At 38.4% G+C, this 71,385-nt stretch overlaps 5 protein-coding genes across 6 annotated transcripts; 2 read left to right on the top strand and 3 right to left on the bottom strand.

Moving 5' to 3' along the window:
* Positions 1 to 1,679: 1,679 nt before the first annotated feature.
* Positions 1,680 to 5,370, bottom strand: LOC128021417 (NADH dehydrogenase [ubiquinone] 1 alpha subcomplex subunit 8-like). Its single transcript, XM_052608548.1, has 4 exons — positions 5,201 to 5,370; positions 4,309 to 4,472; positions 2,069 to 2,234; positions 1,680 to 1,989 (listed from the first exon to the last, which is right to left on the bottom strand). Exons 1-4 carry the CDS (start codon positions 5,249 to 5,251, stop codon positions 1,852 to 1,854), a joined length of 519 nt encoding a protein of 172 aa, XP_052464508.1. The 5' UTR covers positions 5,252 to 5,370; the 3' UTR covers positions 1,680 to 1,851.
* Positions 5,371 to 5,409: 39 nt separating this feature from the next.
* On the top strand, positions 5,410 to 9,117 carry LOC128020660 (MORN repeat-containing protein 5-like). Its single transcript, XM_052607270.1, has 5 exons — positions 5,410 to 5,415; positions 5,618 to 5,652; positions 6,183 to 6,309; positions 8,575 to 8,647; positions 8,750 to 9,117. The coding sequence occupies exons 1-5, from the start codon at positions 5,410 to 5,412 to the stop codon at positions 9,115 to 9,117; spliced, it is 609 nt and encodes a 202-aa protein (XP_052463230.1).
* A 10,592-nt stretch (positions 9,118 to 19,709) lies between these two features.
* On the bottom strand, positions 19,710 to 34,326 carry LOC128021416 (LIM/homeobox protein Lhx6). Its single transcript, XM_052608547.1, has 9 exons — positions 33,699 to 34,326; positions 33,023 to 33,094; positions 32,408 to 32,590; positions 30,589 to 30,710; positions 23,812 to 24,032; positions 23,620 to 23,720; positions 21,859 to 21,954; positions 21,603 to 21,777; positions 19,710 to 21,235 (listed from the first exon to the last, which is right to left on the bottom strand). The coding sequence occupies exons 1-9, from the start codon at positions 33,774 to 33,776 to the stop codon at positions 21,156 to 21,158; spliced, it is 1,128 nt and encodes a 375-aa protein (XP_052464507.1). The 5' UTR covers positions 33,777 to 34,326; the 3' UTR covers positions 19,710 to 21,155.
* Positions 34,327 to 35,924: 1,598 nt separating this feature from the next.
* Positions 35,925 to 50,063, bottom strand: LOC128021415 (probable RNA-binding protein 18). Its single transcript, XM_052608546.1, has 6 exons — positions 49,831 to 50,063; positions 47,347 to 47,460; positions 41,021 to 41,147; positions 40,434 to 40,514; positions 37,194 to 37,282; positions 35,925 to 36,998 (listed from the first exon to the last, which is right to left on the bottom strand). The coding sequence occupies exons 2-6, from the start codon at positions 47,451 to 47,453 to the stop codon at positions 36,836 to 36,838; spliced, it is 567 nt and encodes a 188-aa protein (XP_052464506.1). The 5' UTR covers positions 47,454 to 47,460; positions 49,831 to 50,063; the 3' UTR covers positions 35,925 to 36,835.
* Positions 50,017 to 63,625, top strand: LOC128021414 (ribosome-recycling factor, mitochondrial). Of its 2 annotated transcripts, XM_052608545.1 has the most exons (9): positions 50,099 to 50,146; positions 51,419 to 51,452; positions 51,529 to 51,583; positions 53,766 to 53,950; positions 54,278 to 54,430; positions 57,456 to 57,574; positions 59,984 to 60,075; positions 61,925 to 62,084; positions 63,012 to 63,625. In XM_052608545.1, exons 4-9 carry the CDS (start codon positions 53,782 to 53,784, stop codon positions 63,087 to 63,089), a joined length of 771 nt encoding a protein of 256 aa, XP_052464505.1. In that variant the 5' UTR covers positions 50,099 to 50,146; positions 51,419 to 51,452; positions 51,529 to 51,583; positions 53,766 to 53,781; the 3' UTR covers positions 63,090 to 63,625. The 2 variants fall into 2 exon arrangements, with proteins under 2 accessions (XP_052464504.1, XP_052464505.1); XM_052608544.1 differs by lacking the exons at positions 51,419 to 51,452; positions 51,529 to 51,583 and having other exon boundaries at positions 50,017 to 50,146.
* The last annotated feature ends 7,760 nt before the right edge of the window (positions 63,626 to 71,385 follow it).

Below are 71,385 nucleotides of genomic sequence, written 5' to 3'. Positions count from 1 at the left end.
GCTGGCAATTTTAGCAATGACCCTGTTATAAAACATTAATGCGAATTTGTTTTATAATATTGTTATTATAAGTTTACAGTTATTGTTTTGCCCCAGTGTTAACTGGTACTCTTTATATGTGTCATACTTTCCTTTGATCTGATATCCGCTGGGCTTGTATCCCACAATCCCTCTGTTACTGGCACAAAGCTGGCCCTGCTCTTTTATGTTTCTCTAGCCAAGAAAATGTCAAAGCAAATTCGGCAGTGCCTCTCAGGCTGCAGTCTGACATCAGCTTACTTTTGTTCTTTTAAGAGTATGAATTTCATTCAGAATGACATTTGACTTGTATGGGGTAAGAACGACTCTTGAGCTAAATTTGCACATATGAGGGAAAAAAAGAACAAATTTAGTTCCACAGTTTGATTAAATTTCACATGTGGGACCTCCCAGAAAATGCTCCATATTGAGAGAATGATACAGCTCCACTTTACTCGGACAATGAGCGTCTTTTACCTGCGTGTCATAAAGGTTAACATTTGAAAACCTGTTATGAAAATACGCTGCAAAATGGAGCTTTGCACACAGGTTTATTTTCTTAAGACAGCAGTGCTGTTGCCTGTAGGGCCAATTGACCTGTGCTGCTCTGGCGGTGCACTACTGACTCTTTGAACTTGTAGTGTTGTTCAGACAGTCCTGCTCCAGGGGCTGGTAAGGAAGTCAGGAGGGAGCTCTGGGGGAAATTGGCCTTCACCCGAGGGGACCGAGTCTCCAGCCCCTGAGGCCCATGACACTTCACAGCCACAATCTGGTTTTGAAACACACACATCATACCTCTGGATTAAGACAGGAGGTGATGTCTGGCCAGAACAGCACACCCGGTGAATGAATGAATGAATGCACCAATATAACAAGCTTTAAGGATGAATATGTGATCGTATGAACACTTCTCACAGTCACAACAGTTACAGTAAACACAGACCAAAAACCTACAAGCTGTAGAAGGTCGAGTACCTGGACTATGTGCACGATCTCAAAATTCAGCACTGTATTTATTCTCCATGATATTTGTTGCATGCTGTCAGTTAGAACAGACTCTTTAGTCTATAGGTAAAGGCATCACACTAGAACAGAATAACATACAGTTTTGTCATTTTGAGCGCTTGTATATTCAGATTGGCTAAAGATTGCATTTAACAATGCTATTACGTAACATAGCAGCAAAGGAAATATAAATGTGAAATATGGGCAATGAGCATGCACAATTAAACATCCAATTTTTGACAATGTAGGTCCAATTTATAAAAATCAAAATCTCTAATATTAGCTGAAACAGTAATAACTATTAAGTTAATTAAATACACTAATTAAATATATAAAATATATAAATTAAACACAATTAACCTTGAAGTTATAATCTATATTCCAAAATGATATAATAAAAAATAAATTTTCAGTGTATATCATTATTTAAATCTTATTTTTAGCATTTGAATTACAATTAGAAATAGATTACTTCATTATCTTAAATTTTTTTGATTAATTTTAATACTTTTAAATCATCCTGCAGCTGAGAAAAACTGGACTTTAACACTAGGACAACAAACATCTCAAATTATTATCTGTGGAGTTGTACTGAACCTGGAATATTTTTAAAATCAAAATCATATGAAGTACACAAAAAGCAAACTGAAGCCAGGTTTAAATTAAATCTTTTTAATTCGATAACATGTTTTGAATGAACAAAAGTTATTAACATTTCTACACAATTTGTTAGGATTACAGCACATCCACTGACACCACTGTCTCTCGTCTGCTCAGAAGCACGGAGATGGTGAACATGATATTAATAGGACGGCCATTGGTCCTTTTTCACCAGTTCCAGAAGAACATACGGCTGCCGTGCTTGGATGGCTCTAGCTCAGCCTTGATTGGAGGATTGGGCTCAGGTCTTGGTCTTGAAAGGTAGGGGTTTTCAGGCAGAGGGCGAGAGGTTGCCACCTTGGTCACCTGTGGGAGAGGTCAAACGTTTAAAGTACAGGATATAGAGACCAAAAAAGACATCAAAGCAATGGATATATTGACCCACTTTGGACAGGTCTCCCAGCTCTGGCCTCTCCCAGCCCAGCTTCTCCAGCACACAGTCATCAAACCCCTTCTGCTGTTTACGGCAGTGGCGCAGCTCAGCCAGGTTAGAGTAATCCAGACAGGTCCAGTACTCTGTGAAGGACTCGGCGCAGTTCCCCTTTATCTGCCTGGGAGTCAAGCAATATGTGATTTAAAAAAAAATGCAATTACATGCTAACATTGGGGTTCAGTGTCCTAACCAGTCACAGCAAACTGAAAAAAATTCAGCCATTCAAAAAATTCTTGTTGTTGTTCTTGTTGAATTTGTTGTAAAATATCCTGAATAATGATTCCCGAATAAAGGCTTTTTTATGTTTCAAGTTTAACCCTTAAAATGTGTAGTGGTCATTTTGACTGCCAATTTTTGAAACGCCAACTAAAGGGATCATTCACCCAACAATGAGAATTCTACCCTCATTTACTCACCCTTATGTTGTTCCAAACCTGTAAGAGTTTCTTTCTTCTGTTGAACACAAAATAATATATTTTGAAGAATGTTGATAACCAAACAGTTGCTGGTACCCATTGACTTCCAAAGTATTTTTCCCCATACAGTATTCAAAATATTTTGGGTGAACAATCCCTTTTAATCTTAGCTTATTGGTCTAAAACTTACTGACTCTATTCAACTCCCTAAAGGTTTTTTTTATCATTTTTAGTATTTTTGAAACTCCCCCCCCCCCCCCCACCTTTGTTACTTCCTCCAGTGTTCATGTTCAAAAATAACCAGCCTACAATTACGGCTTATACATTTCTAATTATGCTATTTTATTACCAAATATTGGATTACATTTTTTCTTTCTTTCAAATCCAGGTTTTGCATTTTATTTTTAGAACTAACTGATCATAGGCTTTATTGATCTGAGTTCATGCACCTTAGTTTTTCAGTGAACATTGCCAAAATTATTCACAAACAATGCTTTCTTTTTTTTTTTTTTACTCAAAAACTATGGGGCATAAGCACAGATCAACAAGGCCTTTGATCACTTTCAAAAAAGAAAGACTGCTAGCGTGAAACTGAAAGAAGGATTGAATGCAAGATTTGGTGCTGATAACGCAAAAACGAAGAGATTTATAGCAGAGGGGTTAATATAAATGAAGAGCAGGACTTTGGTTTAGTGACTTTTAAGGAATGGATGGTGCTATTCGGCTCAACACCGCAGAACAGTTACTGGCAAAATGCAGCAATGCTCGTTACTTCGTGTCGCCCATTTACTTCGATTCTGATTCTATTACATGGAAAATGTTGATGTTGTTGGTAAAACATCTCAACGACATGATCAGATTTTGGTATTTTTAGTAACGTATCTTTCTTTACACTTGCCCATTCATGACAGACAACAACACACTGGAGATGCATGACACTATGAAAATACACTACAGTAATTCACCTGTTTGCTTAGCTAGTGATGAGCAAAACATCTCAAAAAACAGCTAAGTGATCAAAACATGTAATAGTGACTCATCTGCAACGATCAGCAATGATCTTTTTTTTTTTATAAACCCTTATGTTCTTTATGCAAATAATTAATTTCAAGTCACATCATGACATTGTTATATGTGACCCTTGACCAATTTCGTTATTAAATTTCCATTTCCATTGATGTATGGTTTGTTAGGATCTGACAATATTTGGCCAAGATACAACTATTTTAAAATCTGGAATCGTAGGGTGAAAAAAAATATATAAATACTGAGAAAATCCCCTTTAAAGTTGTCCAAATTAAGTTCTTAACAATGCAAACTACTAATCAAAAATTAAGTTTTAGTATATTTATGGTAGGAAATTTATAAAATCTCTTCATGAAACATGATCTTTACTTAATATCCTAATGATTTTTGGCATAAAAGAAAAATTTATAATTTTGACCCATACAATGTTTTTTTGGCTATTGCTACAAATATTCCCCAGCGACTTAAGACTGGTTTTGTGCTCCAGGGTCACAAATGTTATTATATTCACATGTTTACTTCATTCCGATATACTGCAATAAATGTCTGTATTACTGTGTTTTATTTAGCATCCTGAAAAGAATCAATGAGGATATCAGAATGCTAAATACTGAAAATTAAAATAGGAAAAAAAGGAATTTCTAATTTCCTTATAAAAAATAGGTGTGTAATGTGCTCATAATAAAAGAGAGCACACATCAGAAAGATTCTGAAGCGAAGTAAGGACGAACAGGTAAGAGAGTTGAGTACCTGAAGAAGTGGAGTGCACACTCATTGACTTTCCTCCCTTCTTTCAGACACTTTCTGGGGTCTTTCTCCTCCCAGCGGCACAGCATGAACTCTTTGTTGGCCCTGTCACATTGAGAGCCGTAGTGATGAGCAGCCGCCTTCAGTACGGCTGATGACACATTAACCTGCACACCAAACAGTCCTGAGAACATGTATAGTGCAGCACAAAATGATCCACCTTTCAGAGAAAGCATTATTTTCTCCAGCAAGAAATATATGCATTTCTTTAAAGAAATCTTGACTATTAAAGCACAATGTCTGATATTAAAACCTTTCTATTGCATTAGATAGTAACTGCCAAAATAATATGGACTGCATGGCATGCCGTTTGAACCAATGAACTATTGTGTCTATACTAAGCCTGCTACAGTAAGACAAAAGCTGTCAATATTAGATTTATTTGAGACACACACACACTGTTTTATACTGTACAAACTGTATTTTCTATTGCACTACACCTAACTCATTCTGTATGCTTTATAAGCTTTGGTACCCATGGAGACCTCAATTTAGGTCCCCAAGGTGACACAAGTCCCAATGAGTTGGTGTGTATTTAGGTTTAAGTCCCCAGCGGTGCAGGAAAACCTACACGCGCACGCGCAGAGATATTAACACAAAATATTAAAGCAACCATTGACACTTAGCAAGCTGCTAAAAACAACACCAATGTAATTTAGTCAACAAATACATTTTCCAGAGCGTTCAAATCCATGTTTTCTTTCTGATCTTCACTAACAAGCAAACCCTGCAACACCAGCTGAACACATTTAATGAACTTTACAGAGTAACATTAGCAGTGCTACTCCTGCAGCTTCAGGCTAACACCTGGCTGTTTCCATTCCTTCAGACGCACCTCTTCGACGTTCAGTTCCTGTAACGTCGGAACCTCAACCACACCGGGCATGGTGCGACTTTTAATCCACCAGAACTAACCAAAATGAGTTTGACAGTTCACGCAGAAACACAACTTCAAGGACCTCGTCTGCAGCAGGACGAGGCCGCGCGGAGAAGGTCAGTTCACTGCGCATGCGCGCATAATTACGGGCGCCTTTCGACGACGTCATGCAGGTGGAAACTGAAACGCTGTTGCGCCATCTTGGCTCCAAGCGCAACGCAAAGTTATGGCACTACCTTTCTGCTGATACCCTTCAAAACATTTACCTAGTTCTAGCATTATTAAATATTACTTATTCTATTACTTTATTAATGGATGACAGTGGCATCTGTCCCAGAGGAGTGTTAATTTTAATAAATGTAACTCCCTTTTAAGGAAATCACTTATTATGGAGATTACAATAATGGCAGGTAAATCAACTTAATTTGATGACATTTATATGCCCTATCAGTTGAATCTAGTTTTATGTGAGTATTATGTAATGTTTTACACAATGTTTCTAGTTTTTAATTATGTCTTCATGAACGAAGCAAGAGAGAGAGAGAGGTCATCACAAAGACATTAATTTATTACATATATACATACATAAACTACATTCATAAAGTGATTCATAAATACATAACTTTAAATGTAATAAGTGTTAGACCAATTTAAGGGCACAGTGGTTCTTTCAGACTTTTCAAACTTTTATTCAGGGGTTTCTGAATATTGTTTATCTTTCTCATGACTGAGAAGTTAAGAGACTTGTCATATTTTAAATATTACTCATTCATTTTCAAGTAAAAAAAACGATGTATACTTTAATAATAATTTATTTTTAGTAATATGTTCATATCAGATAGCAGGGCTCTTGGTATATAAAAAATTCTGTAATTTTAAGAATAAGGAAGAAGTGTATCAAACCATCTAATTTCCTCTCATCACATGTTGTTTTTTAAAGGATAGAGGGGACGGGTGAATACACACTTCTCATTCACACCAGATATGTCGGAGAGATGAAGGATGGCATGGATTTCCCCAATGGAAGGAAATATGAGGGAACTTGGGAGAAAGGAATATGCAAAGAGGTCTAATGTTAATGTTAATAACGTATAGCTGTTGACAACAACATTTAATATTTGACAGAGTATCAAAAATTTATTCTTACATATTTACAATAATAAAATAATACAAACCCGATTCCAAAAAAGTTGGGACACTGTACAAATTGTGAGTAAAAAAGGAATGGAATAATTTACAAGTCTCATAATCTTATATTTTATTCACAATAGAATCTAGATAACATATTAAATGTTGAAAGTAGGACATTTTGAAATGTTATGCCAAATATTGGCTGATTTTGGATTTCATGAGAGCTACACATTCCAAAAAAGTTGGGACAGATAGCAGTAAGAGGCAGGAAAAGTTAAATGTACATATAAGGAACAGCTGGGGGACCAATTTGCAACTTATTAGGTCAATTGGCAACATGATTGGGTTTAAAAAGAGCCTGTCAGAGTGGCAGTGTCTCTCAGAAGTCAAGATGGGCAGAGGATCACCAATTCCCCCAATGCTGCGGCGAAAAATAGTGGAGCAATATTAGGAAGGAGTTTCTCAGAGAAAAATTGCAAAGAGTTTGAAGTTATCATCATCTACAGTGCATAATTTCATCCAAAGATTAAGAGAATCTGGAACAATCTCTGTGTGTAAGGGTCAAGGCTGGAAAACCATACTGGATGCCCGTGATCTTCAGGCCCTTAGACGGCACTGCATCACATACAGGAATGCTACTGTAATAGAGATCACAACATGGGCTCAGGAAAACTTCCAAAAAACATTGTTGGTGAATACAATCCACCGTGCCATTCGCCGTTGCCAGCTAAAACTCTATAGGTCAAAAAAGAAGATATCTAGATATCTAAACATGATCCAGAAGTGCAGGCATTTTCTTTGGACCAAGGCTCATTTAAAATGGACTGTGGCAAAGTGGAACACTGTTCTGTGGTCAGACAAATCAAAATTTGAAGTTCTTTTGGAAAACAGACGCCATGTCATCTGGACTAAAGAGGACAAGGACAACCCAAGTTGTTATCAGCGCTCAGTTCAGAAGTCTGTATCTCTGATGGTATGGGGTTGCATGAGTGTGTGTGGCATGGGCAGCTTACACATCTGGAAAGGCATCATCAATGCTGAAAGGTATATCCAAGTTCTAGAACAACATATGCTCCCATCTAGACGTCGTCTCTTTCAGGGAAGACCTTGCATTTTCCAACATGACAATGCCAGACCACATACTGCATCAATTACAACTTCATGGCTGCGTAGAGGAAGGATCCGGGTACTTAAATGGCCAGCCTGCAGTCCAGATCTTTCACCAATAGAAAACCAATTTGGCGCATCATAAAGAGGAAGATGAGACAAAGACCAAAGACAGTTGAGCAACTAGAAGCCTGTATTAGACAAGAATGGAACAACAATCCTATTCCTAAACTTGAGTAACTTGTCTCCTCAGTCCTCAGACGTTTTCAGACTGTTATAAAAACAAGAGGGGATGCAACACAGTGGATGCAACACGGGGAAGTCATTGCCTAATGGTTAGAGGGTTGGAGGGTTGGACTCCCAATCGAAGGGTTGTGAGTTCTAGTCTCGGGCCGGACGGAATTGTGGGTGGGGGGAGTGCATGAACAGCTCTCTCTCCACCTTCAATACCACGACTTAGGTGCCCTTGAGCAAGGCATCGAACCCCCAACTGCTCCCCGGGCACCGCAGCATAAATGGCTGCCCACTGCTCCGGGTGTGTGCTCACAGTGTGTGTGTGTGTGTGTGCATTTCGGATGGGTTAAATGCAGAGCACAAATTCTGAGTATGGGTCACCATACTTGGCTAAAAAAAAAAAAGAAAAAAAAGACATGGCCTTGTCCCAACTTTTTTGAGATGTGTTGATGCCATGAAATTTAAAGTCAACTTATTTTCCCCTTAAAATGATATATTTTCTCAGTTTAAATATTTGATATGTCATCTATGTTGTATTTTGAATAAAATATTGAAATTTGAAACTTCCACATCATTGCATTATGTTTTAATTCACAATTTGTACAGTGTCCCAACTTTTTTGGAATCGGGTTTGTAGATATACTGATTAAATGGAAGACCAAAAGTACAAAATTCTAGTTGTAAACGTTTAATGGGTCGTGTTGGTAGTTGATGTTTTGAACTACATCTGTGGTTTGTCCGCTATTGAGTGAATTTGAATCAATGACACGTGATTTGACATTTTGTATTTAATGCAATTACATTTTTAAGTGTGTGTTAAGTGTCCAAATGCTTGGACTAAATATATTTGTTACACATAGGGAAAGTACACATACTGTGATGGCAAAGACAGGCGTTTCTACTCTGAGAGGTGTAATGGCCTCAAACCAGCAGGTAAGGTTGAAATTATTGGAATTATTGTGTGTGATCATTTATAGCTTAGCAGCATGATTCTCTTAAAATATAAGAAAGAAGTCTCATCATGTCTTTGAATAGGAGAATCCCAGTTAACTGATGGGGACCCCCCGCGGGCCGTCCCTGATGGTTGCTATGACAGCAGCAATGGCTTTTATGATCCCAGCACTAGAGTCGTCAAAGACTTTGATTGCAATTTTCTCAGGAATGCAGGTAAGAGAATGCGTCATGCAGTGCCAGAGCAAATTGTAGTCTGTGAGTGTGTGTGTGTTACCAAGTCATTCACAATTTCCTACACAATGTTCCATGAAATCTACAAAATCTCAATATATTACTTAGTTCCTTCATTTTCTGATCTGAAGTACCTTTTAGCAAACATTTGCCTTTGGTCCTTCCACCTGGAACACATAAGACCGCAAGCATTAGAGTGGCATAAATGGATTAGCTAAATGCATATAGATAGTGTAGAGCTAAAGAGTGAGCAGTAAGATTGTGAGATAACTCATCTGTAGGTCTTTTCTCTCGGGCAGACATGCCTCTGTGCTGTAGTCATTTGAATAGTTTTCAAGGAAAATGTAAAACACATTTCCCAGTGCCCGACGTGGGATCACTGATTTGAGGTGAATTCATTATGTCAGCCTTATAGATAGGAGGCCAGAACCCCTATCAGCACAAGACCAAGACATGTTATCGATTAGAAGAAGTTGTGGAATTAATAATGAATTAATTTATTGAATGTATCTATGTTTGTATATGTTTTGAGAAAGCTACAAGCTATATATATATATATATATATATATATATATATATATATATATATATATATATATATATATATATATATATATATATATATATATATATATATATATATACCTGTTTCTGTGCAAATAACACATAACCAGTCAAATGTGCTAATGTGCACAAACCCAGAAAGATTAGCATGTCATGTTGATATGTGAAGCAACTGCAATGCATTTGTAATTACTGGCCTATGTATACGTGTCAGACTCCTATCTTTAGCTGCTGCACTATTTTTTCCTGCACTCATATCCAGGTAACTGTATTTGGAAGGTTGCTTGGGAATAATTTGGCAGTTTGCTGTATTTTCCAGTATTGTGAGATGCATAATTTGGTAAACACTGTCTAAAGCAACTACTTGCAAAACGGTCTGCAGCTCCAGCTTTCGTCACAGTCTGATTGTGAGCTTGCATGACTATTTCATACATCTACAGTTACTATAACGTAGGAAGACAGACACATCCTGAACAGATGTCAGAATTGTTATGTATCAAAATGCAAACAGATTTTCTTCTGCGAAGCAGAGCTCATAACAGAGTAAATTGGAAGCTGTTTATTGATATTGTTAAGAAACTGGATCCGTGGGTGGTTAAGGAATTATTCAATAGTAGCAGCATGGTGACGTTAATAAAATTTGTCTTTCTTTATTCCTCATGTGTCACTTTTTTTTTTTTTGCCTATAGAACTCTACAGTAGAAGGCACTGTAGATTTCTGTAGAATTAGAACACCCAACATTTACAAAGTGTTACAATCTCCAACCATTTAGTGTTTGTGGATAGTCTGTATCTATTAGCTTTGAGACCAACTATTAATAAGAATATAAATATTACTTCGGAGCTTAGCTAGGGTGCTTTTTTTCTTGGACACGTCCTGGCCAGGATTTCCATATTACCTGAAATATCCAGGTGTTGGCTTGGTTTTCCTGATTTCATATTTCCTGAAGTTAATTATTTAGAAAAGTAGTTTGACAATTGCGCATGCATGGTTTGTTCGACTTGTAGCAGCGCGAGAACTTGTACGCAAGAGCGATTTGAAAGCATAAGGAGCCGTCTACTCTGTAAAGCTTTCACAGTGCTTTGATGTCAAACACAGATCCGTCTGTGCAGCGCAAACAGAACCAAAACCTGGATATTATAGGCAATATAGAAATCTTGGCCAGGACATGTCTAGGGTAAAATGGCACATATAGTCACCCTATCTTAGCACAGTCTCAGTGTTTTGAACTTTAACTTCCAAGTTTCATTGATATGTGTCTTTATAATGGACAGTTATTTGTGTTCCTGGTATATTCGTACACATTTCCACGTGTCAGTCACTCCATGCCTCTATTCAGGTTTAGCAAACAGACTGTCACTTCTGCGTCAGTGTGGTACTTGTTCAGTCTTCAGATCAGATAATTTCCAGGCCTCTGGGATTACATCCTTACCACATGCGGCTGGAAAGTGAGAGCAAACATCAGAGACAGAGACTTACACAAGAGTGCAGACCTGTCACATTAAACCACATCCTGGTTATGACTACCAGAGCCAAAGCCCACCCGCTTCCACAAGTGTCCACATCACAGACTTCATCTGCATTTACATTCATGTTGTAAGTAGAAGCTTTCAAAACGAAGCCACTTACAATAAAGTGGACATATCACATAAGCCGTAGTTACCAGTTATGACTTCTCAACATAAAAATATTGGCTCAACCTTAAAGAGATGTATACATTTTCTATTAGTTGATGTCATTCCAAACCTACATGAGTTTCTTTGTTCTGTGGAACACCAAAAAATGTGAAAATCTTAAAAATTAATACGGGTTTGGGACAACATGTAGCTGATTTTATTTAATTTTTGGGTGAACTATCCCTTTAAATCCCTGATTTTGCTTAGAATTTTTGCTGGCTATCTATTTGTCTGACCATTGGCAATCAAACGTGATGTCTTGACTAAGTCCCATGGAGCATGAACTGAGAGATTTTTCACATAGACTTCATAGCGGAATTCCTATTCAAACATAAATCAATGGCAATTCTTATGCTGGAACGTATTACAATATGGATTATTGTGCATCCTATGGATTTATTTTTATCGCCTTGAGGTGCATTTGTCAAAATGGGTGTGAAGACAGAATTTATTGCCAGAAGCTTCCCTTCAGGATGAAGGATCACAGAGGGTGCAGACGCTGAAGAGGCAAATGAAGAGGAACCACGTTCCCTGTGGGAGGATGTTTTTGGGAGGAGAGGAAAGAGGGACAAATTCAACTACAGCTGTGGGGCAGAGAAACAGTAGGATCCAGGAGGCAGGCATGATGGGGGTGGCAATCCTAGGGAGCGAAGGCCTAGGCTGGACAGGAAGGTCTGCGGAAAAGCCCAGGCTGTAGGCCAACTCTGAAGCTGGTTGGAGAGCACGAGAAAAGCAGATGGGAGGAAGCCCTGAAGAATCTCAACACACTGGTTATTTGAAGTCAGGGAGGGTGGGTTATTACAAGCAGCGGTTCCTGATGGTTGTTGATCTTGAAGGACTGCCCCTTGAGATGAGTACAAGGCAGATTGAGTCTCCTCAATATGTCCTGTTCTGTCCCAGTCAACCTGAATCCTTTGTCTTCAATCCAAGCACACCAAAGCACATTAACTGTATACCCAAATGGCTTGTCTTTTCAAAAAAGGGACAATTATATGGCCAAAAAATATATATATATATAAAATTGAAATATATAAAATATATATATATATATATATATATATATATATATATATATATATATATATATATATATATATATAATTTTTTTTTTTTTTTTTTTTTTTTTTTTTTTTTAAAGGGATAGTTCACCCAGAAATGAAAATTACCCTAAGATTTACTTCCTAGATGTATATGACGTTTTTCCTTCAGACAAATACAATCAGAGATATATTAAATAATGTCCAGGCTAATCCATGCTTTATAATGGGAGTGTAGGGTAGTCCAAAATTTTAAGCCCAAAAAATTGCACCCGTCCATTATAAAAGAAGTCCACACGGCTCCTAGAAGTTAATATAGGCCTAAAAATTTACATATTTACAACTTTATAAATCTTAATTTCTATCTGATGCTCAAAGTCGTATGCGCGTTCATGAGAGAGTGGCGTCCAGCGAAAGACATAGGATGTAGGAAAACGCGGTGATGAACGCAGAAGTGATGAACTTGGAAGCGCAGAGGAGAGAGCAAAAAAAAAAAAGTACCTATGAATTTATTGCAAAACGAGGATTTTTAAAGAAAAATTTAGGAGGATTTCAACATAAGCCAAGAGGAGACTGGTTTTCCTTTGCTGTAAATTTTGGGCTACCCTCCCCTCTAATTATAAAACATGGATTAACATGGTCATTTAATATAACCGAAAGTTATATATATATATATATACTCATATATATCTGAAAGAAGAATATATATCCATACACACCTAGGATGGCTTGAGGGTGAGTAAATCATGGGGTTTTATTCATTTTTGGGTGAACTATCCCTTTAAATGACCAAAATAACAGTAGATACATAGTTAGTGGTATTTTCTATTTCACTGTTGTCTGTTCTAAACCTCCAACCCCAAGTATTCAACACTGGCGTGCAACCGTTTGTGTTGCGGAGATTAACGATACCTCAAATCTTGCAGCTTGTTGAGAGAGGTGGGCTGGAATACACCAAAATTACTTTTGCCCAGATTTTTGCCCCAGTTTAAAGTCTGGATGGGTCACTACTTGCAGCCAAATGTCAGAGCCAGTATGATGATTTTGGGCAGCTGGAGTTGACCTAGCATAAAAAATCTTGTAGTGCATGATAGACACACGCTCTGAATTTTTTAGCTTCAGATTATGAATCCATCTAGTCGTAGCATGTAAAACATATTTGATATTTTGAGTTTCTTTCAGAACATACAGTTTAGTTGTTTGTGTTTGGAATGATTTGAAAGTGAGGTAGTGTGTGATCTTCAGTTGTTTAATGTATGATGCTACAAAAATTTGTCTAAAATCATCTAGTGTACTCCAGTCTAAAGTTAACTGATTTGCAGTTTTAACTTGGTGACTTGCATTAAAGGTCACGTTTTACGCGCTTTTTTGTAGCTTTGATTGTGTTTACAATGTGCAATATAACATGTGTTCATGTTTCGCGTGTAAAAAAAACACAGTATTTTTCACACAATTCACCTATCTGTATACCGCTGTTTTCACTGTCATAAAAAAGGGCTGATGACTTCCTTGTTCTATAAAGTCCCTCCTTCAGAAATACGTAACGAGTTCTGATTGGGCCAGCGGTTCCTGTGTTGTGATTCAACAGCAGCTGAGAGCAGGCTGCCCTCCTGGTAACGCGATTGGGCTAGAACGCACGTGCTGGAGATGTATTTATAGTCACAGGAGTGTTTTTACTGACGAGATGCTCATGAAAACCGCATTTGTTTTTTTGCACAGCCCTAACATCTAGTTAACAAAGCTAAACAGCGTTGCCCTTTGTGTAATAAGTTACAGAAACTGTTAAACGCACCAACTTAAATAATAAAATACACTTACCAGTTGTGGTCCATAAACAACGCCTTCTCCAGACAAAGAGGGAACTGCTCCATCTTTCAAGAATAATCTTTGTGCAAATCCGGTATTAAACTGATTGAAATTGAGAAAGTTGTCGTCAGCAAGCTGTCCTCAGCAAAATGAGCTGCACATAGTTTTACATGTGCATTATAATTTTCGGGAACTGAGTTAAACATAATTGTAATTAATCTCAAAGTACAGCGTTCCTGGGAAGCCCCAAACAAAGGTGATTGGACTCAGAGATGAAAATAACAGCGTTTTAACGACATGGCGACAAAAACAAACAGCTCTTCCTTCTTCTCCGTTGGAGCGCAACAAGACCACGCCCCCTGTTTATGAATTCATGTGGGCGGAGGTTAGTCAGAATACTGTTTTAGTGACATCATTCCTGCAGGAACTAGAGGGCTGTAGTCCAAACGGGTCGTTTTTTGTAGGCGAATTCTGTTAAATCAAATATCTCGCTTAGCATTGAACTTTGAGCTTTAGCATATTACAGATATTATTTATACTCTAACAACAATATTACACACTAACTAAAGTTTAAAACATGGAATCACGAAGAAGGGGACCTTTAAAGAAAGGACGCAAGCCATATCTAGGGATCAGAACAGCATAGAGACTTGGGAGGAGGGCTCTTTTGACTTTCACTAGTAACTAACCAACTCACAATCACCATTACAGTGTCATCTTTGGCACAGGAACTTTTATTTTCTGAAAAAAAAATTGTTTTAATTACATTACCCAAATAATTTCCTCTAATAGTTTCCTCTATAGGATTCCTGGAGAGGAAGGTTTGCCTGGAAGACTGCTGTAAGAACATGATATGATACCTCTAGTTCCTTCCTGACTAGAAAGGCTTTGAAACATAAGTGGGGGCATCACTGAAGCCCGTCATTACACAGAACGTTTGTAATGAGCCTTGCCCAGCAGAGGTAGCAGGATTATAGACTTTAGCGAGTACATAGGGTGCCTCAGTTGTAGCAAACTACCTGGAGCCAAGCCGGCAGTAGGAGGCAGGCATTTAGTTTATGATAAGACTGGAAATCCTGTTTACAACAAGTTTTAATAACACGGTGTGTAAATGAGCAAAGGAGGTTGATACACTCCATTTACAGTAAGTAAATTTGATTGACCTGCCAAGACATACTAATGTATGGCCCATATCTAGTCCTATCCTCAGTGTATTTTCATACTGAAAGTGACTTTTATAGTTTTTTTGAGTGCTGATTGCACATGCAGAACTCCACTGTGGATGTTGTGTGTGGTTGCCAGGGGGTTGCTTTTAGGTTTCTAAAGTGTTTGGGTGGTTTTTAGTGCATTGGTATGTCGTTGCTAGGTGGTTACTTACTGGTCCAAGTAAAAAGAGTCCAAACCAAATTTCTGTAATATTCTGGTCTCTATAGATATGATTCAGAAAGTTTTGGGCTGTTGTATTGTGTGTGTGTGTTATGTGTTATATTGCTCTATCCTGTTAAATATTTGGAGATTAAGCTTTTTAAACAACACTATTTGTCTTGTTTTAATGCATGTTCTTTGGTAACACATAACTTCAATCAAGCCAGAAGCTGTATGGGCATATGGTTTGGAGTGGTTTTCTGCTTGCATGATAATTGCTTAAGATTCATGGTCTAAAATCCCACTGCCAATGAAAACAGCCTAGGCCTGAGCCACAGGTCAGTGCTTTAAGGTAACATCAAGCCTTGTCAGGAGATGATCCTCCAGCTGGTGAGGATACACACATTCAGCTCTTCGAGTCTTTGAATAATTTGAGATGATCAGAGATCCTAAAGCCATTATTAAAAAAAGTACAGCTCTGGAAGGAAACACATTTCTTTTTGACTGTATTTTATGGATTAAGATAAACACCTTCTAACAAGGTACAATTTCTGCTTCCTTTCTGATTCCTGGGCTTTAATCGTGGAAGACTGTGCATTACATTTGTTTGGCCACCTAAGTGAGGGCTAAACATGAGCATGAGGAAAGGAGGCTCAATGAACTGATTGTTACTAGAAACAAAGAAATAATTTGTTTTGTACAAAATACAGGCCCATAACTGCAATACATTTTGAGGGGGGGGGGGGGGGGGATCAAATATTGGGAAAGTTTATAAAAAATAAAATAAAATAAAAAAAATGATTAAAAAAAAAGTCCCAAAAAAAGGGATTGTACAGAGTGTTTCTCATGTATAAAAATACTTCCACATAAACAAGAAAAAGGTAGAGAAGACATGAAAAAAGCAAAAAAATTGATAAGGGGAAAATCAGGATTTAAAAAAAAAGCTGCAAGAAGGAACTTAACATCAGTAATGAAAACAAATAGTTGGTATATGGAAATTCAAGGAGATGAATCTCAGCAAAGTTTGAGGAAGTATGAGGGCTACGACAGTTCTTTAAACAGCATTCCCACAATGAATGAGCAATTGTGAATTTCCATGAGTGACTATTCCAGTCATTTGTGGTTACTGGACAAGGATTTAAAAAAAAAATCATTTAATAGAAATTGCACTCAAAATATCGTATAGAGCAGAAAATTCTAAAACACAATTTGAACATTCATTTTTCCATGTCGATGGGATCCCTGTAAGGGACCATTAGGACTTGTACTCTTTATGAAATTGTGAATTGGCCCAAAGATGTCAAGAAGACAAAACTTTGCATTGAAATAAAATGATGATGGCCTGTTATCAAATAACAAATTTTCCAGGCAGCAGCTATTCACATTGCTGTGAATGTATGATTTATTATAAGCATTTTGCTTTTGTATGCCTTTTTTTATTTTATTTTAATTTAATTTTTTTGGTCGTCTAAAGTAGACATACAGACTTAGCCTATACCTGTAACGCAATTCAATCTGAAACACTACTGTCATGTAAATCGCATGTCAGAAGTATAATTTACAGAGACCCTTTCAGCCTTCGAAAACTGACGCGGAGGTTGGTTTATTTCTAGTAAATTTGATGTGAGTGACACATGTACTCTGAAATAGGATTGTATTCGCCTATGAATTTAGCAAGGGCATTAATGCCAGGCTAACAATAAGCACTGAGGTGCTAATTTCGTGCAAATATAACCATGAGAACTCGGACTATTATCAAACCCCGTTTACCAAGACGTAATTGTAGACCGACCTTGTCCATCAGCCATTGGTTAAAGCGTCCTCGGAGGTATTAACTGGTTTAAAATAGTGATGAAATGTTCCTCTCGAGTGTGACCTCCATGTGGAGAGCGTGAGGTGGCTGGGAGTGACTGAATGAAGTGAGAGACGTTAGCATGCAGCTGTCGCAGAATGGACCGGTCGCGTGCTGGAAAAGTCTGAATTGCCGCGCGCGGGAGCCAGGTAGAAGTGGCGGGAGGCGCGTGGAGAGGCCGTTTAGGGCCATCGCGTGCAATTACCGACAATCAGAGGAGAGCTTAAGACCTGTTCTCAACAATGGGCCCAGTTCGCCATGTTCATGGGGGTGAGCGCTCAAGTGCGTGCAGCTGCGCGCTCACATTCAGCACCAGCAGCAGAACTACCTCGCGCTCCGCAATTAGCAACTCCTTTCAGTTTTAACCATTTAAAAAAGCTGTATATTATCCACTGTTTTTGGTTGCGGAATCATCTCTGGGAAGGCGAAGAAAAAAAAGGGAGTGATTGATTGTCGCGTGAAGTAGGCTGCTGAGAGCGAATTTTCATAATTGTTGTCTTAATCCCGCACGTAAAAAATGTAAATTGCCTTTAACCGCATATGAATGAGCTTGACACATGCCTTCTGGAGCTCGATTTTTGACCAAACAATCCAAAGGAAAAAATAGCACGTAGGCCTATCTCATTTACAAGTGTGCTATAGCCTATGCGTGCACACTTCTTGTTTTATTATGCATTTGGAAAGCGCTTTTCTTTATCAAAATGAGAGAAATATGTATTATCTGGATCAAAACGACCAAGAGTGGATCGTGTGGACCTGCTGGAAGAGCTGGGATGAGTTCATTGGCCACTGTCCAAGAGGCAACACACACACACATACACACACACACACAGACAGGCCATGGTTTATAATGACATATTAATGCAGCTTTGTAAGTAAAAAAAAAAAAAAAAAAAAAAATTATATAGCACTTTTCAAGCGTGCACAAAAGTGCTTTACACAATATGAAACACAATCACAAAAAGAAAACATTAATAAAAAGCAGTACTCAATAAAAATAAAAACAAAACATAGTTGACAAAATATTAAAGGCACATCTGAACAAATATGATTTCAAACGTCCTTTAAAAACAGACAGGGACTCAGAAGATCTGATGTCCGCTGGCAAACTATTCCATAGACGTTTTGTCAGTGTTTTCTTTCCCAAAACTGAACTAAGAGTTAAAACTAAAATATTAGCACATTAAAATATATATTTAAAAATGAGTGATTTTCACCAAACTGACATCTGTAAAACTGCAACAAACAGAAATCATGTTGGCCTAATATAAATGCTTGCTTAATTGAAAAATAGAAATTAAACAGTTTGCATTAAGTTGTATAAGTATGTATGCACATTTATTATTATAAGTGAAAAATATCTCAACTGAACAGCTACATAACAAACCACGAAATAATAAAATATCGTTCAATGAGTTTAGGTTTGAAAAGTCATTACATACTGTACAGTTTATTTTAAAGACAAAAGTATGTTTGAATAGATAATAGTGGGCTTGGGTACAAACTCAAGTAAGACATGTTACATCATTGCTGTATTCTACCCAAGCAAATGACCAGTACTGAGAAAACATTCAACAGCTGAATACAGCTCTGTGTTCTAATGACATGAACGAGTCCGATTCCTGCTCAAAAAACTTCTGCATTTAAAAACAAAAAGTGTGTGCATGAGAAGAGAGGATAGTTTAGTAGAAGATTATGTCTCGGTGGGTCTTTTGAAACAGAATACGGGATGCGAGATCATTCCTGTGATGTGGACGGACAGGGGATTCCTGTATGTGATGGTGATGGAGTCATTACGGCACACACTGACCCGTGAAGGGTCTGCCAGCTCCTCCATCAGCCTCTGATTGCTTCCTGCTTCACTCGTGCACACAGACCCAACACTGGCCCACGCACTTATACCACAGACAGAAATTAACCAGGTCGCAGGAATTATCTGTTATCTGTAATATCTGGTTTATGTCACAATAGCCTATCATAACAGTCAGATATACAATCTGCATTTAATGGCATTAAACAGTGTTCCCTTCCAAAAAAACACTGTGCTTGGGAATATCATGGCATATTTATTTGTATACTTAAAGAAACATGTATGTAAAAAATAATAACAATAATGATAATAAAATGAAAAATAAACCTTTTTTTTAGAGAAAAAGTTTTTTATATACTACAGATATTCTGATTCATCGTCAACTTTTTGTCAATTTCTATTTTAATTATTCATGAAGTATTTAACAATTGGTGCCTTAGTAATTTTGAAATAATAATTATATATATATATATATATATATATATATATATATATATATATATATATTTTTTTTTTTTTTTTTTTTTTTTATAGAATTATTATTATGTCAAAATTATATATATTTTGAATTTAATAGATTTATATGTTCAGACTCTGTTTTAAGCTCTGGAAAAAATCCAGTAATCTGATTTGATCATTTAAGTATTTTTAACTAATAATAATAATAATATAAAAAAATGATGCACAGCCAAAGAAAGTTAATTATTTTTATTTTTACAAAACAGACATGTGGAAGTGGGGAAAAGTGCTTACAGGCTACCTGTCATAATAAATACAAGAAGTTAGAGGCTTTGTCCCCCATTCAGAACACAAGTTACAATTTGAGACTTTCCCCCAGTTTCAGACCTGTACACAGCTCCTATCTGTTCAAATACAACACCGCCGCTCCCTCGTCACAGCTGAAGCGTATACGGCACACGTGGATGAAGAAAACAATGAAACACAGACACTTTTATCTCCCACATAAAGTCAGGACACTGCTTAAATAAAAATACATCACATGTACATTTTCTTTACATGTAGCCATCTTTACAATTTACTCAAGTGCTCGTTTTAGTCTTCCTCTTATGCACAAAATACTGTTGTTTGTCATTGATAATCCCTTCTTGATGCTCAAGTTAAATATTTTCTTTACATTTTCTTGTAGAAAATGTTCAGAGCACTGTTTTTGATGTGATAAAATCTCACACTAAGATCAGTGTCATTTGTGGTCTATGATTGCAGGTAAAAGCAATGACAAGAGTAAAAGAATAAATATTAGGAAAGAAATAAAAGCATCTTTTCCAACTTCAGAAATTATTTTTTAACATTGAACCTGGATCTAAATGGAAACAATTTCACTTTTCTAAAACTATCTGCTTTCAGAACAAGATGTCATCAAATAATTGCATTAATAAAAATGCAGTTATGTTTACAATTAAGTGATGGGCTTAAACTTTTTAAGGAATTGAAGTACAATTATTTTTCAATTGAAATATGTGGACAAATAAAGACTGTGGCTTTTTAGGCCCCAGAAATCGCACATGCTTTGCATACGGGTGAAACAAGAAAGAAAGCAAGTAAAAGTGATCTGAACTGTAGCATAAATTAATTTCACTGGCTTAGTACAGATGTTTTTCGGCGAGGAAAGTAAGATCAAATTTGTCTTACCACCTGGTCCAATGCCATTTATTTCCCCATCCACATTTCTTGTGCTTTTCCCTTTTTCAATCTAAACGTTTAACACTGATGCTGTAACTTTACATTCCTTTTGAGTCTCCAAACGCTGAACACGAGTCAGACGAGACTGTCAGAAGAGAGGAAGAACCAAGAGCGCTAGTCTTTTACAGTGTGTGCTCGAGTCTTTTTCTTTTTTTCTTTTTTTTGTCCAAAAGTCCAGATCCCGGGCTTGGCGACAAAGTCCTAAATTCACAGGTCACGTCGGCAGTTTTCCTTAACCCAGAGCGACTAGATGCAGGCGAGTTAAATCCTGTCCAGTGAAACCAGAGAAAGGAAACAGTCTCTCTCTCTTTGCGAGTTCAGAGGTCAAGAGCAAAAGGGACCGTGACCCTCTCCTTCAGCCTGATCTGACCTCAGGGTCGGCGCTGTGGGATGCAGGTCTGGAGCAGGAGGTCAGAGGTCAGGGGTCAGTGCCAGGCGGGGGTGTTAGCGGCTGAGAGGGAGCTGCGGTAACGTCATGGCCTGATGAGGGAGGCTCTGTGTAGTGAGCACTGAAAATGGATGGCCTGTGAAACCAAAACAAAATAAAAACACCTCAATATTAATCTTTCTCTGTATTCATTCATTTCTACATATTTTAGATCGGACAACACCAGTTTGGTTTGAAAACAAAATGTGTTTATCACTACTGGTCACTACTACACTACTTTAAATTTGAATTTTTTGTAATTTGTAAGTTGAAAGTTGTAATTATGCATAATTAATAGTACATGTAAAGTGTAACAAGGACACCTTACAATAAAGTGTCACCTAAAACAAATAGATTTTATATATTAATATTTCTTATTATTAAAATTTAAATGAAAAGTGGCATTGAATTGCAGTTTTCTTTCTCTTTGGCTGTAATGACAGCAGCTCTGAGGAAACACTCACTTTCGATGTACCCGTGCAGGGCCACCATGCGTGCTCTCTCAGGACTGCCGAAAGGGGAGTAATGCAGCTCGTCGGGCAGCGAGGGGGGCATGCGGGCCTGCGGGTGAGCTTGAGGTGGGCCGCCGTGCTGTGGAGTGTGCTTTTTGTGTCTCGCTCTGCAGTTTTGAAACCAAACCTATGAAAACACAACCTACCGTCAAGATAAGCCGTCTCTTTTTATTGCATCTGAATGGAAGCATGAAGAGAGTTTCGTCACCTGTATGACTCGTCTACTCAATCCTGTCATGTCTGCCAGCTTCTGCAGGGTCTGAGCGTCAGGGTTGTTGTCCTGTGCAAACTGTGCCTGCATTACCTGTGCATGCAACAAGTCTCACATAAGCTCATTTACTGAAGGGGCATGCATATTTGTAAAGAATTTATACATTTAAAATAATATCAACAATTTAATTATAAAATAAATGTACTTTTTTTATAGAACGGTTTATTGAAGCTTTAGACAAAGAGTTTGCATGTGTGTTTTTTTGTTGTTGTTGAGTATCATATTTGATTCATCAGGCTTTTATGGCTCACACAGGATGATATATTGAGAATATGGAGCTCATACTTATTCAGAGGCCTAAACGGAGCAAAAATATGCAATTTTGTGCAGTGTTGATGAACACATAATGCACTACAACACAAAGATGATTGAGAGATAACAAAATTTCTGATGATCATATTTTAACATGTTTTTTCTAAAAAGTGATATATGGATAATCAAGTAAACCTAAGTTGCTTCAGTCCAGTAGATGTTCGTTTTGAAATGCTAACAATATAAATTATTCTTATGTCTACTTTATTAAATCAAAGCAAAAGGACTCATGAACCACAACCTGGAGGTGGACATTTTCGCTATAATTCTAAAAGGCCTTTTACTTGCGAAGTATAAACGATCGATCAGATGACAGAAAGCATGTAGTAGATTGTAAAAAGAAGTATTGATCATGTTGATCATATTATATCAATTATGATACAGTAGGCTTTATAGGGTTAATGTTATAATATTGGTTGCTTGCTCATAGTGTCCCGTGAAGGGAAAATGCTGTTTCAGATGTTTTTAAAACAATAAATGCTACTGAAATATGAATTCATATTGGACTGAAGCATAAAGAGGGCTTTGCTTCCTCAGTTCAGACACTGGGCCCTATCTTGCACCCAGCGCAATTGACTTTGTACACCGACGCATGTGTCATTCCTATTTTGCACCCGCGCAAAGCGCGCTTTTCCCTCCACAGAAGCACGTCGCTAAACTAGTGAATGAACTTGCGCTCCCTGGGCGTTTCAGCGCAAAAAAGGAGGCGTGTTCCGGCGCAAACAAGCCCTGGTGCTATTTTGCTGTTCCATTAAACAATTGCGCCACTGACCAGAAAAAACCTAGTCTAAAGTCAGTGGCGCGTTGCGCGTTGTTCATTATGCTATTTTAAGGGCGCATGCTTGACCATAATGTATAGCGTGCACAACGCGCATACACTTTGCTCATGTAATCTACACAGATGCAACAGTTATTTTTGCATATCATAAATTGTTACACTAAAAAAAATATTAACACATGAGATGACGGAAATCATTGTGGTGTATTTTGGGTGGGTTTCTCCCATCCCCATACAACACAACTTCTCTGTCTTTCACTGCTCTTACAAGAACATCAGTCTCCTCGGCTGTGAACCGCTCCTGGCGTGCGCCTGGTAAATACGCCATAATAATAGCAATCCATAATGGAACTTGCGCACCTGCTTTTAAAGGGAATGTTGGATGACGCTCTGATTGGTTTATTTCACGTTACGCCCAAACCACACCTATGAATAATGAAGCTACTTCAGACCAACCCATTTTAGATTTGCGCCGGGCGCAAGAGCCATTTATCCCGCCGGGAAAATAGCAACAGCGCCGAGACCCGCCCACAAACTTACTTGCGCTTCGCGCTTTGACACTTGCGTTTCAGATCGTTAAAATAGGGCCCACTGTTTGATCGTCTTACCTGCAATTGTTCTGCAGTGAAGGACGTTCGTGCCCTTTTAGCTGGTTTTGGTTGACTGTCCTGTTCTGACGGCACCGCCCCCTCCAGAGTGAGTCCGCTTCCTGCGTAAAAACCCAGGAAAAGTGGTTCAAACTAAAACTTTGCAGATTAAGGAGAGTTAAAGACAGTGAAATGCATCTGAAACAAACGTACCACTCTCCGCGGCCCGTTTCAGGTTCTCCACCATTGTGTCGTAATGGATCCGACAAAGTACTTTCTCCTCCACCAGCCCGAACTCCTCGCCTGTGGACAGCTGCCGTTTGCAGGAGAAGCAGGCGAAGCAGGCCAGATGGTAGGCATTGCCTCTGGCTCGCCGTACCCAGTCGCTGGCGTAGATCTGCCGGCCACAGCGGGCACACTTTGTACCAAACCTACTGTGAGACACAGAAGAGCTTGAGCATCAATACTTATCCCATAAACAATAAAACATGTTGAGATGTGCTTAGTATTACAACCCATAAGCTAGTATAATGATAGACGCATTAGTGCATTTTGCTTCTCGTTCTGAATACGTAATAGAAGGCAGTTTAACAGTGAAACCTTCTCTCTCCACAGAAAGCAGAAAATAGATATATGCTGAAGCGTGTCCAAAAAATATCTGCTGATAGGATACATAAACTCAGGATTTTATCCAACAAAATGCGTTATACATGTAAGACTGTCTATTTTTACAGCACCTCTACAGGTGTACAGGACTAAAGATATAATTTATACACACAGAGTATGTAAATTAATAAAGGCAGGGTGGGGATATATTACCTTGTTTAATATATATATAATATATATAACACACAACATAATGTATATATAACATTTTTTAATATTTACTTTTAAAAATAAAATATAGAATTGTATGAAATAAATTAACCGGAAACTGCATACTTTAGATACTTAAAACTAATTTAATTTTTTCTTTTCATTTTGTTTAAATCAACTACACTTAAAAAAAAAAAAAAAAACAGATTATTTTCCTATCTATCTGTTTACTTATTTATTATTCTGCAGTTCCCTGACATTACTAGAATATCTGCTATTCACCATTAGTCATGATGTCATTCAAATATTTGCGAATGCCATAGGTTCTCTTTATTGCAATAATCTGCATACTACATTGTGATTGGCCTTTTCTGTTTTTCATCCGTTCAGTTATATCTCATGATATAATACACTGCTAAAGTTGATGCAGAAATGGAGTTAAGATGCTGCATGTTATTGGCGTTACTGCTGATGTTAATCATCACATTCTCAGCCAACTGTGATTTGTAAACCACATACATATTTCATATTTAATTCAGCCCTGCATTTTCAGCAGCCGTATGGCCGTGTAGTTGCTTATAGCACCTCTTCTGTTATCCTGCTATCAACAAGACTCAATAAACAACCCTGTGGCGATACTAACCAACAGCAAGTACTCCCATAATGAAGTGTTATTTTGACTGGACGGGGTTGAACATGCCGTTTCTTTCAGTTTTTTTTCTTTCTGACCCAGACATCACATTTGGGTGACCAAAGAGAGATCCAGTGTTGAGAGGACTAGAAGAGACTAATGCTCTGCAGATGGCTAGGCACAACCCTTTTTTGGCCTGAATCTGAGCCCCCCTCCACCGCTACACCTCTGTCATTGGGAGCCCTTGTGTAAACAAAGTGTCACACACAACCTCCTCCAACTGCAAAGAAACACGGGATATCGAGATAGCCATGCATGTTTCCCCTGTATACGCTACTGAAGAATGATGATACCGGCCCCGAAAGTCCCACAGTGGGGCCCTCGGGGCGTGCATCCACTGGAAATGACATCATAGCCCACCAGGGAGCCCCACGGGGCTCAACAAACCAGGAAACTTGGACCAGCACTTTTGTGTGTATGTATAATAATTTGTCTGTGCCGATCAGCACTTGAGCAGGATGAGCCAAGAAGCAAAAACAAACCTGAATCAAAAAATATTTACAGTCCACTTATGTGCAAAGTATCGACACATAAAACACACCTCACGTATTAATGCCTGCAAAAAGCATTCAAAGGGCTTTCTGTGTACATTGCACACCATATTCTGACAGCATCGTCCCAGACAAAGAATACAACGTTTGAGTAATGATGCATCTCAGACATGTGTTTAGAGGAGAAACATTGTGGAACGGAGCCGTAATCTGTCATGGCAGTTCATTTACCGCAAAACCTTTCAGAAAAGCCATGAAGATCTTAAGGGGGTTTTGTTTTTGTTCAGATCTGCCGCACGTCTGATTGTGCGTTGTTGTGCTTATTCTGGATTTATTTCTGTCCTGCAGATCATAACTCGCCGGGGGAAAATTCCTGCAGCAAAGCGTTTCCCTCAGCGCTGAAGGAATTCACCTTTGGCTGGAAAAGAGAAGCTTGTGGAAGTAGAAATTCGGTAAATTCAATTTAATATACTCTTGGAGTATTATAATCTGGGGGAAATCTCCCTCTCGGAGACTGCTGAGACATATTAGTGGTGTTTGCTACGGCGAGCATCACTATTACTATTGCTCATGGTGGTTTTCAAAACCCCAAACCGTGAATTTGTTATCTTACTCTTCCCATTCCATTGCTTGTCCAACAGGCATAAATAATACCACAAATCTGACGACTTTCTGAAGTATGCATTTCCATTCCTTAGCAATTGCATTGGCAAAAGCTGGTGGACGATAAATTGTCCGAGAAACAAGGTTGACACATGTCAGCCATCTAGTCTTGTATCTAGTTTGCCAAAAAAAAAAAAAAAAAGTCATTATTTATTCACCTTCTTGTTGTTACAAACTTGAATGAATTTCTTTCTTCTGTTGAACGCAAAAGAAGATATTTTGAAAAATGTGTTTAACTAAACAGTTGCTGGTAGCCATTGACTTCCGAAGTATACTATGAAAGTCAATTGTTAGGTTAAAAATATTCTTTAAAATATCTTCTTTTGTGTTCAACAGAAGAAAGAAATTGACACAGGTTCCTTTAATGCAAAAACCTACTTCCACGGTAAATAGTATTTGAAAAGCAGTACCTGGATAAACTACTACTTCCGTCGAGTTTCTGATGTGCACATTCTATGGACTATCCCATGAGGCCATGGGACAGGATTTGTGGATGCCAGTGAAGCAACCAAGTGGCAACCTTCCACTCTCTCTCGTGAAACCAGCAAGGAAGTGACTAAAACTGCAATTCATCGACTGCTTGCTAGAGGCTGGCTACAAAAGGGAGTCAGTCACATAGACTCCCCATGTTAAAATGCCCAAATTTACACTAGAAAAAAAAATGTTTACAGCCTGGTAAAAAATGTGGTTTTGGTCTACATAGCTAATTTGGCCCTTTATGACAACTGTGAGGGGGGTGAATTTTTCTTTATAACTCATCCGTTTAAATTGTATTAAATTTCTGCATAATTAAGGGTGTGGCCACTTGAGTTACATGTGGATTGCCGCTGCTGACACTGCTGTTGAGATAAGTGGGCGTGGTTTCATCAACCAGCTCCCGCCTCTTTGCCCATTTTCGATTATCCACGAGTGATGTTCTGCCAAGATGCCGACAGCCGGCCCCGCCCACTTCAGGCTTCAAAAGCGCTCTTCAGAAGCCTACGGGTGACATCACGGACACTACATCCATGTTTTATACAGTCTACGGAAGCAACACAACTGACGCCGTAGGTCACATGACAGTAACAACAAGGCGGATGTCTTAATTTTATTCATGATTACATTTATTCTATATAAAGCATACTATTTTATGTTAACAAAATATCAAACCAAATGTAATACCTAACAGACAGTATGAGATTTCAGACAACCTAGCAACCTTAACACTTATCTACAAAAAAAAATTATATATATATATATATATATATATATATATATATATATATATATATATATATATATATAGCTTTATTCCCAAACATATCCACATGTTGAAGTCATTTTTCTCTGTTAACCAGAAGAAGAAAAAAAAACACATTTCATTTTGCCATTGTAATTTCAGTCACTCGTATAATTTCCTGCATTCTCCACCAAGTTATGAGTTACACAAGCTCTGTTTACTTCTGGTTGCATTTAAACACATGAAGTCCTGTACGCGCATATGGCCATTACAGTGCGTCATCTCCTCCAAATCTAGCGATCGCAGCTCCACACAAGCCCACTCGGGTTACCGCCTTACTCCATCACCCTGTCCTTATCCTTTGGTTCCTCTGATTAACAGCCTCCTCTGACTTCCTGTGTGGCCTGATGCTTGTGTCTTCGTGGCTGTTTCTTTTTAGTGTAGGTACAGTCTCCGCTCTGACCCTTACCGCCAGATCTGCCCCCCCCCCCACATACACACCAACCCCCCTATGATTTCCTGTAATTACACTCTATTAGAGCAGCTGTCAATCTCACCCAGATGAGAGACTATCACAAATGAAACAGATCACCTTATTTTTTTTTATTTATTTTTTTCTAGATATCAATGGAGATCCTTTTTCCTCCAAGCATATGATGACCATCCTCTATTAGTGTTGTGCAGCACCAGCGAAACAATCCAGCTGCCAAAGACAAACATGGCATCATATTCATGAGTCTGTGCTACAGGTTCTCCAATCACAAGTCTACTTTACATGTTAATGGCCAAAGAAAACAAATAATATCTAATCAAACTGATTGAATAATTTGACCACATGGCATGACATCTAAACTTAAACAAGTTTGGGAATAGATTTATGTCCAGTTAAATTAATAATGGGTTGCAAAATTATTATTATTATTTTTACCATACACCATACAAGAACCATTTTTGGTTCCTCAAAGAACCGATCAGTGAACAGTTTTCACTGTTTTTTCAGTGTGAAGAACATTTTAAAAATCTAAAGAAACTTTCCGCTATAAAGAATCTTCTGTGGAATGGAAAGATTCCATGAATGTTAAAGGTTCTTTATGGAACTATTGATTATCGATGAGTGTGGAGATAAATGTACAGAATTAGTTTCAAGCAACTATGTCGAATGCTGTTTACTGCTAGTGGTTATGATCTCAAACACTCGTATTTGCACAAGACTAAAAAGAGGGATGTTTCGATGCCACTGGAGAAAAATACATGTTCAGTCTACTTCAGATCACCGAACCGACTCCACAAGCATCTAGCTATTACTGTCTCTTTTTGAAAGCAAACCTGAGTCAATCAGTATTTCGCTGCTGGGGATGTCCCTGCGATTCCATGTCAAAAAAACATTAACAATTTATATGATTACATTTCCTGATTAACTCATATAATTAGGGAAAAACGCTTCAATCTGAGGCTGTATTTTGTTATGCCAAAAGCAACATAAACCCCTGTGGTTGCTGCTTTGACATACAAAACTGTCGAGGAACAATAATAAATGTATTAATACTTTTGATATCACATTAATATAAAAAAAGAAAAAACTTTTTGTATGTACATATAGCGATTTTAAGCATCTGGAAAATAAAATAAATGCTCTTTTCCGGTATCCAGATTATCTGAATTGATCTTTTTCTTTTATTTACTCGTTAAGATACAAATCACACTTTACATTTTAAGGTCAGTTAAAAGAAATATGTATATTGTTTGCATATTTTTGCTAATACAATACTACATATTAAACATTTGGAAGAATTTGTAAAACCCTTGTTCACTTCATTGAACTGCCATAATTTCAGATTGTACTAAACCACAACTCTTCATCTTCAGAATATGGTTTCATCCATAATCACATCTATAACATAATCCCACATCAAATCCACTTTGTGGAGTTTTCTTGCATTCCTTTCTACATTTTCTGTGCCAGAGTTCTCAGAGTTTTGTAATCATGGATGAAGAGCCTGAGAGATCCTGATGCTATGGACTCATCACAACCGCTCAGTGTTGCTCACTGAAGATCAAGGCATTGATGTACCATCTTTTGGAGCATCTCTTCAGATCATTGGCCTTAACGTAGAAAACAAACCCTCTCCTGCAACACAGCATTGACTTTAAAGGGACCAGTCAGACACATTGAAGAAGGCTGGCCAGTATCACAGTGCCATTCACAGACCTCGCTGAGTGCTCTGCAATCATGCCATATCACAGCTCTTCTAGCCTCAATGCAATCTCACAGCTTCCCTGTCGGATCTCCCTCACTCCATTCCTTCCCATAACCATATTACTGGATCTAAACCGTAGCTTGATACGTCTCAGACTGAATTATGTAACTTGTGATCGATTTCGAACACTATTCCAGTCACATACAAGGAAATATTGGCTAATTTATCTTTACTAATAATCAAGTGATCAAGTACTATTTATACCTCTCATTTACTATTGACACCATATCCTTTTGTGTGTAGTAAAATATTTATTTTAATTAGTTTATTTATTTTTGCATAATCCAATGCACACAGCAAAAATGTGCTTCTAAATTGGTCAAAAATATGATTTAATATGACTGAATCAGAAACACCAATTAAAATATTTTAAGTTGTAAAATAGCTATTTACGTAGAATAAGCTACAACTTTATAATTTTTATCAAAAATAATATATATTTGTTTATGATTATAAAACAAAACGTAGTTCTCATGAAGCTTTAGAGAAAATAAGATTTTCTAACTGATGAATGAATTAGTTACAAACACGAAATACTTCTAATAAATCGATTGGTATGAATGTGACGTTTCATGATGTTAGCGATTTTTAAAGTGTTGTCTTTTTTTCACTGACTTTATCACTAGACAATTAACTTAATTAAACACGGCGTAGTACGTAATGATATGTATTTGTTTAGATCGCTACTTAAAGCAAAAAACAACAACAACAAAAAAGTATTTTTTAGCCTTAAACCGCAACACGCAAGACTCGCAACCCATTTTCAACCCTAAATAAACAATTACGCAGTAGCTATTTCGTTTATATGCACACCTGATATTTCTGAGGACAGAAAGTGAAAACTTACCCTACCTGAAATAATCCATTTTACAGAAGATTTCCTTATTTTTAATGTAGCAGCTGCTGTGTTGACGTAGTGACGTCCTGCAGACGGAGCACTCCAGACACCTCACGTGCCAGATCAGATTATTAACCTGCAGCAAACACAACAGACAAAATGAAAATAGAATAACAACAACTGAAAATAAATAAATTAGCGTTTTTTATTTTAAAAGGCTACCTTTATGTAGGCTACTTATATTTTTGCATTTCATAAAATGCTTGCATATGTTGTAAAATGAAATGTCAATGTGCATTAAAATGAAGTAGAACCGCACGCACTTGTTTCTGTATGCAGTTTCAAAATTACTGCCATATAAATATGTGATAGCCTACTATAGGAAATGTTTTGTTTAAAATTAAAGTTGTGATTTAAAATTAGATTCTGCTAAATATTTTGTGAAAATGTCATTTGTATTGCCCTGTGTTTAAAGGTGTATGTAATATAAATGCAGACGTATGCACATTATGTAGCCTATTTTGCTGTATGTTGCAAACGGAAAAAAATTTATAATTAATCATGTTAATCAAACTTGCAACATAGCCTAGAAATGTGTAATTATTGATATTTGAATTTTGATTATTGATAGGATCTATTTGGGTTCTAAAATTAAAATTAACCATGTTTTTTTTTTTTTTTTTTTTTACATGGAACATTTATGACACACGGGAGGTGCATCTTAGAAATATTTATTTAAGGATTGTGTCGAAAAAAAAGTGTAATTAAGCTCTCAGACCCCAAGAGCTGGGAAAAAAATGGAAGTGTACAAAAAAGGAGTCTAAGTTCGTTCATCCTAAATAAACAGCCATAAACAAACTGTTTTATTATTTTCCACAAAAGAGCAAAACTCGACGGTTAGATGCAGCGCTCACGCGCAACACACGCACTTCCTGAAAAACAAGCAGACCGAGAACACATGCACGCGAACGGGAGAACAGCGATCCTGTCAGCATCTCCACCAAAAACGGCTGATCATTTTTATCAAGCAAAACGAACACAATTTATATCTGTGGTTAAATATATATTATATTATATATATATATATATATATATATATATATATATATATACTATGCAATATTTTTTCATCATTCTGCTGAGATTTAGCCTACTTTTTATACGATGTAGCTATGTGTAAAAATAACAGCAATTTCGAAATTAACCTCTTTTCCCGTTCACATTATTATATTATGCTCCTCTGACCAAACCAAAACAACATGCAGACATTACAGAAACCTGAAGCCATATCAAAGTTGGCATGCATTTTTCAGAAATATGCCTGGTTTTAATAACGTTTCTACTTCTGATCAATCTGACCCCAGCAACATTTATTTAAAATAAAATAATAACACTGTAGAAAGTACAATAAAAGTAATTAATTTATTTTTTATTTACTCATTCATAGGCCTACATAAGGGCTCTGAAACCCAAAACATAAGTAGCCTATCCTCATGTAAAAATATTTTATTTAAGCGTTTAGGCTATTCAAAATCAATTATTTAGTCAGTTACTTTTAAATAGCCTATATTTTTCGATCTATAAAATTAGCCGCGTTGTATCAGACTCCAAACATGAGCGCTAATACATAGGGCTACAATAATTCATAATAGACAACATGTAAAATAATAATAATAACCAAAGCACCACTTCAGGTAAAGTATGCTATAGCTCCTAAATCGTTCCAACTAATTTAGCCTGCATGCGTTTAACGAAAAGTCAGTCAAAAACTCCAGTCCAAACACTAATTTCAGTCGTCACATGAGACACAAACACACACTCACGCCCTCGTACCTTAAGCAAATATCTGTCCAGGATCTCGAGCCCGCAGCTCGCGCACACGTTCTTCCCGGTGCACGGCTCGGAGGAGGCGCTGGACGCGGGCGAGCAGACGGACGGAGTCGAGGGCGGACTGGGCGAAGAGCGCGTGTCGTCTTTCTCCATAGCAGACCTGTGAGATTCTCCGTCAGACTGCGACTGCAAGAGCCACAGAGGAAAAATATGACACTCTGGAAATCATGACGTTCAGAAGGTTATTTTATTGACAAATAAAAATAAAAATCAACCCACTGTAAAACTGAAAACCATTAATAAAAAATATGTCACATTGATTTGCTGCACTTTTTCGAACATTTCGAAATTAGCCTTCTTATAAAGAAAATCGAAACTCGTCAAAGGAAAGCATGAAGTAGTCGTGTCAACTTGGAAACAATATTTTTTTTTAACATAGGCTGTGCTATGCAGTAAACGGGGAAATTCAACGACATTTAAAGCGCACTCCAAGCGCAATAATATAAAAGCCACCATACATTACATCAGTAGAGTGTTATGTTGTGGCTGAAGGCCTTTTCTTCAAAAGCAAAGCTCTCTGAACTCGCAGGGACATTATCGCTGCTCGTGCACACTCACCATCGCGCGTCCGTGTTGTCCGTCCACGCAGCGTGATGCTCCCGGTGTGCTGTGCGAGTTTGGAGAGATCACCTACAACACAGTCAAGCCACAGTGATCCGTGTCAGGCATGGTTCCTGCTCTATATATGCGTCAAAAAACAATAAAAACGCTTTTAACTGTGCATTGAGTGCCTCGCGACAAAAGCCCGTTTTAATGAAGCGATTTCAATTTGGATTTTTCCCCCCACACTTAACCCGTGCCGCTTCCCATAATCGTATTTCCACGCAATCCAGGGAGCTGAAAAAAAGAAACTACCTGCAATTACAAATAGCTTGAAATGCTCGCGATAAGAGGACCCTAGAGTGTCAATTTCAACTGCCAATCAGAGGAAGCAACGGGCCACCCAAAGAATTGCAAATTTGATTTTTAATGGCAGTAATTAAAATCTAATTTTTCCTCTGCAGACTTGGCGTGTGAAGAGGATGGACCGCGAATCACACTGTTCAGAATAGATCTTGATTCTCATGACATCACTCTAAGATGAAGATGTTACAGGCTGCAGGAGATGATATACAGAGGACTTTCACATCGAGCAACACGTTGACTGCTTCTCCAGTGAAACCAACCTTTTCTTCCCATGCAATTAAATGGAGAATAATAAGCATAACTGCATATTATACGATAAAAGTCTTACCTGTTTTGAAGGAATTCCTTCGGATAGAAACTGATTTCCCTCTGATAGAGGGACCAAAGCCTCATTTTTCCAATACATTTGATGGCTTTACCTTCTCTTTCGAGATCTTCAAATTGCTTTAAGCGTTTTCTGTTAAAATGTGTTATCCCATGTGGTCAAACTCGGTCTGATGTGATCCCAGTTCGCAGTTTCTTTCCGTACAGGCAATCAATAACGATCGGTAACGTAATAAAAACGTCTCAAGTCTTGACATTCGTGATGGTCAGTAAGCTGCAGCAGACGCGCGAGCGGTTCGTCGGGACGCCTTATTTAGAACCGTTTGCCGGATATTTCCTACTTTTCCCCTCTTTTGGGATGCAGTTGCTTGAGCACAGGAAGTGGAGAAAATTGAGGGGCTGGCAGGTTTCGCTCCTGCTCTCCTCATAGGCAGCCAGAGCACAGCCTACCTTCTGAAAGTTTACAGATCAGATCAGAGGGAGGGAAGAGATGTGGCCTGAGTGTAGCGACATTTTGTGATGCTGAAACCTTGCATGTTTGGGTTTGAACGGTCTCATAAATTAGCGATTAAAAATTATACTGGACGGCTATTGGTCGATATTTAGCCCACCAGGGATGTTATTGCTATCGAGTGTATTGAGATTTAATTTAAAAAATAAAAAGTAGCATATTAATATATTAGTATAACATTTCAAAGATTTTTAAGAATAATCAATAAATTGGAATATAAAATAAGCAATATGCACGATTTTATAGAGTAGCTATTAAATATAAAACAAAATGAATTATACTTGGTTAAAAAGGCTATTTGAACATTATAATTTTATTCGTAAATTGATATAATAGCCTAGTTAGTTAATGTGCTTCATGTTTTTGTGATAACAAAAATACAGTTTTTCCTGAGGCCGTTTATCTATACGCGTAATGCAATGAAATGTCCATCATTTTGATTATATTTGCATTTTATTTGTGAAGAAGTCCACTTAGTTATGTGTCATATTCTATTTGCAATCAAATCAATGTAGCCTATATTTATTAAAAAGCCAAACTGTACATATTAAAAGGCTATATTTTATGCAGTTGACTGTATCGCAAACGATGCATTCACAATGCCATCATCTGTTTCTTGAATTGGTTTAAAATGGGCATGCGAGATAAAAATATATCCTTTACCAAGCCTGAACCCACCATGCTATTATGATGTCAGGGAGAAACCGCGGAAAAATACTTTCCATCAGATAATATTCAGGTAGAGGGAGCGGCGTGCACCTTTTCTCTTATGCAACAGTTGCATTACGAGGAGAAGATCGTCTGGATAAACGTTGTTAGATTGCATGAGATGAAAGAGATTAGAAAGAAAAGAGCTCAGGTTCAACAGGAGCAGTTAGAAAACCTCAACTATTACTTGTCTTTCATTTGAATTTGAACCAAGTCTGTTGTTGTTCAGGGTTTGGAAATGAATACGAATAAAAGAGGAATAATAGTGACGTGATAATACAATGTAGTTCCATCACCATATTCACCGACTGATTATTTTACCTCCATACACACAAACGTGTTATTTAATGTTTTTGCGCAGAGATGACAGAGAGAGAGAAAATAATATTTTAAATTTTCCAAATAACTTTTTTTCCCAGTGTGAAGAGCATTTTTTCTACTATAAAGAACATTTCGTACAAGGGAAATGTTCCATTGATGTTAAAGATGCCTGTCAAGAACCTTTATTTTGAAGTGTACATGGATGAAACTTGCCTCGTTAGTCAATGTGACCACTTATTTTAATATCACAAAAACTTCTGGAAAAGCAGTAGTGTCGAAAAATGAACGAATTATGTAAAAAGAATAAATAAAATATAAGAAAATGAAATTGACAGGGGGTCAATATTCGCCATATTGTTATGAAAGTCCTCTAATGTCGCACGCTAATCCGAATTTAAAAACGAAAGAAATTAAATTAATATGAAAACAGATTAATTGATATAGAAATAATTCAGTTATGGGAAGAGACTAACTACTAATACCCATCACTAGGCCCGTTTGTAATTGAAATGATCGCGGTCTAATAAATAAATGTCGACTACTGAGACAACGGCTCTATAAAATTGTAAATACAGCACTATTATCGAACATGAAAGACCGTTCAAAGCGATGCAAGAACAGCACAGCAGACCTTTCTGTGATTTAAATACACAAACATGTCCATTTATAAATGAAAAGACAAGAATCCAGTTTGGACACCTCACAGGAGGACCGTTTCATTTAATTTTTGACACGACAGGAGCAAAATCTATCAAAATACCCGGATATTTACACTTGATCGAAACTGTTCATGACGTCAGCTGTCGTGATGCCGCATCTTCAGATCATATTGTGAAAGCCCTTTTCACTTAAGACTTAAAAGGCAATATATTAACAGTTAAATAAACAATGCATAATATTGTGCTTCCTTTACAAGTCCAACAGTGTAACAAAGAATGGGAAATTCTGAGTAGAATAAGATTTACAACACAAAACACCACTTTCGCAAGCAGCATATTGGGCAGTTTACAAGTGAATACAAATCCATGAGAGATCTACTGACAAAGGATGTCTAGAAAATGATTTAAATGGAGATTTTGAAAAGGTGCACAACTCTTAAAAAGATAGTGACATTTCTGTCCTGATTTAAGTACCTTCATGTTTTCTGAACCCTTACTCTTGTTTCTTCTGTGGAGCACGAAAGGAGATATTTTAGGGTTCAAACAACATTGCACCTCACGGACTTGACTAAAAAAACAACAGCCAGGACAGACACTTCCACTTCCAATATCCTCTGACGGCGAGTAAATTATGAAAGAACTGTCATCTTTCGACTGAACTATCCCTTTAAGACCCGAAGAACTGAAATTACTTGGGTAACAGCAACACTCGAAAAAGGAAAAACTAAATTCACTAGAATTTTGTGGTTACGTTTTGCTTACATTAGCTGACTTTCACAGTAAAAAGCCTCCTCCGCTGGCTGAAAAACAGAACAGCACTAGCAATCGAAGGTCTTGGACACTCTCGTCTCATAATACATTACAGTCTCACACTGGCCAAGAGACAAGAGCACATCTCACAGTCCGCTCAGTGCAGAGACACTTGGCCAGTTGTTGGAGAGGTCATCTCCTGAATCTGCGGAATGGCTTGTGGTAGGGCTGGGACCTTTTGTCTCTCTTTTCAGGGGGTTTGTTGTAGATGTATGCAGATGGGCTGGTATTGTCATCTGGGTTTTCTTCCATCATCTGCAGCTTGGCTTCGATGGCACGGATCTTTGCGTTAACGCTTTAAACCGTAGAGGAAAGGGAAGCGAGAGAAAAGAAAAGAGCATTAACCTTCTTATCCAGTCCAAACGGGTCACTTTCGTCAATGGAAAGGGAATGGTTGAGAACAAAAACCAAAAACGAAAGGAAAGTGACCAGGAGAAATTCGAAACATGGAAGAAAACGAAAAGAGTTTTCGAGTGGTAATGTCCCGAACCTCAATGTGGTTGGCAGCTCGTCTGCTTCACTGGATGAAGGCTCTAAACTGGCAGGCAGATTTTTGTCCCCTCTGAAGGGTTCGAACTTCTGAAAGACAACAAACACACACGCACAAGGATGGATATAAGACTGAGACAACATCCACTGAGAGGCTGTCTAACTTTGGGTCTTTAGTGACTTAAATTCATTTGGTTGCATTAGAGACCAGAAGAAAAAAACAAAAACAAAGAGTTGGCTTCTTATTAGTCATATGCTCCCTTGGAATAGTGTGGGAAAAGTTGGGCTATGCAACGTCATAAACATTCATTCCAGTCAAAAACGTCCATCCAACAACCCCTGCGACCATAAGGATGATGATAGCTCATGGGAATCTGTGGGGAATAAAAACACAGAGATTAGACGAGAGAACAGAAAATGTTTTACTACTGGTGAAGACACTTTTTTTTTTATTTGTATAAAACTCCTAAATATGTCACCACCTATTTTAACAAACAACTTTACATTTTAAGAAAATATTTCTCCAACCCTTGGATTCTATAATGTATCGAAACGCAATTGAAGACAATATGAAGCTGCCTTCAAAATGCATTTCAGTTCCATGATGAGACACATTTATTGAATTAAACTGAATATTATATTTCAAAGAGTGCGGGCTGGGACTATTTTCTTTTTAGGATGGGGATATTTATCTGCTGGCATCGATTTTGTTTGAATACTAATGATGAGAAATGCTTGCCGTTCCGAATTCCTAAACCAAAGTAAAATTTGGTGTGTAACTACTGTACATTAATTGATCATTATGAGCGGTGCTATTGCTTTTAGAAACAATCAGACCTGGGGGACGATAAAACAGGACCAAAATATCATACTGACACTCCCCTTTGAAAGCAGGAACATGTTTTCACAACCCTATTATACAACCATCTTATGAAAAAAGAACACATTATATTTAATTAATTTAGCTTATCCAAATATTAAAAATCAGGAGGCCACAGCATTTGAAGTTGAATGCTTTACTAAAAAAATAAACAGTTCATTTTCAGAATTATGTTTTCTCAGGTAATATTTTGATAAGCTTTACAATGAAAAAAAGCATTTTGTTTAGTTGTAACGTTTTGTTAAATAATTAAAGGAATGAACATGCATGATTGATTTTGCCAGCAGGGCAAAAATACACATGCTATTAATAATAATAATAAAAAACAATTGACAAATGTCTTTTCATTCAATTTGATTCATCCGATATTCGGACATCAGCACAACTGCTTCATTATATACTGTGTGTGTGTGTGTGTGTGTGTGTATGTATATATATAAAAACAGTACAAATTTACTTTACTTAGTATTTATTTTAGCCAAGTAAACAGGATCAACTTTGATTTCTCCTTTTGTAAAATTCAATCTTTTTAAACACAGAAAACCATAAAGCAACGTTCTAACAGCCTGTTTCTGATCCTTTACTTTAGGTTACAATCATTTCACTTTTGTTTATTTTCCTTTAGATAGCTATACTCCACCCAAACAACTATGTATAAAGAGGAAGCCATTTTTTTAAATACACCACATTGATCAGACAAGCGTCACTGAACCAGAGGCCACGGCTGATATAAACACAGCAGCACTGAAGAGTGCTCTGATACTCACACACGGCCTTTAGTCAGTGAGATGCCCAGGCGAGTCGAACACATTCAGCAGCCTCACAATGAGCACAGTGTTGGGTGGAGGTGGTCAAGAGGACCTGGAACCAGATCTGTCTGCTGCTACTTGATGTCAACAACACTGCACTGTTGACCTTGACCCCGGCCTCGTGTCCCGTTCCCCTCAGACAGGGAGGGGCAGAGGGGTGCACAGGAGGGGCCCGATTCTCAACCATACAGGATTTCCTCACTCTCAGCGTCAGCTGCCTATTGTTAAAGAGCGGGGCAGCCTCAGGAGCCCCTCGCTATAGCTCAACTATATGTGTGATCCGTGATCTTTATGGTCTGTTTTGTTGTAGCGGCACCCAGTTATTCCACTGAACAACAATAAAAGCATTTCTGAATGTCCATGGTGGACTGAAGTTACAGCGATGATGTTTAGGTATTTTCAGGTTGCTGCTTTGTGGTTGCTGAGGTGCTCTGAGTGTTGCTAGGATGTTTTGAGTGGTTACTGGGTGGGCTTGATGGCCTTAGTCAAAACAGCCCACCCTCAAGTCTACATGGGACCATTTATACTTTTCTAGACGCTTTTTAAATGGCAAGTTCTATGCTAACCTGTTTAAACCCACCCTGTGTAGTGTTAATAAACTACCGTTCAAAAATGAGGGGTCAGTAAGGGTTTAAACACTCATGTAGAAATGCTACATTAAATTGATCAAAATGACATTTGTAAACGTTAGAAAATCTTTATATTTCTAATAAATTCAACTCTTTTAAACTTTCTATGCAACAAAAATATATGTAAAAAATGATTACAAAAATATTAAGCAGCAAAAATGGTTTTCAACACTGATAATGATAAGATTTTTTTTGGACAGAAAATCAGTATATCAGAATGATTTCTGAAGGATCATGTGACATTGAAGACTGGAGGAATGATGCTGAAAATGCAGCTTTAAATCATGGGAATTACACCATAAATATATTACAGTAAATAGTTTTTCTAAATCATAATAACTTTTACTGCAATTATTTTTTTTTTACAATGCAATCTTGGTAAGCATAAGATACTTTTGAATGGGAGTGTATATTAAAAAAAAAAAAAAAAATCAAGCTCAAATGTTTTTTTTTAATTAATTGTCAAATTATTTCAAACAAAGCACATTTTATATAAAATGAATGTTTGTTTTATTTGAGCAATATTATGTGTTATTTACTATTTTTTAATTAAAAGGGGAGATATATTTATAAGCTTTATATCAGCCAACCTGCTCTCAAAGTTATCAGTTCAACCATTAAAATTTCACACAACAAAAAATGAAACCCACATCAAATTCAGTCTGAACAAGGTCCACGATATTCTGGTCTCTAGAAATGGCCTTCCTAAAAATATAAATTGGATTTTGGATTTTGTCCTGTTTTATCATCTTTCAGGTGAAAAGCTGATTGCTTAATAAAAATAATTATTTGCACTCTTCCAAAAACGGAGCAAAATGAGTTACTAGAGATTTTAACAAACCTCTGACCTATAGCATGAGTAATAGTTATAGTGATGATTGCTTTAGCAAAGAGACCAAAATTTACGTGACACCCACCTTTACCTGAGCGTGAGCCCAGCGCACCACTAACTTCTTAGAAAGTGCCAGTTTTCCATTCAGACACTGAATAGCCCGTTCAGCCTCCTGTGATGGACAGAAAACACGGATGATCACAAATGTTAAGCTTTTTAATAATCATGCATGCTCCACTGACACTATCAGGATTAAAAGAGTGCATTATTCACGTCTATTTTTGAAATCCTCCAATGGTCTTATTCAAAGATCATCTCTGAAGTGTCTGGATCCTGAACCTTCCTGTGTGTGTGTGTGTTTGTTTGCTACTTTCTAGTTTCTGGCTGTTGCTGGAAGCATGGCGTAATGATAGGGAACAATAAAGGCTGATGATGGATCACTAGTTTTCCAAGCTCTCACGAAGGGCGTGAATGAGACCAGTAAACACACATTTCCCCCTCAACAACACCCTTGGGACTGCCTCATATTACACTCAAGAGAGCCAACAGCTCCTTATCTGCATCAGCTGTCTGGGTGCCTCTTAAAGACTTGCGTATCATTACTGCATCAAAACTGAGACTTCCTTCGGCCGTTCGGGTTGTTAATTCTCAAGTGTTGTAAAGGAGAATGGACCGAACCTCTTTGGTGTGGAAGTTGACAAAGCAGTATCCTCTCGGCTGGCCCTCCAGCGGACCGGACTTGTGGAACAGGAAGTCAAACTGCTGCACTTTGCCAAACTTCTCCAGGAGCTTCACTAGGTGGTACCTGCAGGAACACAGAGTGGATTTATTTTGAAGTCTCTTTGCCTTTTTGCAACATACTCCCAAAGAAATAGGGTTACAGCAGCACTCATAATGACATAACCAGTGTTGTGGGTAACGCGTTACAAAGTAACGCGTTAGAGTACTCTAATTACTTTTTTCCTGAAATGTGTAACTTAACGCGTTAGTTTCGTGCGGAAGTAATCAGTAACTTCGTTATTTTTTTAAAAAAGTAATCCGTTATTTTAAGGAAAGGAAAATCCCGACTGCAGCCTGCTTTTTGTCAGACAGTAGGCCTAGGTCTACTGTGCCACCTGCGGATGTATCAGCGGAGCCGAAGCTCTGTGATCGTAAAGTCAATGGCTGTGATACGTCTGTGCCCTGCGCCTGACCCTGTGTGTGTGTGTGTGTGTGGGTTTTTTTTTTTCGAACTCCGGCAAGATGGCAGAGAGGACAGCGTTTGGTTTATGGAAGTACGCACATTATTTTCAATTTGTCAACGAAAAAGAAAAGAACATAACGGTAAAATGCACACTCTGTGAGTGACACTTTAATAATAATTAGTTCGGCTATTAAGCGATTTGTCATTTGCCTGTGTGGCAGTGAAGGATTTAATTCGGTCGGTTTGTTATCATTTTTGTTTGACAGGCAGCTGTTAATTTCTGTTAGATCGTTGGCTGGCTGGTTGTTCATCATTTCTAAATGGATTTAAATCTGCAAGCCTGTTTAAGGTTGTGTTTACAAGTAAGCATACTTGTACTTTGATAACTGCATTATTTAAAGTTAAAGAAAAATCAGGAGTTATCTTGTGGTGCTCATAATATACAGTAGCCTAGGCTACCCGGGCTGGGTGCGAATTTTGATTAATAATATGTTCTGTGATAATAAATAAATAAAACGCCATGTGGAATAGCCGATTGCTGACTGTCTTTCCTGTTATTGTTATCCTGCAGTGTTAATTAAGTCGGATGACTGACGTTATTCATTGTCGGGAGTCACGACTTCTAGGTGCATTTAAAGGGGCCGGGGGCTGTGTCTGTCGTGTGTGAGCCGCTGCGAACTGCTTTTAATTTTTGGTAACGCATGAGTACTCTAACGCGTTACTTTTATGAATAGGTAACGCTGTATCATAACTGATTACTTTTAATTGATGGTAACGTTGTAACCTAACTAACTACTTTCCAAAGTAACTATACCCAACACTGGACATAACTAATTGGAAGCGATTGTAATCTTGATTCCCTTGACAAATGGCACTAATAATTGTACAGATCAAGAATAAAAAAAAAATGAGTGATTAAAGTCACAAAAGGAACAATGCATGTCATCGTAACATAATTCTTTGTTAGCAAGCCTTGATCTAAATGACAGGTCTCTTTACACCTTTTTAGCTGCTGTAAATCTCTTATTCACACAATACAAAGGATACAGCAGGGGGACAATGAGGACATAAAAAAGCGGAAGACTGAATTCCCTCAAGAGTTTAATTTAAGACAAACAATTATGACAAGTACAGCTTCTATAACCTGCTGTCATGGAAGACACGAGTCCCATATTATTGCACTGATTATTCTGTTACTAAGTGAAACACGTCTATACAATGAAGGTCAATGGGGTCCAATGTCATTTTGGACTCCACCAACTTCCACTCTGTAGACCAAAACAGCTGAAACATTCTTCAAAATATCTTCTTTTGTATTCTTCAGAAGAAAGAAAGTGATTGGAATGAAAAGTAGGTCATTAAAAAATGTTGCAGGCCAGATACAAGTTCAAAATGCCCTCATGATCCCCATGGTCCAATGTGTTGGAGCATGTCAACATGCAATGGAATTTGCAACTTATTTGACTGAAAGTGGGATGTGAATCCTTTGGGAATTTAATTGTTTGTGAAAAGCGAGTGTTTCACAAGACCAGCCAGCTTGATGTGGTCTCCATATGAATGAACCTTGGGGAAAAAAATACTGGGTTCGAAGACATCAGCCAAAAATGAAAGTTTAGTGATAGAAAAGCAGCTGGTCAATAATTCAATACAGCTAAGGGTATAGGCAAAGAGAGCTCCCGTAAAACAAGAATCACACTGAACCTGTGCTATTCAAACAAATAGAGCTTCATACAAATAAGCTTCTTCAAACAACCATATCCAGAGCATTCGAGAGCAGTCTAGCATGCAGTCCGAGCATAAAAGAGAATGTTTGCAAGTATTCTTGCTTCTGCATGTTCATCTGTACGTCATCCAAACCGTTAACAGTTAATGCGACTTAACGCTGAATGAACACAACGGTATTTGCACCTAAAGTTTTTTCAGTATGTTGGCAAAACAACATCTGATGAAAGCAGTGTCAAGGTTCAATGACTCAATGCAATTTTTTTGTCCAGATCTATGAATTTATCAAAAATACATTAAGTGGAATTTTAAAATAATAACATACAACAGCTATACTATTACAATGAAGAAGAATGAAACTTGAAAATACATTTTAAAAACTTCATGTGTCATGTGACGCCACCAGTGTGCACACACACAAAGGGGAAAACAGGACATGGTATCAACCTCATGGCAGTGTGTCAAGGTCAGTAAGTCTTTATCTTGGATGCTCCTACTTGTCATTTAAGCTCAAGTAAATATGAAGCAATTTGACACTAGGGTTGGCATCATCTCAGTGATTCACCTTGATGTAGGATGATGAATGTGGCATCACATGGGCATCCCTGAAACCAAATTCTAAAGACGGAGTAATGCAGCTCAGGAAGGCATTGAAGCATTTCCTTCAGCTGTGAAAAGGCTGGGAAAGCTACAGAACTGAGCGTCAGGAATGTGCTCAAGACATGCTCAAGATAAACAACAATACATTTGTGGAACTTCTTGCTATGTTGTTGTTCTTCCAGCATGACAGCCGGAGCGGTCTGGGAGTTGCCTCCTGCACAGAGACAAGGAGATGCCGGGGATTTCTTTGTTTTGGATGCTTGAGGTTATTTTTAATCCTGGAAAGGTAGGAACACAGATAGAACTGGGGGGTCCTGGCTTTGGTATTAATGTTTTCCCCTCTTTTCCCAGGAGCTTTGCTCTAATAGTATTTCGCACTTTCCCAGCCACCACCCACTCAGGCCACAGGATCTTCCTGACTTGAAGAATTGACAGTGGTCCCGATTCAAAAGCACAACCTATAGATTTTTCTCAGACCACAATGCACACCCCCAGAGGGCCATAAAATATGCATTTGGGAGGAGGAAGAAGGGGTCCGTCCAAGGAGTTTGAAGTATTTTGTGAAAGTGTTGATGTGAGCCAAGCATGTCATCTGTTTGGGCCAAAGAAGTCGGAGCGCTGCCCACCCACCTGCAGCGTCTCCTGTTTCAGTATCGCTGTGCAGCGTGCAGACCTGAAGACCTTGAGAAATATTTAGCACTACAGAATCAAGAAAACAGCATGGATATCAGGTCAAGGCGCGATTCCCTCAGACACGTGTCTATTTCAGATGACTGGAGGGTGTGGTCTAAAGCCAGTGCTGTGTTCCTCCTCGGCCGTCCCATTGGAGAGGCCTCCTGTTCCCTTCTGCTCGCGTAACGGACAATGCAAAGCAGGCCTTCAAACTCACAAACAACCTGCGGCACATGGTAGATCCATCACCGGCCCTAAATGGGCCCCAGCGGAGCATGGACAGGTCAAAATGTCAGCCTGTTATTACGACAGCAGCTCCTGCTTTGTGTGAACAGCCGCGTACGCCACCGCTCTCAACTATGGGAAACCAAACCTGAAAGAAAGTTTGTCTGTTTGTGCATGTGTGATGGGATGGAGCTCTGTAAACCTTGACGGATGTTTTCATTAAACGGAAAATGTCAAGAAGTGTTGGCATCACTGTCCTCAACATGGGTCGGTCGAACTTCAACCTCTGGCATCTGAATGACGCTAAAGCTGCAGGATAAGTGAAGGTAAATCTGACAGATGTCAGAAACACCTGTGAGGTGATATTGGGACAGTGATGACTAAGTCTGCGGTGTTGAAACAACTTTACAGTTTTAGACAGATTTGGACAATGGGACAAGTTTAGAAATGGCGGACTCCTTGGGAAGTGTACTTACCTCATTAGCAGATTGAGACACAGCCCATCGAAACTAGGCTGATTTGGCAAGTGCAATTTCAGCAAAGTGACTTTCATGGTGCCCAAGCATTGACTATACCACAAATCAGCGTCCTACGTTTATACCACATTTCAATGGAAAAAAAAATGAGAGGAATTAGGCAACTGTGTCCAGAAACAGTAATTTTTCCGTCTAGCTACAGCTTGTGATTAATGTAATGATGATGGTGAAACTTACAGTCAGTAAGGTAGATGGATTAGCACTCAGAAAAGACTGTTTACAGTGAAAGATCAGAATGATTTGCCTTTTGTCTGACTGAAATTTGTTAGTGACAATTTGCAGAACTGTAAATATGTACTTCGCAGACTTTTCCAACCCTGTGATGTATTAAGATTAATCATATTAAATAAATGAGGCTGTTTGTGAAGTGATGGAGTGACTGACAAGAAACAGTGGTTTTTCTGTAAAGTACCGTTACATCAGAATCTAAGCATGAAGGCTCACAGCTGATTTTTCCTAGATTTTATTTTCCAGAATGTTACTTTACCTTGCTAATTTATTGCAAACTGACAGATGAAAATGGATTGTTAATGCACAAAGGCCAGGGAAATAACACGAGAATAACATAAGAGAGACAAATGAAGTGTTCATGCTGAGTTTTTGTTTTCAATCCCAAAATCTACTGGGTAAACTCACGAAAACTGTCAAGAAATGTCATATTTCACACAAATACTTTACATAAAAAAAATGAAGCTTGTATTTAGGACCACTAAATTATTTTTTCATTGTGACATTATTTTTATTATAATTATGCACCACTACTGCGCAATATTAGGTTACTATAAAGCCAATTTTTTTTTTACTACTGTAATACAAATAAAAAATGATATAAATATATATAAATAAAAAATCTGTAAAATGTATAGTATTATTTTTTGCATTAAACTAATGAAAATAATATCCCAATGCAAAATGAATAAATAAAATAATAAATAAAGATATAAATATCTTTATTTATCTAATTAAAAAAATACAGGCTTTTTGTCTTTGGGTTTTTGGGTAAAATATAATTGAAATTTTAGAGCAAGTTTCACCTCATTATGAAATCTGCCATATTAAGCGATGTGTGCAACCTGAGTTTGATCCCATTCTGCTGCCAAGCACTGCTTTGGATAAAATGTATGCAAAATGTATTTAGTAAAAATTTTGTACATTTTAAATATAAATTTAATTGTAATGCATAGCATATTATATATATATATATATATATATATATATATATATATATATATATATATATATATATATATATATATATATATATATAAATAAAAGAAAATCCATATCAGTTCATTACTACTGACCACCTGTTTTTGGATGACCAACAGAGCATATTAATAGGTGTAAACAAGATCAAAATGCATTGTAAAAGGTCATTGCCACCAATTCTTCAAAGTTTTTATGGCATCTCCTTGGTTTCTTGATAAATCTCTCTGGTGATCTGTCCACAGCTGCTACAGTGCAGTACCTAAAGTCCCTTTTCCCCTCCCAACTCAGTTACTGCTCTCAATTATCCACTTACTTGGAAACCCCAGGAAAAAGTTGCCTTTGGGTGACGCTGTGCCTGAGTGTGTGTGTGTGTGTGTGATCTGCAGGACCCTGAAGTGGAACTCGCTACTACAAACACTCCCAGCATGTGAACTAATTAATCTTCCCAATCACCAGCCTGTGGGCATCACGGCTGTTTTCATTCAAGCAGGTTATTTAAAGAAAAACAGAGGAGAGAGGTAAGGAAACGCCTGTCTAGACGCCAGCCTGGGCAAGCCGTACATTTTCCAGGGGCGCTCCAGCAACGTGTGCTGTTTCTCTCATGCTTCCCTTCTGTGTCACCCAGCCACCCCCTCTCCACCTTGAGCTGCCGCTACAGGTTCACTAAGTAAACACGCCAGGTGAATGAGAAATGATAGCAGCCCCTCAGCAAAACAGGTCTCCACGGCCGAGCGGCTCTCTTTTACACGCCTTGTCGTCATCTGCTCATTCTCCAGCACAAAGACACACTTGGCTAATCAATCACCCGGGCAGCCCCGCAGGTCTGCCTGGGAGGCACTGCCCAGGCAAACACTCACTCTGTGATTTTGGGGTCAATGTTGCCGATCCAGAGCCGATGACCGTCCTGTGCCGAGCCCCCTGACAAGATGGAGGCATTCTCCACAGTCGCTGCAGCAGACTGCATTAGGCTCCTGAGAAAAGACACAGAGAGTTTCAAATGACATCCATATAGTATGTGCCACAGGAATATACACGAAACAAAATTATAAAAATGCATCATTTTTGTTTTTGCCCCCATTTTTCATGAGCCTATTTCTCTCAAATATTGTTCACAAATCTGTCTAAATCTGTGTTCGTGAGCACTTCTCCTTTGCTGAGATAATACATCCACCTCACAGGTGTGACATATCAAGATGTTGATTAAACAGTATGATTATTGCACAGGTGTGCCTTAGGCTGGCCACAATAACAGGCCACTCTAAAATGTGCAGTTTTACCATTTGCCTCACGCAGTGCAACACATCTCCTTCACATAGAGTCGATCAGGTTGTTGATTGTGGGTTGTTGGTCAACTCCTCTTTAATGGCTGTGTGGAGTTGCTGGATATTGGCAGGAACTGGAACACGCTGTTGTATACGCCGATCCTGAGCATCCCAAACATGCTCAATGGGTGACATGTCCGGGTGAGTATGCTGGCCACACAAGAACTGGGATGTATTGCGCCAGAACGTCCACCACACACCATCTTACTAGTGGAGAGGAGACAGAGTGATGAAGCCAATCAGCGGATATGGGGATTGTTAGGAGGCCATGATGTTCAGAGGCCAATGGGTGAATTTAGCCAGGATGCCGAGGTCACACCTCTACTCTTTTCAAAAGACAACCTGTGTGATTTTTAATGACCACAGAGAGTCAGGACCTCGGTTTAACGTCTCATCCAAAAGACGGTGCTTGGTTGACAGACTAGTGTCCCCGTCACTACACTGGGGCGCTAGTATCACTAACACCTCTTCCAGCAACAACCTAGTTTTCCCAGGAGGTCTCCCATCCAGGTACTGACCACGCTCAGCCCTGCTTAGCTTCAGTGGGCAACCGGTCTTGGACTACAGGGTGACATGGTTGCTGGTGTACAGATGCTTGCAACATGTGGCTGTACATTATCATGCTGCAACATGATGTGATGGTTGTGGATGAATGGCACAACACTGGGCCTCAGGATCTCATAACGGTATCTCTGTGCATTCAAAATGCCATCAATAAAATGCACCTGTGTTCGTTGTCCATAATATACACCTTCCCATACCATAACCCCACCTCCACCATGGGCCATTTGATCCACAACGTTGACATCAGCAAACCACTCACCCACACGATGCCATACATGCTGTCTGCCATCTTCCCTGTACAGTGAAAAGAACAAAAAAGTGCCAGACGCCATTGAATGTGAGCATTTGTCCACTCAAGTCAGTTATGACGATGAACTGCAGTCAGGTCGAGACCCCGATGAGGAAGACGAGCATGCAGATGAGCTTCTCTGAGGCGGTTTCTGACAGAAATTGTTTGTGCAGAAATTCTTTAGTTATGCAAACCGATTGTTGCAGTATCTGTCCGGATGGCTGGTCTCAGACGATCTTGGAGGTGAAGATGCTGGATGTGGAGGTCCTGGGCTGGTGTGGTTACACGTGGTCTGCGGTTGTGAGGCCAGTTAGATGTACTGCCAAATTCTCTGAAACGCCTTTGGAGACGGCTTATGGTAGAGAAATGAACATTCAGCTCACGGGCAACAGCTCTGGTGGACATTCCTGCAGTCAGCATGTCAACTGCATGCTCCCTTGCGACATCTGTGGCATTGTGCTGTGTGATAAATCTGCACATTTTAGAGTGGCCTGTTATTGTGGCTGGCACACCTGTGAGATGGATGGATTATCTTGGCGGTTGGATTATCTCGGCAAAGGAGAAGTGCTCACTAACACAGATTTAGACAGATTTGTGAACTATATTTGAGAGAAATATAGTAGATAGAAATATAGAGAAATATATAGAGCCTTTTGTGTACATAGAAAAAGTCTCAGATCTTTGAGTTCAGCTCATGAAAAATACGGACAAAAACACACAAAAAAGGGTTGCGTTTATAATTTGCAGCGTATATGTAACTTTCTCCCATCTATCTAATAATAATATCATTTACAATAATATAATCGTTTACAATAATATAACACTTCCTTAAGACATAAAGTCATTATACAGAAAAATACAGAAACAACAACAGTATTGCTAAAAATCATATACAATTCTTCAGGTTACAATCAAACCTATCACACTTACATAACATAAAAGCTCTTCTCAACATTGCTTCTAAAACACGTTTTAATTATTAATATTACGTTAAATGCAGTATGACGACGATAATAAACAAGCACATTTAGTATGCAAACATGTCATATTATAGGAAAACTGTAACTGATAAATAAAATAAACCTAGCCGAGAAATAATTCGTTTTACATATGTGAATGGTTAGCAAGCAATGTTAAGAGATTACATAGATTAGCAGAGCACTCACCCTCCTCTCTTGTTCCTCTCCTCTTTAAACCTAAACTAAAGATACTGTGTATAAAAATTCGGTGGCAATGCCTCAAATCCTAAAATTCATCCCGTATATCTGCCACACGAACGAGTCAGACAAAACAATTGAGTGAAGCCCGTTAGCCTAGCATTCCTAACATCAACAACGGCGCCGGAGACTGACGTTAACAACCTGTTCTGATGACGCAACACACTAACATGTGATGACGTGTGCCCTTGAGCGGCGCATGTTGTCAGAAAGGGGCTGTAGTGCAAGCCATGCCTGCCAAGACACACTTTTCTACATGAGGAAAGTGAGTATGAGTGAATTACCCTTGCATTGTTTATTACATTGGAGGGGTTAATTTATTTTTTAGTCGCTGTGTATGTTTTTGTTTGTAGGAATGTGTGTGTTTGATTTCTATACTTGTCATAGTTAGCCTAGCAGCTTGTCTGTGCTGAAAGAAAAAGCATGGAAACTTCGTATTCCTAGTCATGATTCCTTGGGTAATGTTTGGAAACATTGTTATTAATGCCACAGGACATGAATAAATGAAAGGCAAAGGAAAGCACGTGTTGCTGTTTTAGTTTCAGAACATAATATCCATAAATTATTGGTTAAAGTGTTATGTTATGGGTTGATGAAGATGAAGATGAAGATAAAGATAAAGAATTCTTTAAGAGTTCTCATTCAAGCACTTTCCTGTCATAAATGATGGATCAAAAACTGAAAACCGCTTACTTCTCATTACTGTTTGCAAAATACAATATTTAATTAGCTAGAGGTTTAAAAAAAAAAAATAACTAGAAAATAAACTGAATGCACTGAGCATACTGTACATTAGATAATTTAAAATAAAAGCATTTCTGATTTTATATATATATATTATGGTTATATATTATAATGAACTAAACATGATTATTATTTTTGCTCTTAACTCTCTATTTTAATGTTTTTTTTTGTTTGTTTTGTTTTTTTAATTAACGACAGCATATTTCATGTCATTATTTATTTATCATAATTACATTTTTGTATTATTCTTTTTATTTATTCATTATTTTATTTATTTGTCATTTTAAATAAATTTTTTAATAACAATAATTGTATTAAAAAATACATTGAAATACGTATTTAATAATGGCTTTAATTGTATGATAATTTTATAAATAATAATTTTATTAAAATTCATTTTGATCTTTAGAGACATAAATGCCATACTATGTATCAAAATGAAAAACTTTTTTTTTTTTTTTTACCAACTGCGTTTCAAGGCTTGTTAATTAAAAGCATAGCTCTCCTAAAAAGGAATATCATGTCATTATTAATTCACCCTCATGAATTCATTTTCATTTTGCCGGTTGAACACAGAATGTTCACGCTGCTCTTTTCCATACAAAGTCAATGGTGACCAGGGGATGTTTAAAGGAGTAGTTCACCCAAAAATCATTCTGTGATTCTCTGTTACTGGAGCTTTGTGGATTACCTGTGGATTATTGGGATGTTTCATTCTGACGGCACCCATTCACTGCAAAGGTGGTGAGCAACTGATGTAATGCTAAATTTCTCCAAATCTATTCTGATGCAGAAACAAACTCATTTACATCTTGGATGGACTGAGGGTGAGTACGTTTTCCGGAAATTTGTGAATGAACTATTCCTTTAACAAACTTTGATTTCCATTCACTGGCATTGTAGAAGAGCAGCGTGAACGTTCTGCTAAGCATCTCCGTGTTCAACAGACGAAATGAAGGTGAATAAATGAGGGTGAATAAATAATGACATGATATTTCTTTTTGGCCAAGCTTTGCCTTTAATTGAAAAGCTTTGAAATACAGTTACTGCACAATGTCGGTTGTGAGCAGTGGCTTATACGTCATGAAATACAACCACTGGTTTACATTACCGCAACCAAACCAATATGCAACACTGTCTCAGTTTTTACAGTAAGAACTTTTAGAGTTCACACTGTAAACATTTCTTTCATGAAGCGTGCTCACGCAATGAGGGTAGGCCAGCCGCTCTCATTCCTGCCGGTATAAATCAAACGGCAGCGCACTGTAACCCACAGACCACCTGTGCAACAGTTTTTCTGCTTGACAGCCTCTCTAAGAGCCACCATCACCTCTTCTCCATCCACACCCCGTGGACCAAAACACCCATGTCGGACAACTCCCATCTCCTAAGGATGGCAAGAAGAGTCACGCTTTTCATTTTTTTATCTGCATCTAACCAGAACAGCTGCGGCTCCCATTGAACCTGCAACATGCATCATCAAGGGCCGATAAAAATCGCAGCTTGTGCGTGTTTGGGGAAACACTGTAGACCCGTGCCATGAAGTTATCTTTATCACAGCAACTGTAAAAACACACGACCAAACTTGTTTCAGTAGCTATCCTTTGGAGAAGCAAAAGCCTGGCTGTATTTTGACTAGCAGGATACCTCATGCTAGACAAAACAAAGACCCAATGACAGAGGCGCAAGCAACCCATGAGCGAGCTTGTTCCAGAGCACCTGCAGAACAGCGCTGTTGTTACAGTCCACACTGTCCATTTTTTTGTAGATTTATGCTACTAAATGGTGGGAAATGAAGCAGCAGTGACACACACACACACATTGCAGGACTCAGAGTCTCCGCTAATGAGCTGATGAGTTGAATCAGATGTGTTCGATTAAGCAGACATCCCTAATGTGCCGTGTTGGGGGACCTCGAGGACCAGGATTGAGGAGCACTGCCCTAACCCTGAGTATTAAACTCAGCACTGTTTGTGCTGTGGACAGGAATGATACGTCAAATCGAGAAGCTGCAGGGGAGTTGTGCTATTACTTTTCTAAGCCATAAGACTTACAATTTTCACCTGGTGGACTATAAACAAGTTGGAGAAATGTATAAACTTACATTGAAGAAAGGTCCTGAACCATATCAAGGCATTAGAGTATAATAGAAACTCAGAGGTGGACTCTTCTGATTAGCAGCATGAACAAAAACATACTAAACTGCTAAAATGCCTTTGTGGTGGCAACAGATTGCATACACGTTTTATCTGAAAATGTAAAAAAAATAAAATAATGATAATTAAAGATAGATTGTTACATACTGAATATATAATATTTCATTTGTTTTATTAATTAAATTGAAATATTTTCATAATTTAAAAATGAATGTTTTAAAATAGAAATTAACAGAATTAAATAACAATTAAGTTTAATTAAAATATTTAAACAAGTCATAAATACAGTGACTTGAATAAAGCTTTCGTATGATCAATTTATTTTCCTAAAAAAAAATAATTTTTATATTTAAAATAAATGGGATATAAATTAAAAACTTTTTGAGGATAGAAACACAAAGTTTTTTTCTTAAGTAATTTTGTATTTTTTGTATTATTATTTTACTAAGCAGTGAAGCAGTTTTTTTTTTTAAGATTTGAAAAACATTTCACCAAATCTAAGAGAGGAAGTACAACCTGTTTTTATACAGTCTATGGGTACAACCAACATGAAGAAAACATAAAAAAACAACAACATGAATGTAGTAAGTTCATTTCTATGAACATTGCACATGCAAAAGTAGATGTTTAAAAAAATATATATTTTCTTAATCTTAAACACTCTTATTTGCCATTGATTCACTTGTATTTGTACTAAAATGACAATCGCTATGGTTTTGAGTTCAGCTTGACTATACTGAAACTGATGGTTTGTTTTTTTGTCCCTGTGTGGGTGTCTTTTAGGTTTTAGAGACGCCCCCTGGTGGACATATTGAATGTTAGCCAGTGTCCAATGTTCTTTGTTAATTTGTTAACATTTTATTATTATTATCTTTAACAGATCTTCTTTTTCTTATGGATTATATCAGAATCTATGTTTGATGTAGAGTTGTTTTACATGTTTATCGTCATTGCATTAAATAATTTTTCCTCCTTCTTCTTTAGTATTGTGACCACAGACATGGCATTAAGTCATCTCAACCTCCTGCGACCAGTACTGTACAGATTTCTGCCCTCCGTTGTGAAGACCCCACTAGTGACTAGCTCAAGAGTCCCCTCTCTGCCCCACGCGACCTGTCCCACAGTTCTGCCCAATTATGTCCGGCATTATGCCACAAAGAAGAGTAAAGGTGAGTGGAGCACAGCCGCTACTTATCCCTCACAAAGCCACAAGAAAGAACATCCAGCATAGGGGTAGAAGTGATATTGTGTTTGTTTCCCATAGCCGTGCTTGTTTAGGTTCACTCAAGTGGGCTTAGAGCCCATATGAAGGGAGGAGAGATTCCCTCTTTCCCCGTCTGACCTCCAAATCCTGCTTTCATTTGTAATTGCTAAGACAATCAGCCAGCATGCTGGTCACAGTCTTTCATTTCTATCTCCTGCTCTTCTTTTGAAGCCATCAGTGATGAAGACAATAATGTTTCTTTCTTCTTTGTTGTTGTTGTTTTTTATGTTAGCAAAGGCAAAAGGGCAGACAGCTAAAGTGAACATCAATGCGGCGTTGGTGGAGGATATCATCAGCCTGGAGGAGGTGAAGGAAGACATGGCTGCTGTCCTGACTACTCTGAAAGAAGAGTTCAGCCGCAGCCTCAGCATTCGCACGTCCCCAGGTCAGGACCTTGAGAGACACTGACACACAGCCACTGTGCTTTTAACCTGATGCTCCGGGTCAATATTTGACGAGCCCCCACAGGTAGATTTTATTACTACACCATCTGGCTGCTTTTTGGCTTAAAGTCATTCAAAATATGGGAATATTCTGTTGAAATACATTCTTTTGCAAAAAACATTAAACTCATTTAACATTTTGGAGAGCACTGAACTGGCCTTCAGTGCCATGAAACTGCTTGAAAGATCAAAGACAATTTTTAGAATAACTCCAACTGGATTCGTCTGAAAGATGAAAGTCATATACACCTACGATGCCTTGGGGGTGAGTAAAACGCAGCTTAATTTTCATTTTTGGCTGAACTAACCCTTCAAGCTCCATTCCTGGTGGGCCGGAGTCCTGCAGACATGAATCCCAATGTAACCCACCTATTTGTAATTTGCAAGCAATCCGCACACCTTTATTAGCTTTTTCGGGTGTGTTTGGTTAGGATTAAGGCTATTCTCAGCAGAACGTTGGCCCTCCAGGACTGGAGTGGAAGAGTCCTGATCTACTTTATCAATGCCATTGAGGTTACACAAGGCTAGAGGAGTACTGTGCTGCCCCGTCCTCCCATGAGGATCAATGCACAACGATCCACCCTTGCACATGTTCTGGCCAGGATCATTGTTCCACAAGGTGGGGTCACCCTGTTTGCGATCCTACTTCCTGAAGTACATCCAGGTCGACCCCGACCACTCCAGCCCAATCCCTAAAGACCCAACAGTTGGGCATTTGGGATTTGGGGTAGTGGAGTGCATGTTCTTTTCTTTCACCTCTTGACCTTTGCCAGTCCTTCCCTCCCTGCTCCTTGTTCCAGCTTGGACTGGGTTCCATGGAGTGTATTTGGAAGGTCAGTGAGATGGCAAAATGGAATGTTTTTTTAAGCAAATGATGGAATCATCTGGATGTAATTAAGCAGCAAGTTTATTATGAAGGACAGGAGAATCACCTTAGCCGAGGGATGAGATTGCGCAGTGCAGGATTAATGTGGTGACCCTGTGTCTGGGCACACTACTTGAGGATTACGGCCTGTCGGTCTGTCATCTATAGGATAGACCGCTTAGGTTTGGATCTCCACAAATATACCTTCTCTTGTTCCAGATAAATCTGCCATCAGAGGACATCGCTTTTTTCAAACACCTCATCGGTTTGGTGTTTTCAACAACAGGCTTATACAGCCATTGTGCTGTATGATGGTTCTTCTGCAAGCAAGTAAATGTAACATCAAGCCAGTGTCGCTTCTGAATATTGACTAACCTTTAGATTTTTGAAATGGAGAGAGCAACAAGTGGTACCATGACCAGGAAGAGCCTATTTGGCTAATAGCTTCCCTGTGAAACTTCAAGGTTTTTTTAGTGGAGGAAACAGCAATATGTTTCATGGAAGCATTCGCAGATGTGAAGGCTTCCAGGTAGCGCACACACAATCCGAGGTGGGTTCCAGGGCCAAATCTCATGATGAGATTGTCAATCATATGCACTGTTCAATCCATTAGAGATTGGACAGAAGATGGTTTTAAGGCTAGCAAAGTATGATGTTCGTAGCTGTTACTGTTCACAAGCTGACTGACAAAATGGTGCATATAAAGAAGAATTTGAAGTTCTCAAGTGTTTTCTTTGGTCAGAAAGGCACATGCTGGTTCTCTTGTGAAAAATCAAAGTGCGTCTCAGCTGTTCTCCAGTATTTTAGAAGTGTGGGATAAAGTAAGGTAAGACTGGGGAAAAGGGGCGGGAGACAGAAACATTTCTGTGTGAGGTAAGGCAGATGAGGGAAGGAGACATGCTGGCGAAATGTTCTGGTTTTCTGTCTGGAGAGAAGGGAATGGGTGCTTTCATCCCTCAAGGAGAGCAAGACATGTCGTCACAACAGACATTGAAGGTGCCTCTTCTTTTACAACCTTTAATTTTTTTGAGACCGTTTGGGAAAGGATACAGAATGCAGGCAAATGTCTATTTGTCAGAGAGTGAAGGTAGTTATTGCATTGTTTTTCTTGAAGGGATAGATCACCAAAAAAATAAATGCTGTCTTACGTCATTCCAAACCTGACATTTTTGAAAAATGTCTTTTTTGTTGTTGGTACAAACAATGGTCGATACAGTGTTGTTTTGGGCCCCGTTGACATTCATTGTATGGACAAAAACAGTTGCATTATTCTTGACTTCAGAAACATTCTTTTTCAGTTCATGCATTTCCTGAGAATGGAACCCATGACCTTGCTTTTGCAAGTGCTGTGCTTTACTCTTTGAGTTTCAAGAACGCCCCTAAATCAAGTTTTATGGCCTAACTAGCTAAAACTGTCAGCAGCTTTGAACAACATCTTGCTTACTCTCCTTTTTATTTTTTTTTCGTAACTCACTGGATAGCTTCTCCACAGTGAAATGTCATTGGTCGAGTATGCCATGGCAAATAGCTGGATATCAAACATATCACATACAGTCACTCTGATTAATTGTGACTTTTGATGCTTTTCGCTTTCAGTGAGGACAAAAAGTTTCGTTTGTTGACCTATTCGCCGCATTAATTAGCATGCACAGTACTAGCAAATTGGCTGTATATTAGTACTTATCACATATTAATATTTTTAAATTACCATATTTTAGTACTAGCAAATTGGCTGTGTATTATTACTTATCATATACTAATATTATTAAATTACCATATTTTAGAACCTTTAATCCTATCCCATTCCTAAATTTAAGAACTACCTCACTGCAAATAAGAAGTTTACGGGAAAAGTCATAGTTAATAGTTAATAGTGAGAATTTGTTGCCAAACTAAAGTGTGACCAGATTTTCCTATAATGTTTAGTAAGAAGGAGGCGTTATGAAACTATGATGTTATAATGATTTTTTAACTAGTGCATTATAAGTTTATTGCTATGTTTTTGTTTTGTTTTTTCAAGTGGCGAATGGTTGAATAACTCGCTTCAGAATTGTGGAGAAACACACTGGTTAATGAAGGATTGTGTTCTTATGTGTTCTCAGGTGCACTGGACCACATTACAGTCACCACAAAGGATGGGAAATTTCCGCTCAACCAGCTGGGCCAGATATCCATGAAGTCTCCTCAGCTACTTGTGGTCAACATGACTGGCTTCCCAGAGGTAAGGAACCAAACTACAGAGGGCTTCCTTACAGAACTTCTCACTTCATACTGCTGCATGCAAAGCCAAGCACACACACCCCAAAAACACACTCTTTCTCCTACTGAAACCTGAGTGTGATGGACTCTCTCCAGCCTGGTTTCAGAGAAATTGATTGATTGTTGGGGGAAGCCCTTTGTTCTTGGAGAACGATTGAAACATAGGCCAAGATTCTGCGGTTAGCCTGTCAGGCCAGGAAATGACCGCAATGTGGCCTCTGGAACTTAGACCTGAGTTAATGTGTGATATCTCTCTCTCTTTTCTGTGTCTTTCTGCCTCTCTACACATTATGAGTCCGTGTCTTTCTGGTTTTTGTCATCTCCTCCTCCCGTCACCACACTCTCTCCATTGATATATACGAGTTCTCTCTGCCTGATGTTCAGATAACTAATGAGATTAATGCCCTCACTTCTTGGCCTATGTCCACTCAATACCAAAGTCTCTAGTTTCCTGGTGACTCTAAAACCCACCAATCTACTTTTGTCATCCATCCTGGGAGACTTCAAGCCAAAGAATTGCATGCATGTATGGGATGATGTTCAGTCAGCCAGTCATTATTGCATATGAACCTTGATAGGATGATCAAAACCAAAGCGCATAATAACCAGACTAAAAAAACGGATGCAATGAATACAAAAATATGATCAAATGTCATTTTTTTTCTTGTGTTAGCAGCGGCTGGGGTGACCCGTTATGTTATTGATCTAACAATTAACCATTTGCAAATTAGTTTGCCTTTATATTCATCAGCTCTATATTAACATACTACTAAAAAAAGACTATGCACAGTTTTAAAGGGTCGGTTTTCATGCTCGGATGGCCATAATGCCATATGCAGCTGTTAGCGGTGTCAGGAAAAACTGGCCATTACCTAACAGGCCTGCATAAAACAACACCGAGGTGACTGGCCCGGGCTGAAAGCAAACAGCTTCATGATTGTTTTAATCCATTACACACTCTTGGAGAAGAGGCTGTTGTTTTCCAGTCATTCATTAAAGGGCTGGAGAAACTACAGCCATGTTGAGAAACCCCAGTGGCTGTTGTGTGTTGTGGTGCAGACAGCACTCATTAGCATTCGCTCTCCGTGTGCCTGTGTGGTATCCAGAATCATTAAGAAACTGAGTTTTTTTTTTAGCCCACAACTTCTCGAACCGACTTTCTCGTACTCTTCGCTTTTTAATCACAAGTACAAAGGGTTACAGGTCTTTTTTTCCACTTACTAACCAGAACAATACCGGTTTTACCGTAATATTATGAACCACCAGGAAGTAATGATGGATGACGATCAGAGAGAAATCGCACGCACACAATGCCTGTAAGTGAGTCACACCTAACAAGAAATGCATTTAGCACAAGAGGAATGGGTGTACAGTACGTGTGTATACTTGTTCTGCAAGGTCAAGAAAAAGGCTAACTTATGTGGTTAACTTTCTTCCTTTTTACTATTATTACTGCAATAGGAAATGTATTCATGCCTACATTATTAACTCCATAGACTGGATCGATTTGTGACCTGATCTCAGACAACAAGCCCAAAGTGCTTACGGTATAATAATAAGTGGACATTTTCAGATACCAAACGTGTGAGATGGCAGAACGTGCATGTTGTCAGGCATCATGATATCAAGAGTGAGTTCTGTTCTGTACAAACACAAATTTATAATTTCAGAGATTCACTGTATTTAAATGTTTTAGTCACTCCTACACACTATTTGTGTACAGTGTGTGTCCAAAACTAAATATTTCATGTTAAATTAAACATGCAAGGTGCCAATGGGAGAACTTTAAACCTTTGTTGTTTCATACTACTTCACATCCAGTTATAAAGGAATAATAGTCATATATACTGTGCAGAATGCAGTAAGTGGGAAAGCAGTATTTCAGTCCAAACAGCCTAAATCCATATCCGTGAAACCAGCCCCCGTGATGTATACACACTAGACTGCCTGAACACAAGTTCAGAGTGAAATTTTAGGATAGTCTGGCCACAGGAGTTGTAATAGCTTATGGGGTGAACAGGCAGAAACCCCCAACACAGGGTCACAGTGGGTCATCGGCCTGCACTGCAACCTCTCAGGTCCGTCCCGAGGGATTTCTCGCTGACAGCACCCCGCGGCACTTCCTACACCACACACTCCACCCCTCTACCTCCTCGCTCTCTGGAGCTCCATCGTGGGGAGATGCTGCCCAGCTCCTTCTGGATCAAAGGCCCCGGGGTCGGGGTACTCCACTGGTCTGGAAGGAGGTGGTCTAGTGAGATATGAGGGCTGGAGAGATGCTAAGGGTGTGTGAAGGTCTGCAGCAAGTACCACAAACCCAGCTGGCTGTCATTAGCCCTGATGTGTGTGTGTTTTTGTGATGTGTCCTCAGGCCACGGCAGCCGTCACCCGTGCCTTACAAGACAGCAGCATGGGACTCAACCCGGAGGTGGAGGGCACCATCATCAGGGTGCCTGTTCCCAAGTGAGTGTTTAAGCGCCCAGGGCCAGCATCCTCATGACCACTCTCACCCTTCCTATTGACAGCACTTTCTACAAGCTTTGTTTGCTTTCCCTCCGGTTCCTGTCTTTCTGTCTCGCTCCAATCCTGTTTGTCTGTGCAATGCTAATGTCTCTTTAATGTGTTTTTAGCTTGCTAAGGTAAACATCTCCATCACTATTGGACATTTTGGTTTTTAGAGTGGTTTTGGGCACTTTTCAGTTGGCTAGACTAGGAGACCATCTAGACCGGCTGACAACCTGCTTGATTGGTCTGGGAGACCAGCTTAGGCCGGTTTTAACTTTTTTCATCTGGGTGAAGGAGAGCCTCTTTTCACTAGGGAATAACCCAGAGCATCCACCCAGAACACCCTTACAACTGCATAGCATCACTCTAGCAACAAGTTTTTATGGTTACCATTGTGCTGAAAAGTAGACCACATGAATGTAAACCCTACATTGACTCTAATAGTAAAGCCTGCACTTATCCTAGTGACGAGTAACATCTTACTTGCTCATTAAATATACAAGTAGTAGTATACAAATACAAATATACTCAATGTAATTTGCTTGTTGAGCATAATTTCATTAGAAGTTGTCATAACGCAAAAGGAATTGATGCAAACTGTCGAAAATTTGGGCTTTGTGCTAATGTTAAAGATCTAACCATGTTAATCGTTGTAAACGGCTTTCACGGCACCAGGCTTTTTAAATGGCACTTTAAATTTGCATAGCTATATAAATGACTTGGCTAATGGTTTTTTATAAAAACAAAAAATGAATAAAAGTTTTTTACCGTAAAATGTCTTAGCTTGAACACATCCTGAATAGTGGCCAAGAAAGGAGCGGGAACGTTTCTGTTTATGTTGTGGCTTGATTCCGCATTGTTATCAACTTGTATTTGCTTTTTTTGTGTGTGTTGTGCACTACTGGGCTACCGTACCCATAGCATCTCCCTAGCAAAACACTCGCCTGAGCACGTAACAGCCCCCTTGCAACCCTCCAGAACACTCTCAGTGCTTGCACGCTTTTCTTCATGCTTCTTTTTATCTCAATCCAATCACGTCCTGTTCTTTTTCACCTGATACATATATTCAAAATTGTTCTGGGATAACTTGCCTGTTCTGTTAGTGTTTAAGATAGCTTTGCCTTGTAATTTTTCATGTTCCCTTCTGTGCTCTATACACTCTCTTTTTTTAAATATGTGATACAAAGAAGCAAACGCAGCGGTCATGAATCTCTGAGCGCCGCTGCTCTTCCCTGCCAAGCCAGAGAGTCTCGCCGCACGGCCTTCATTCTACAGACCACAAAACTGTTTGATTAGGAGGCCGCGCTCCAGTACAGCTCCAGCAGCAGGTGCTCGTCTGGCAGCGCGTGCAGAGGGGCCGAACGTCTCGCCCGTAATCAGCACAGCCTCCTCGCATGCATTTGCATTTCTAAAGAGAGCGGGAGGCTTGATTGGCTCCGAATCAGTAATTATGAACATTGTTTGCAGTAAACAGACACTACTCTTGGACTCTTTGCAAATGGCTGGCAGCAAAATGCCAATTATAAGATGGGGAAACTTCAACACCTACAGCTGAATTTGGGCGAGAAACTTTGTTTTCTTTTTTAAAAGAGCGAGCTTGTAGCTGTTTCTTGCTGTGTATTACACACAGATTGTCTGTCAATAACGTCACGTGTAAATAACAGTCTGGACTATCAGATTCGTTCTTAACGTAGCTATTCTAAACATCATTTGGTCTAAAAATATAAATCAGCACATCACATTTCAGTTATTATTATGATCTAAAATGATTCATGTGAGTTAGTTTAAGTGTATTTTTGACTTGCAGAGTGACGCGAGAGCACAGGGAGAATCTGGTGAAACTGGCGAAGCAGTTCAGTAACAAGGCCAAGGATTCGCTGAGGAGAGTACGGACCAATGCCGTGACGCGAGTGAAGAAGTCCAAAGAGAGCGTCTCTGAAGATACCATTCACTTGGTAGAAAAACAGGTGACGCAAATCAGGATGAGCTAGTAAAAATAGTCGGAGTATTGAGAATCGTTATTTTTCTTAGTAGTAATAAAAATATTATTAATAAAACAATATTAACTTGAAGGTAATGAAAGTCGTAGTAACCGCAGGAGTAATGATAATTATAACAATAATAATAGTAAATATTAATACTAAATATCAATAATAAATTCATGCACAACATTATCAGTAGTAGTAGTAGTATTAATAAAAATAAATAAAAATAATAATAATGTTTTATTGATAAGTACATAAATATTAATATAAAATTAGCAATACAACAGTATTAATAATATAATAAAATGTTAACTACAATTATAATAAAAAATACAATATTTCTTATTTTGTTAATAATGAATGAATGTAATAGCAGCAGCAGTTTTAATACTTTTTATTAATTATATTTTGAATTATTTTTATAATAAATATTAGTTCGAAAGAAACGGTAGTGGTAGAATTAATAATAATAAAAATAATAGTCGTCATAATTTATTTCCTATTAACAAATGAAATGTAGATTAATAGTAATAGTAAATAATTATGGATATTTTAATATTATTCATTTGACTTAGAATATATTAGAAGTATGACATATTAATAATATTATTAATAATAAATGATTATTAATAAATGGATATTAGTTGTAGGTACAGTAGTGTTAATAAAATAGATATAATATAATTGTTGTCTTATTCCTAAATAGACAATAATTAGAAGCTAGTAGTAGTAATGATACTTAAAAATAAGAAATATTGTTGTTTTATAATTAATAAACTAACATAACATACAAACGTTTTAAATGTTTTTTTGTGCAGTGACACAAATGTGTAACTGTGAATATTGTATGGTATGATGTATAACTAATAATCACATACATATGTTCTGTTTTTTGTTCTCCGATATCAGATTCAACAAATGGCAGACAGTTACTCAGCAGACATTGACAAACAGCTGGTCACTAAAACCAAGGAGTTGCTCGGGTGACAGCGTTCAGAACGGCCCCGCTCTGCTTGTCTCGCTATCATCAGGTCAACGGCAGTCAGCTGTTCTTGTGACTGGAACAAAAATCCCCCAAACAGAAAACAGTTAATGATCTTGGTGATGGAGGTGATGAAGGGGGTGTTTTGGATGGTGTTTGGGTGTTTTTCTCATGCATAAACAAATGTCGGCATGGCACGCCAGTGGCTTATGGTGCTTCTTGTGTTCACATCTCCAAACAAACAAACGCAGGACAAATGAAGTTTTAATGTGATTTGGGGTACTCCTCCTAATCAACGCGATGCCACAAACGTGGTGTTTATGCAGAAAGCACCGCACTGAATGTAAACTCTGTGGTCTTTACAGGAGGCTGAAAGTCACACAGGATGGAGGATTAGAGCACAAAGCAACATTTGCCAACATTTGTTTCGCATTCATTATTGCATCTTAAAAAATAGTCATCATTTTCATCTGTATGATCCGATCTTGCCATGTAAATGGAATAAAATGCATCAGTTATTGTCCTGGTGCTGTAGTCCGTGTGTGTGTGTGTGTGCGTGTACGTGTTTTGAATCATATTTCCACATCCGTTGTTCTTTGTCTAATAATGTTGAAACTTAATCCCTAAGATTATTCTAGAATGGCAATGTGAAATATATCTTCTTTTTCCACAACATTTCTGAATTCTCATTGCTCAATACCAGTTCTGATTGGTCGATGAAAGATTTTTTGGCTACACTCTTCAAAATTAAATGGCAGCAAATGCTATGGAAGAACCAGTTTACGTTTTCCAAATAACTTTTCAGGGAACAGTAACCATTTGTAACCAAAAGTTTTACCAAAACAACCATTTTTCCTGAGTGTAAAGCACATTTTAATAACCATTTCCTACTATAAAGAACCTTTTATGCAATGGAAATAAAAGTTCTAAAGGGTTGGCATCAGTGGTTCAGTTTAGAACCTTTAACATCCATGGAACTTTCCAATGCACAATCAGCACTTTATAGTGGAAAAGGGTTCTTTACATTATTTAAATGTTCTTTGCACTAAGAAAAACAGTGGGTCTTTAATGAACTATTTTCGGAAAGCTTCTTTGTCCTAGTCAACAGGAACTTGGTCTGTTTCTAATCAGTTATGTAATAAAGTAGTTTTAGAGACAAAAATGAAAAAAAAAAAATAGAAAGCTTTGTGATAAATATGAATGATAACTCTGGTATTATACGAGTCTGGGCCACTGAAATTTTTCTAATGAACACACACTTAACAGCGTTGTAGTTGTATTATCACCTCCTTGTTGCTCACATATTTAATAATACACCATTCCATCATGAGTTATTCCTCATTTATTCACTTTTTCACTTTCATATGCAGCACAATTTCTCGCATGCCATTGCCGGTAACCGAAAAGCATTGTGTCTAATTGAGGAAAACATGGGGTCACTAAAATAAACAAAAGTTTAGAGGAGCTAGTTCGCAGGCAGAGGAAATGGGCAGGTTTCCCCCGGTCCATATGTCAGTAATTTGGGGGCATTGTATACCTTGGCCTGAGAGAGAGGCTCATGATCGATGGAGGGGTGAAAATCCCGAGTCGCTGGCTCCGTGCGCTGCCCCGAAAATTGCTTTCAGCTGATAGCTTCATTTCACTTGACATTTATCAAGTGGATTACTGTGTGTTTCTCTGTTTACCACTACCATGATGGAGAGGATTGTGATAGCAGCGGGGAGACCAAATGTTTTTCCTTCTGTGTCGCTGGAAATATATACATGTAAATTGGCTCTGTAAACTCTTGAATTGACAATAAACTCTTATCAGAGAAATATATACGCCGAGTTATGTGGACAGTCACCTCTTGACCCTTGACAGAACGGGGTCAGTGAGGCGCAAAATCAAAACAATACATCTGCTATTAACCGAGACAAGTATCCAGTGGCCTTTTCTGTCTTGCCATGTGGAAATGCATAAAAATATTCCATGTTTAATCTCCAGTTTGCATGCAAATAGGTTAGGACTGCACTGCATTATTCATCCTCTCAGTCTCGTGACAATGCTAGAACACTGATATGCTGGTTAGGTGGGAATATGAGCACTTTACAGACAACGGGGTCTCCAGCGAAGGAGCAGAGCTGTGCTATTATACTTTCCCTGATTACGGTCCACGCACGCATCTGTACGCGGAGATAGTTACCGAGGGCCTCGAGAGCGCGTTTAATCACTTCAGTGGCCCCGAATTGGCTCCCGCGCGCTCGACGCGTCCTCGCCTGAAGTGCGCGAGCCACCCCGACCGCCTCATCAAGAATCCAATCAGTTTAAGCGCGAGATGCACTTCGCTGGAGATGAAAAGAGATTTTCCGTCGGCATGTCGGTGCCATAAGGGCATGATCACTGCATATGCAAAGTGGAAGGGAAATTAGCGCGGGTTCTCCTCCCTCTGATAGTCATGCATGTATCAGGAGAGTTTACAAGGAGTTCAAAACGAAGCCTTTTCTGGCAAATGCATTATTCATTCTTGATCTCAGGTCGGTCTGAGCGCTTTTTAAAGAATTACACAACTTAATATGTGGCTTGGTTGGGGACTGCATTGTAGGCATGATGATAGCCTGCGCGAGCGCGCGGTTAGATTTAACAGCCACGTGCTCGTGTCACTTCACACTTGAATTGGACTTCGAGCTCGCTGATGTTATTCGGTATCAGCCTAACAAACTTTTACTCCTTGATCATTTATTATACTCCCTGTGAGGAAGCACAGAATCGAAAGGCCTCTTTTTATCCCTATTTTTTTCTACAGTTCATCGAATATTTCAAGGTTCTTTAGTGGAAAATGATCTTTAGATTATTCCGATGTTCTTCACACAAACAACAATGGTTATTTTAAGAACTGTTCACTGTTTGGTTCTTTGGGGAACCAAAGTCGTTCTTCTGATGAGTCACTGTGAGAATGCAACCTTTATGTTATTGAGAGTGTATGAATGTTAAGCAAATCAGAAGAGACAGGGCAGATTGAATGACTTATACCTTAGAAATGTCTTTAGAACAATAATAAAAATAGCGAGTTGGCCCAGCTATGAAGTATGATTTGCTAGTGATTATAATCAGGTTCAGGTGGTGCTGGGGGAAGTAGAGGGAGGGAAGTGTTTATTTTGAAGCCATTCGATTGAACAAAATGGGTCATCAATATCTGTCAGTTTTCCATAAAGTGGAAATAATAATACAAATATATATTAAATTCTAAATTGCCTACTTGAAGCTCTATTCCTTTTAAATTGTTAAAGTGTAAATTGCTTAAAATAATTTTTAGGACCCTTTGCCTATTTCCAAGCACTATAAATGCAAATCAGATTTTTACAAATGCAAACCACTGAGCTTAATCAGGTTATGAATATTGAATTTAACATGGAGACCAGGCTGTGAGAGAGAGACTTACAGTCTTTACAGTAGAATTTTATTGGATTTCTCATTGAAAGTTTCATCAGCCAGACAGTCGGTATGTTGTTTAACACCAGCAGAATCCACTGAACACATTGTAGCCTCGTTTTTCATTCTATTAAATATGATGCAAACCTGACTTAGGTCTATCCTAGTTTAGTCTGTGGAAATAGTTTCCTTCCGGCTGTCCTCCATCCAACCTGAACCACCTGATGGATTCTATTGAACAGAAATGTCTTTGAGTTTGAAGTGGTTAAACTGTCATTTCAAATCGTCTGGACATTGTGATTACCGCCACAGGAGGAATTATATATTTAGCTTTTAGTCCGTAGCGATTTCCTGCCCCTTTCTTGATCCTAAGTGATGCCCCCATCTCCACGGAGTCTCGATATCCCCACGGGAGGACTGTAATCAACGGCTCGGAGCACGAGAGACGAGAGATGAGGCGAGTGGGGGTCACGGCATACATGCGCGCATGCACAAAGCTGTCTGTGCCAAGCACGTATTATTCATAATTCTTTACTGCGCAAACGAGAAGGGAGGCACCTGCCATGCAAGTTAGTTAAAGGGACACGCGACTGGGCTGAGAGGCCCCTCACTGGGCCCCTGATCACAAGTGACAGTGCAGCTAAAGCTGAGGGGAATGAAAGTGGACTGTCTGCAGATTTCAAGATTGGGGGTGTGACTGCTGTCTAAGGCCACCAAGATTTCTCAGCCAGTAACATCTAAAAATACACTTTATTTGAGGTATGATGTTGAGGATGTAGGAGTCTCACACACTGACTGAAAAAAGGTTTCAAAAGGGGGGATTTCGAATGACAGAACCATGTTTTGTTCCGAAAAGAAGCAGTGAACAGTTCTTAAAAGAACAATGTTTTTCCTTAGTGTGAAGAAGATTACAGTAATCTAAAGAGCCTTTTGACCATTGGGAAGATTCCATGGACGTTGAAGGTCATTCGTGATATCATCAATGTCAATCAAGAACCTTTATTTTTAGTGGCATAAAGTCTGGCAAACTTTGGAGCTTATTAACTGCCAATCGATATGTTGTAGATTGTCAGTGAACTACGGCTCTGTGTAGTAAAGGCGAACCAGTGTTGCCAAGTCTGCGGTTGTTTTTCATGTCCGCGGGTCGAAGCAACCACAATGAAGTGATGTTTATCCCTTAAAATGCTAATTTTACCAAGGCAATTTTTTTTATCACCTGGAATGAAACACAATTGGGCTAGTTTTGAGAAGTAATTGGGCAGGTTTTGTTGTGAAAACCTGGCAACCCTGATGTGAACACACGTGCTGGAGATCTACTACTAATACTACTAACTAGATGCGCATGACAATCGCATTAGATTTTTTTGCACAGCTCTAAATAAATCCGTAATTTTCGTGTGGAAGAAATTGTCACAAATGTGTGTAGATGTTTCTCAGATTTTTTTTTCTGGAAAGATCTTTTTAAAATCTATTTTATAACCCAGAAAGCAAGCAGTTTCGGCCCAGATCCGGACCACATATGGCCTGCATGGATTTCACGTGGGCCAGATGTGGGCCGGATCTGGGCCGAAGCAGCTTGCTGTCTGGGAAGTTCTTAGTAAATGCAGCCTCTTTCATTTTGGTTTCATACAGTTTTGAAAACTTCCAAAATTATACTACAACTATTAGAATTTTAAGGAAGGTTTTAATTTAACGACTAAAAATGTCATGTGGTGCAACAATCAAGTTAAAAGTAATACCATATTTTCCTTATGTGAGTGTACATATCTTAGACATTAATTTTTTTTTTTAATTTTTTTTTTTCAATATCATGAATTCTTAATTCTTTATTATTACATTAAGGAATTGCATCACATAACATTTAACAACTGAACTAACCTTAAAAAAATAAAAATATGTGATATTTTAGGTGATTTATTGATCTTGATAAAAACAGTAAGGGTCTGCGGGGTCCTCTCTTTATCATTTCCTGTTTTTATGCTTCTTTTCTTTTTTTTTGTTGCTGGTCCACATGCCTTTTGCCTTTGAATTTAGTTTTGTGACAAATTTTGATACATGCTCATCATAGATGCAAGTCTATGAATTGCATTTGAAATGTATTTTACAAAAAATAAATAATAATTGCATATGCTAATTAGTTCTAAAGTGAAATTAGTCATCGGCTAATGCCCCCCAGAGTTCAATGTCATGAGAGAGCAGACTCATGATGCCTCACAGAGCCCCTCTTATCAAACACTAAGTCACAAAGAAGAAGGATTGATGCATCTGAGTCCCAATACATAACAAGCTTCATTAAAAAGAATTGTCTATTCGAGGGTAAATGCACAGAGTGGACAGGAAGTCTACTAATCTGTAACCTGATGCGTACTCGAGGAAGGAAGGACTCAGGAACCAGCCTTCAGAGCTTTCACCAATCATATTCATCACAGAACCCAGTCCAGCCTCATTAGACCACAGCGCTGCACTTAACTAAACATCTTTTCCATAAAATAAATGCTTCCAGGTTACCCTCCGAGCAGGTCGCGCTCGCATCTGATCTCAATTACCTCCGTGCATCGGTCGAGGCTCGAACCCGGCCCATGGTGCAGTGCTGGACCTCTGGATCCACCGGCTGGAGGCGTCAGCCACGGCCTAGTACGTCACATTAAACAATGGGGGCTGGGGGTCTTATTGAATAATTGGTTCCTCATGGGTTCTTTCTCGAGGAATATTAATTACAAGATGATTAAAATCTTTTCAGGGTCTTTGGGTGAGTGTTGCGAGGGGAAGTAAGGCCCAGTGCAGGGAATGAGCACAGTTTGATGGGTTTAACTGTCATTTTGGGAGGAGATCGGACATTTGGTTTGTAGCTCAGAGAGGCATTTGTCTCCCGAGGGGAGAGAATTTCATGTGGATTTAGATTTTGGCAGTGTTTTCCAAATTAATAGAGTCTTTCAGCATCTAGTTTTTGTTACAGTGCTGGAAAAGTAGAAAAGAAAACAATGAAGAGCTGCACCATGAATGCATTGTTTTTCTCTCAAACAAGATGTCAGATTACGAACTAAATAACCTAAAGGGGTTTGGTTGTCTGTCTCTTCTGTAGCCCTTGGATCCTTAAAGACATGTATCAGTTATTTGTCTTTTTAGTCTAGCTGTGGTTAGTCTTTAAGGCTTCATTTAATGTGTTTGATAAGAATGCAATTTTAGCCAGCGCACATTCTCCTGATGTGGACAAGACTCCACCATGTGGCAGCAAACAGAACAACAGCCTCTCAGCTGCTCATCTCTTCTCCTCTTCAGGGATGAGCAATTGTTTTTTTGACCATAGATGCCACAGTTTTAAGTTCTGTTGTGAAGATGAGATCCCGTGCTCAGAGATATCATAATAATAAATAATGTTTCGGTGGGTTGCATTCGACGACGTGTCTAAATTTGCTTTCATCAGTCAGAAACTTTTATGGAATGTTTAACAGTATGGGTACGGGGCTATAGTTGTCACAATTTGTAGTCCAATATTTTTTGAGGATATAGGTTTATTTATTTATTTTTCTCTGTTATACATTTCTTTGAATAAAAGTACAATTATTTTTAAATATAATAAATTAGCATTCTTTTAAATGTATTAATTGTTATATATTTATCTTATGCTTAAACAATCATTTAATATTCAATATAATTCTGTAATGTGGGAAACTTTGGTTCATGTATGTTTAGAAACTGTGAATCTGAAAAACTCATGGCATTATTCATTTGTATGCATTTATTTAACGGATTAAATCATCTTTTATGAATATCTTTTTAAATCTATCAATCAGTCAATCAATTATTATATCAGAGGATGTTTAAAGAATATTAACCCAAAACTAAAATATGATAAATATGAGTATGGTAAATGTTTTGCTTTTAGTGGCTTGACATTTCAATATGAATATACAAGTATATTTGAACATACTTTGTATGTTACAAACACGTAATGCCATGAACATTCTGAAATCCTTTTAATATCTAATTTATGATTTTTAAATATTCCACTGAGCTCACTTTATCAAGAATTGAAAATAATAATAATAATTCATAAACAAAAAGTAAATGACTCTGGTTTCTGGATTTGGTGTGTTTGCCTCAGTTATAGTAACACATGATAAGTAAAAATTGATAGCCTGAATACACTGTAACTTTGGATAAAAGCGTCTGCTAAATGCATACATTTAATTTTAATATTACATTTATAGAGCACAGTCTTCTGAGTGCACACAGCTCAGATCTTCTGTAGTGTGTGTGTGTTCAGGATCAATCTGCACTCCTGCCGTTCTTCTGGTTTGGATCGTTTCCTCAAGGGTGCTGCACTGGAGACTGGACTATACAGTAGGACCAGTGTTTTACATCCACTCAGCTGGGCTCTGGTGAAACTGAAATATGAATGTATCTACAGCAGTGGTGTGGAGAACAGGTGATTTAGTGAAGCTGTGAACTTCAACAGCTCTTGACAAATGAGAGCTTATTCAAAGACGCTACACTTTCATCAAGCTCTTGGGTTTTATACACCTGTGTTATACCTGTCTCGTTTCTCATAAATGTTCCAGAGATCAGGGCTTTCTAAAAATCACGCTAATTTTGTATTTTGCACAGTACTGACCGGCAGAGAGAGAGAGAGCAGACAGTGGGGGCTAGAATCTGCTGTTACAGGAGACCGCCCGGGGTTAGTTGTCACAGACCTTGAATCTCAGTCATAGTTAAAACATAGTTGTTTTATGCTGTATTCAAACATGTAGTTCATTTAATACCTTTTAAATAACCAAACTACAATTATCTACAATATCTTCATAGCTGTGAACAACTGAACACAATAAAACTACACAAATCAGCTGTAGGGCCTATATAATGAAGGTTTTTCCAAATACAAGGTCAGTT

This window comes from Carassius gibelio, chromosome A10 (assembly GCF_023724105.1).
Source record: "Carassius gibelio isolate Cgi1373 ecotype wild population from Czech Republic chromosome A10, carGib1.2-hapl.c, whole genome shotgun sequence".
Taxonomy (NCBI): domain Eukaryota; kingdom Metazoa; phylum Chordata; class Actinopteri; order Cypriniformes; family Cyprinidae; genus Carassius; species Carassius gibelio.
This window is presented reverse-complemented; position numbering and strand designations above follow the sequence as displayed.

What these genes read in the sequence shown, in the direction of transcription:
- LOC128021417 (XM_052608548.1), bottom strand. Translation starts at nt 5,251, where the DNA reads ATGCCCGGTGTGGTTGAGGTTCCGACGTTACAGGAACTGAACGTCGAA. An exon ending in AGGAACTGAACGTCGAAGAG is followed by an intron (nt 4,473 to 5,200) that starts GTGCGTCTGAAG and finishes TTTGGTGTGCAG; the next exon opens with GTTAATGTGTCATCAGCCGT. An exon ending in TGTGCACTCCACTTCTTCAG is followed by an intron (nt 2,235 to 4,308) that starts GTACTCAACTCT and finishes CTTGACTCCCAG; the next exon opens with GCAGATAAAGGGGAACTGCG.
- LOC128020660 (XM_052607270.1), top strand. An exon ending in GGAGATTACAATAATGGCAG is followed by an intron (nt 5,653 to 6,182) that starts GTAAATCAACTT and finishes TGTTTTTTAAAG; the next exon opens with GATAGAGGGGACGGGTGAAT. An exon ending in TAATGGCCTCAAACCAGCAG is followed by an intron (nt 8,648 to 8,749) that starts GTAAGGTTGAAA and finishes GTCTTTGAATAG; the next exon opens with GAGAATCCCAGTTAACTGAT.
- LOC128021415 (XM_052608546.1), bottom strand. Translation starts at nt 47,453, where the DNA reads ATGCAGTCTGCTGCAGCGACTGTGGAGAATGCCTCCATCTTGTCAGGG. An exon ending in TCAACTTCCACACCAAAGAG is followed by an intron (nt 40,515 to 41,020) that starts GTTCGGTCCATT and finishes TGTCCATCACAG; the next exon opens with GAGGCTGAACGGGCTATTCA. An exon ending in TGCGCTGGGCTCACGCTCAG is followed by an intron (nt 37,283 to 40,433) that starts GTAAAGGTGGGT and finishes GTTGTCTTTCAG; the next exon opens with AAGTTCGAACCCTTCAGAGG.
- LOC128021416 (XM_052608547.1), bottom strand. Translation starts at nt 33,776, where the DNA reads ATGTATTGGAAAAATGAGGCTTTGGTCCCTCTATCAGAGGGAAATCAG. An exon ending in GACAACACGGACGCGCGATG is followed by an intron (nt 32,591 to 33,022) that starts GTGAGTGTGCAC and finishes TGGCTCTTGCAG; the next exon opens with TCGCAGTCTGACGGAGAATC. An exon ending in TGGACAGATATTTGCTTAAG is followed by an intron (nt 30,711 to 32,407) that starts GTACGAGGGCGT and finishes TGTTTGCTGCAG; the next exon opens with GTTAATAATCTGATCTGGCA.
- LOC128021414 (XM_052608544.1), top strand. Translation starts at nt 53,782, where the DNA reads ATGGCATTAAGTCATCTCAACCTCCTGCGACCAGTACTGTACAGATTT. An exon ending in ATCAGGGTGCCTGTTCCCAA is followed by an intron (nt 60,076 to 61,924) that starts GTGAGTGTTTAA and finishes TTTGACTTGCAG; the next exon opens with AGTGACGCGAGAGCACAGGG. An exon ending in TTCACTTGGTAGAAAAACAG is followed by an intron (nt 62,085 to 63,011) that starts GTGACGCAAATC and finishes CTCCGATATCAG; the next exon opens with ATTCAACAAATGGCAGACAG.